Here is a 72,089-nt window from a genome sequence, read left to right on the forward strand (position 1 = left end):
ACAACTGGCACCGCTGGCACTTCGCTGCGAATGCACGGTGCTTAATTTGACGAAAATGTTAAAAAGCTGTACCTATCGTAGTGTCGTAGTGTTGAGACGAAAGGAGCTTGCGAGGCCGCAGCGGCCACGTTTTGATGGGGTCGACACGCAACAACACCGGTGCGCTGAGAATTAGATACATCTGAAAGGACCCTAGGTGGCAAAAATCATTCACAAGTCCCCCGCTATGGCGTTCGTAATTATTGTTTTGGTTAATTATCGTTCGTAAGTATTGTTTTGTTAATCCCCGAATGTTCGTATTTGTTCGGCTGATACCACCGCGAGCTGCATGACTTGAGCTGAAGGAAAGAAGATTACTTTTAAGGGCTCGTTTTTCTTTGTTAGATACAATATTAATGACAACTAACAGACAGTAATGCCAACGAAAGTATGGGGGCCGTTATTTCTAATAATTAGGATATAAATGTGAAGAAAGTAAAGTGGACGAAAAGATAACTTGCCGCCGGTTGGGACCGAACCTGCGACCTTCGAATAACGCGTCCGATGCTGGTTTTTTCCCCTCCCGGGTGCTTATTGTAAAACAGAAACGCGTTCAGGAATGTATTTATGCCTGCCGAGTGCTAGAAGTAAAAATGTGAAAGCAAAGCGACCGTTGCGGAAGTTTAGAAAACTAAAACACCGGGGCTGTCCCACACAACCCCAGCGATAGCAGCGTTCGCATCGCCTCTCAAGCACAGCTGCGCCTCTGGCGGCGGCCGCTGGCTCTATATGAAACTGACACGGCAGTTCCGTGACCATAAGAAGCATTGAATGACTCTGCCACCACCCATGCAAAGGAATTAGGAAGGCGGATGACCGGCTCTTACTACGCCTTCTCACCAATACGCGGCAGTGCCCGGCAGCTCTCAAACATTTTGACCCCTCCTATAGTGGCAGCTGTCCGCATTGCGGTGTTGTGTCTTCAGACATATGCTGTGGGCCTGCTGTATCACATGCTTTGGGCCTGCCCCTCCAGCACGGCCATTCCTCCCATCCTCAACCCAACTCGGGTGGACTGTGAGGCGACCCAGCCCGGCTGCCACGACACACAGGCCCAACAAGCCTTAGTTGGGCGCGCCTGGGCGGCGGCCACCGCCACTGGAGTCCCGAGCTTGGGACCTCAACCTGGTATTTGCAAAGACCAGTCCACTACCTGCTGGTCCCTGAAAGTTTTCTCCCCCTTATAGCCCAATAAATGTTTTAACCACAGCCACCCGCTCTTAAAAAATTAGCTCAGGTTCGGTGACGTGATGGACAGATCCGTGCAGTATCTCGCCAAGTGCAGGCGAACGGCGCTTCAACAAAACATCATTTAAACTAAGATAATGAAGGTGTGGAGAAATCACTCAAACGCGCCCTACGTCCACCATTATAAATGCACCTTTGTGGGGGTGCACTGCCTTACAGATTATTGTTGGGTAAAATCGAGCACGCTAGATTTATTTACTTGAGACTGCTTGTAGCTGGGCGTAAAAGGTTGCATTTCGTATAAACAATGTTAGTGCGAAGCATCAGTGCGGCCTTTTACACGACAGGAAAGCTGCCCAGCTTTATACAGCAGCACTCAATGCAAAGGGTCCTGAGCGCGATGTCATATGCTAACATAGCAGCGCACAAAAAATGAAAAAAAAAAAATGTTCGCGAGCATTTTTGAGAGGTACACGCCAAACCGCACCGTGCACCTTCTGTATGGTAATTATTGCGATGTGCACTTTAATATCATACTAAGTGATGGGTTCCAAAGCCTGTGCATATAGCTAATTAACGAGAACCAAATACCATTTTTTTGTTTAGCGTACATGCAATAAAGAATTTCTGCGGCGTTTTATTTCCTTTAGGCACAGTACTTTTTGTGATCACGTTTCGCCGGACGTATAGTGATTGGTGTGTTTCGAGAGAAAGACGGTATATCGACAATGGATTGGCCAGCGGTTATCGCAAGCGCACCCACGCCTGAAGCCCAATTTTCATACGGGCCTAGCTACTTTTGACACTTCTGGTCAGACAAGATATCGGCGAAGCCGCCTAAGCGAGCGCGCCAGCCGAATTTCACGCAGGGACAGTTGGACGCCCTCGACGATGCCTACGAACAGTACCGTCGCGCCATCGAAAGCCGAGGTGAGGGTCACCGAGGGTCTCAGGCCAAACAGAGGGCCTGGGAAACTCACAGCGAATTTATTCGCTGTGTCGGGTATTGTAAGAACGGCCGCCGAGGTAAAGAAGAATGGGTGCGATGTGAAGAGCGCCGCCAAGGCATGAGGTGAGAGCCTTTTTATGTAATTTATAGCCCAATAAAGTCCTCTGAAGGGCACGTGCAGTGACATAGGCACTCTTTTAGGGTCGTAAATTTGTAGGCTTATTTCAGCGTAAGCGCAGCAAATACCTACGCAAACATTCATAGCCGAACGACTGATATAAATCCTGGCAATATCGATACATTCTTTGCATATAAATTGTGGCGGTCCGACGGATATGGCATTGTCTAACGCGGTCGCTGGTTTGATTCATAGCCCACAATAACCGCACACATGTACGTGAGCGATATAACCAGTTGCAGCGTTTCACGCCAAAACAACATGATTACATGTCACGCCGTAGTGACGATGAGCGGACCAGTGGTTCATTAACGTGCTCCGGTGTTCTTTCATTGCTTCGCTATCATGATACGGCTGCCGTGGCCAGGAATGCAGCCCGGGCCCTTGAGCTTAAACAATGTGACACCGATCCTTATAAGCTACATCAGTAGGGTATGCGAATAAGAAGGAAAGAATTGAGCTCGTGTGCCATGCTTTAGCTGTACCTTAAGGCATCGGTGGTGGTCAAAGTTAAATTAATGCAGTATAATTGTATTTCTTTTTTACTAAGACGCGCAGCAGTTCTTGTTGCGTATCCGGTATGAGTTGGGTCCGTTAGTTTATAATCTTACAAGTGTGCGACAGAAAACTGCTGCAGAAACACGTACGGCACTCATTATCTGCTCTCCAACAGCTGCTGCGGTTCGCCGCAGCAGGGCGACAACGGGAGGCGGTCCAGAGGACGTGGCCCCTCTGGACGACCTTGAGGCCCGGGTCGCAAATACGCTTGATCCGGAAGCGGTATTCGGAGTTTCTGGCGGTTTGGACATTGGTGCCCCGACTCCAGGTATGAATGCGAACACACGTATGCCTGTATATACTGCAGGTAGATTGTGCGCTTGCACGGCGGTCTAGGGAAGGCGAAGGTGCACGTATGTCGTTATTGCGAAAAGTTGAAATAATAATGGTTCATTTATACTAACAGCACTCTACACAGCAGCTAGTGCTGAAAAGAAGGGTGAAAAATTCAAGGCAGTTTCGATATCCCCAAGCTTTCAGGCAGTAGCAGCAATAAGCTTGGTAGCTATAGTACGAGAAAAATTTAGAAAAAAATCAGACAAGCAAAGGAGCATTAGGTGAACTGCACACAAAAGTAGTGAAAAGAAAGGATGACACAAGGTGCAACAGCGTGCTTACAAAAAACAGAACCAATCATGGGCGTCTCCAGGATTTTGCCTTGCGGGGTGGAAACCCTAGTTGTATCGCAGTGGGGGCGGGGCGTGTCAGAGCATTGCTGTTGCTTGGGTGTTGTGCAAGTGGCCCTTTTGCACCCCCAGCAGACGCCCACGGAACATATATACAACATCAACAAGCTAGCAGTAAATCTGTGCTCCGATGAAAAAAAAATAAATAAAAAAAAGAGAACAGAGCAAACTTAGGGCAATGCAGATGATCACTGCCGATACCGTAACAATTGTAAAAAGAGACCTCTGTCATGGACATTTCGTTTATGCTGACCTCATGAAGAAAACATAACCGAAAACCGCTGCATGATTATGAGCCATGCCGTAGCTGTAGGCTCGGGAAATTTCTACCATCTGCGGCTCTTTACCGTGAGCTGACATTGAACATTACACGGATATCTCTAAGCTTCCACCTATATGTGACCGCCGAGGACAGGATCAAACCCGCGACTTTCGTGTCAGCAGCCGAGCAACCAAATGCTTTATTCACAAAACTAGCTAGAGAAATTCGAGGGCGAAATTTTTGTTCGCTTCTTGTCAGTGTAAAAGGCTAATGGGCATTATTCCCGCAGTTCAATATGACTTGGTTTTCCGAAAAAGCTATTCTAGGTGTGTGACATCCTCAGACATTTTTTCTTACTTTTATTTTGTGTTTTGGAAGAACAGCAGAACAAACATGCCTCTGACAAAGAGTACCAAGACAACTGTGCAGGGTGCCTTCAAGTAGAATAATCTAGGACACTAGGTGAAGACACCCTTGACAAAAGAAGTCGATGACAGAGCTTGCTCCATGTGCTCATGGTAACAGCAGTTGCGTGAGAGGATGATGCCACACGGAGCCTGTAGGCGACACACAACGAGATAAACATCACGCTTAAACTAAGACCATACTATACATTTTATTACACATTTTTGTGCGCAATAAATCACTGGTTGAGCCACTACATTCAGAATTAGCAAGCGTATAGTCAGATTAACTGGGCGGTCACTAAAATTTCATAGGATGACTCAGATGTTTTCATAGTGTGGCAGTGATAGGATCTGTGCGGACAAGTTATAGAGCACACTAGTGCACCTTATGTTACAAACAGGCCTGCACACTTTATATGAGCGATGGATGCAAAGGCACATATTATATGATATGATTTAGGTTAAATTGAAAAGATGACCTGAAATTCATTTACCTTGGCTACAGAAATACACTGCCAATGATGGCTACCTCTCATTTGAATTTCCAAAGCACAGGGGCAACATGACCTAGTTTGCCGAAACTATACAGTCTTCAAGCCTAATTATGTACAAGGATTCTGGTTGCTCTTACACGAATGCTAACTTCGCGTGCTGTGCTTCTACATGAGTTAATCCACATTCAATAATGTGCTTTTGTTCTCTTGTTCGCTGAACAGCAGCCAGATGGTGAGGCCACCACAGAGCTCTTCAGAGCAGGGTGAGAATAACTGTCAGAAGGCTGTTTGAAATGTGAAGTATTACAAAAATAATGTGGCATTTTTTCAGACCCAGCCGACCAGAAACTCATATGCCACACGATGGACTGAAGGAAGGTCAGTAGCACATTCTCCAATATTGGCGAGCTTTGCTAGAACAAATAATGAAATGGGCACTGCAGCTACGTGTGTTTGCACCTAACATTAAGTGAATATGGCAAGTGAAAAGGGTGCTGCATTGCAACCGCGCTTCTCTTTCAATTTTTATTTAGTCATTCATGCGACACAATGCGTAAATAAAAGCAAGGAAATTATAGTACTCACAGGTAAATACCGATATGGCTGAGTTAATAGACAAAAAGCAAGGCACACAGCAATGAACAGGAGCAGTGAATATCCCTAAACATACAGCGATGTTTCTGCATGTACGTATGCATGAACCACAGCGATATTATGCATGCTGTTGTATTGTTAAAATAAACAAATTGTAAAAGGTAAGCAGTGAAGATCCACATTGAATGCAATATCTAGAAATAACCACAAATAATCATACACCATAATCTGTGAGATTTTGAAAATGCCCGTAAGCAATGAATCTTTTTTCCCTAAAATTCGACAGTACAAGACAGACCCCTTTACTACTGGTTATGTGTGCATATACAGACATTGGAAGGCTCTCTATAAGAGTTGTTAGAGTGCTCCAGTGCACTGTTCAGTGTGCCCTACTTTTCCTTTGAATAAGCCGAAGGCCCCAAAGAAAATAGAGAGTTGCGTTGGTGCAATATCGAACAAGAAACGCCACTCAAGGCAACCTTTCACAATCACGTTTCAGGGCAGCAGCTTATTTTCTGTCTGAAAGATACTTTTAGCTGCTGTTGGCTAATGTAAACTAGGTATTGGTGATGGTCCGCTGGCTTTATGTACATCGTTGTCTTTACTTTCCATCTTTCAAGTGGTACTGTTGCATCAAAGGAATTAGCTTTGCATGAGTAATGGTGTGCAGTAAATGTAATACTACTGTGACAGTCGAAATGGCCCATGAAAGTGTTTAACTTATGACATGTTTTAATATAATGAAGGTGCCCAATGCGTAACAAAGAGAGGTGAGAAACATGGGTGAAAATGTTTTGAAATGCTCCAGTTTCAGCTGTTCTCACAAAAAGAAATCCATTTTCCGAAACATCAGTCATGCAACGCTCCCTTTGTATTACATTGTCTGTCATTGCTTGCTGAAACCTACGAGCATACAAATCGTATTTTCCCAAGCAGCAGCATAGCTGAAATTAAATGGTTCAGATTGAACTGGCTTTTTTACTGAACGGAAAGTGACTTGGATTGCATTCCCTTGAGATTCATACATTTCTATAGTGCAGGCACCTATGAAGCCGACAGGGCTGTTTCTTCTGCTGCTGGATAAGGCGCAATAGCTCAAGACGTGACACTCCGTAAATGAAAAAAAAATTCTGCATTTGCACAGGTCAGGCGACCAAGAAAGCGAGGGTGCCCCTGGTAAGCATACAAAAAGCTTGAATCATTAGTTCCTTTTTAAACCACATGAGGTAGACCTAACAAGAGTTCACACAAAGGTTGCTTATTCGGATTGACAACGTCTGTGCCCCTACCAGTAACTGCCAACAAATACAATAATAGTGAGTAGTAAAAAACACATATGTACAGGTGTGTGCAGTCATGAGCAAAAGTTTGGGGAACAAATGCTGTCGACAAGCCTTTTTATGCTTGAAGCATGGGCATGCTTGGTGAAATGAAGCCGTCTGCCTTAAAGGGACACTAAAGAGAAACAATGAATCGATTTAGATTGATAAAGTGTGCTCGGAGAACTCTTGTGTAGTTTATTTCACCACCATAGGTTTATTATTGGAGGAGGAAACCAAGTTAAAAGTTTCATTTTTAAATTTCGCGCCGAACTTTGTATTTCGTGACGTAAAAGACTTCAAAGAGCATTTAACGTAGTTTGGTGCCACTGGCTCGACGAAATTTCCACAAACTCGTTATGTCAAGTCTCTGGCACCCTCAGACGACAATGTACTTCGATTTAACAGATTAGGAACTACGTAGGCCCAAGCAGGCGCCGTCAAAAATATGTGACGTCACGGCAAATGGTGCGGGATAACCAAGGTGGCGTCGCCACCTGTATTTTCTTTTTGCGCGTTTTCTCGCTTATTAAGCGTCTTCGCGCAGAAAGCGTGGTGTTTTTGGTTTCGTGGTACACTACTTTACTAGTGCGAGAAAAATCGTTTTGCTCTCTAGTGTCCCTTTAAGTGCCCATATCTCACTGTTCCGTGAAAGCAATGTATATTGTATTGAGATGTGCTAGAACTAATTTTTCGCTCTTACAATTTGCACACTTTTGCTCGCGACTTCACGAAGTAAAATGAAACATATTGTCCTCGTGCGTACGTTTTATGCATAGGGTTAAAGTAATTTTTGCACAGCAGCAAACATACTTGAGAAAGTGAACATGTACAGGAATGTCAAACTGAGAAAAAAAAATACATCAGAATTCTGTAAATTTTAAGTGACCAAAGGAAAGCGAAAGTAACTGTTGACTTAATAAAACGACACAGAAGGGCATCAGCGTTTTTTTCAAATACTCATGGATACTTGAAATGAATACAGCATAAAGCCGACGCTTGGAGAAGTTGGTCTGGCAAGCTTGAAAATAATTTGCACCACGTTAATTTCGAAACTACCGGACTCTTCTAGTTGAGGCGCAGTTCTTAGATGGCTGTTAATGAACAAAAATGCGCATAAGCCTAAACATAAATATATGTTTGAATGCAGTAAATTAACATTACCTTCAGAGAAGAACACCCTGACTGCTGAAATGCACTAAGTGCTTTTCAAACTACCTTAAAATGCATTAGTGCATGCTCTCTGCAACCACCCACTCACAAGAACTTTTTGAAAATCGTATTGTGTGGGAGGCCGGAAGGCTGTATGTCACGCATGATCATGAGACCACAAGGCAGTTATGCATGATCATTGTGTTAAAAAGCAATGTGGAATGTTCGATTTTGACTTGGTAGATCTGACTGTAGTAGATGCCATTTCAACAACAATGTATTTAGCGACCGTAAAGTGACACAGGACTTGTGTGCGACTGTAGATACAAGTTATCTTATGTCACTTCTAAATATAGGTCATCCACATCAGTGCAGAAGCATTCCGCGGAGGCGGCAGCAACCACAGAACAACAGACGTGAGTAAACAAGTATTGCTTATAAAAGTTCCCGACAGTAAAGTACAGAATGCAACAATGCTATCCTATGCAGTCCAGATAAAGCAAAGTGCGAGCAGCTGATCAATGCTAGGCTACTTAAAGATACATATATGGAGTGCATGACAGCCATTTGTACAGGATGAAATCACTCGAATTTGACGCACTTGCGAGACTGCTACAGTTGAATGAGTAAAATTTGGTTAGCAGTGTAAGCCTTATCGTGTAGCCCAGCAGACCGACGCTTCACTCACACCAAGTAAATAACATTAGCAGTTGTAATCTTGGAGATAACATTAACAAATTACTTCAGGGAAAACATTGCTGATATCATTACGTTAACACCGGCGCGGTGTTTCCAAAAACGCTCGTGAAGGGAGTGTGCAAGTGCGCAAGTATGTACATGTGCCCAGTTCTTGTACTGCTGCCCTTCATTTCGGTGGCCGAAAACTGTTGCGCACTGTCGCATTCTGAATGTCCAAGATTATGCAATTTTTGCGGCACAGTGTCTCGCTGTCCTGCGTCCATATATTGCTGCCGGGTACAATCACATTGGATCACACAATAAATAAGCAACATATGGTAGCATATATGTTCCCTTAGCAATAAGCACAAAAAAGCAAATATGGTAGAGCACATCAGTCTCGCATTGAAATAAAACAAGAACTGAATGTTAAGTACACTTCCATGGAGCTACCATAGCTTATCAGAACGCAGTCATAGCAGCGATCACCAAAATATCTCCTGAGCCTCACAATCTCCTAGAAGTCGCTTACTTTGCAACTAAAGCACGCCATTACTCCATCTGCTGGGTGAACCATGGTACATATGTTCAAGAGCACAAGTAGGCGCATGGTAGAGTTAATTACCTGCACAGCTGCAAATAATTCAGCAAAAGCGTGAGCAAAGTACTGTAGATATGACAAACTATTGACATTGCAAGGAAGCTTGCTGAGGTAAATGGTACACGAAAATACATAACAGTTTGTACAGAGAGCTCCATTTTAAGGGAATACAGGCAGGCAGCGGGATAACATTATACAGGAGATAAAGGAGAGAAAAGTGCACATAAGGAACAGTAAGGATCGTATTTCATAGATATAGGTGCTCCAGAGTTTACACCAGTTCATTTATGCTGTGCGTGTGCTTCTTCAGCAAGAAAGTAAAAAAAATGAAAAAAAAATGGCCCACAGTGCTGGCTTAGCACCTACTGGGTTGCAGCACCAACATGCAAACAGTTTTGATTGCCGAGCACGGCAGCTACTCTGTGGGCGGAAAATGCAAGGGTGCTGGGCACTTTACTTTCAGAGCGCCATAAATGGAACACACTTTCCATATTGAAGTGCAAGGAACTACAGCACGATATACTGCTTAAAGCCTGAAGTGCATGCACACCAGCAGCCACCATACAATTCAAAGTTTTCCAGCCATTGCGAAGTACTTTTCGTTCGGACTTGCGCAGTGAAGAGCCCGGCACAGTCACTGGTAGTCCCTGTTCATTTGTCGCCCTTCCTTGAGCCACAGAGCACATGATGATGACTGTCCGTTGTCATGACATTACTGGAACGTAGAAAAAATACAAATGGTCATTACAGCAGTGGTGTTCACGAAAGTGCACAGGTGATACAATTAGGTGCTAAGAACTTCTGCTCTTGTATTTTCAGAGATATCTGAAATGTTCGAGGAGATCCTCCCGACACAACGGAAGCTCCTGAGGGCTCAAAGGCACACAGCGAGAGATCTCGAAAGAATTGTTGAAGTAAACTGTATAAATATATTGTACGTTTCGAGGGCAACGTGCTTGTGCCCAATTCCGATGAGCGAAATTAAAACTTTCTTGAACTGAACGTGTGACTCTTGTATTTTCAGAGATATCTGAAATGTTCGAGGAGATCCTCACGCCACAACGGAAGCTCCTGAGGGCTCAAAGGCGCACAGCAAGAGATCTCGAAAGAATTGTTGAAGTAAAACTGTATAAATATATTGTACGTTTCGAGGGCAACGTGCTTGTGCCCAATTCCGATGAGCGAAATTAAAACTTTGTTGAACTGAATGTGTGACTCTTGTATTTTCAGAGATATCTGAAATGTTCGAGGATATCCTCACGCCACAACGGAAGCTCCTGAGGGCTCAAAGGCGCACAGCGAGAGATCTCGAAAGAATTGTTGAAGTAAAACTGTACAAATATATTGTAAGTTTCGAGGGCAACGTGCTTGTGTCCAATTCCGATGAGCGAAATTAAAACTTTGTTGAACTCAATGTGTGACTCTTGTATTTTCAGAGATATCTGAAATGTTCGAGGAGATCCTCACGACACAACGGAAGCTCCTGAGGGCTCAAAGGCGCACAGCGAGAGATCTCGAAAGAGTTGTTGAAGTAAAACTGTATAAATATATTGTACGTTTCGAGGGCAACGTGCTTGTGTCCAATTCCGATGAGCGAAATTAAACTTTCTTGAACTGAATGTGTGACTCTTGTATTTTCAGAGATATCTGAAATGTCCGAGGAGATCCTCACGACACAACGGAAGCTCCTGAGGGCTCAAAGGCGCACAGCGAGAGATCTCGAAAGAATGTTGAAGTAAAACTGTATAAATATATTGTACGTTTCGAGGGCAACGTGCTTGTGCCCAATTCCGATGAGCGAAATTAAAACTTTCTTGAACTGAACGTGTGACTCTTGTATTTTCAGAGATATCTGAAATGTTCGAGGAGATCCTCACGCCACAACGGAAGCTCCTGAGGGCTCAAAGGCGCACAGCAAGAGATCTCAGAATCAGAATTAGAATCAGAATTTATTATTAAAAAGTTGAGCGAAGTTACAAGCGTTTAGTATACAGGAGGAGGTCCCATAGTCAAGAGACTGTATCGGGACCTCCTGTACAAAATGAAATAAGGTAATATGCACATCATAGTAGCAACAGTAGCGAGATCAATCATTTAAGCAAAAAAAAAAACATAGCATTCACAGAAAAATTATACATGTCATTACATAGACTAATACGCTTTTAAAATTTCACAGCAAAGCAAAAATGATGAGACAAAAGGAAAAGAAAAAAGAAACAATACAATAGTCAGATAATCTATGTCCAAAATACACTGAACAACTAAGCACACGTACCTTAAATGAAAACACAGTTGCTCTATCGTTATTCAGAATGAAGTAAGTGCATTTTTAGTTCTTTCTTAAAATGATGTAATGGTCTTGTGGTTTTCAAGATAAGCGGAAGAGTGTTCCAAAGGGAAATAGAGGTGAAGGCTACAGATTTGCTTCCCATAATTAGTCCGAATTTTGGGTAAAAGAAAATTGTTGTTCATCGCGAATCGAGTAGTGCTGTAGATCATGAGATTAGACGATGGAAAAATGGCTGGCGGAAGTTCGTTATTTATAAGCCTGTAGAAAAAAATACCTAAGTTGTATTTAGTGAGTCCAGTGATAGTGAGAATGTTATTCTCGCGTAGTAGTGCTTTGGCATTACAGAGGCGTGGGCTGCATGTAATTATTCTTATAGCATGATTCTGGACAACCTGGAGGGACGCAATATGAGTATTGTAAGTATTTCCCCAGCAGGTTATACCATAGGTGAAATGAGAATGGACGAAGGAATGATAGATAGACAGTAATGTGGTGCGTGAGAAGTAAGGGCGCGTTTTAATTAGGACGCGTATACCATACGCAATTTTCTTTTTTATGCCAGCAATATGACTATGATATTTTAAATTATTATCCAGAAGAATTCCTAGAAAAGAGGAACTTGAGCTATGCGAGAGGGAGTGGGGACCAAAACTGATATGTGGTATTGATGATACGTTTCGCTGATGTGAACTGAATACAACAAATTTGGTTTTAGTAGCATTAATAGATAACATGTTGGTATTACACCAATTTAGAATGTTATTTAAATCTGCATTCAAAATATTTACGAGAGATGAGATATCTTTATGAGAGGTGAATATAGTGGTATCGTCGGCATACAAAATGCACTGGGATGAAGAAAGACAATTAGGTAAATCATTAATATAAATCAAAAACAAAAGTGGCCCCAGAATAGAGCCTTGGGGCACACCGATGTTGGTAGTTCGCTGTCGAGAATAAACGTCTGATATAGAAACAACTTGAACTCTGTTATATAAGTAGCTTTTTATTAGTGAAAGAGCGGGGCCAGAGATGCCAATTGACTCAAGTTTAGTGAACAGAATATTATGATTTATACTGTCAAAGGCTTTAGTTAGATCGATGAATACTGAGGCAACTAGGAATCCTTCGTCGATTAACTTTTTTAGCTGGTCAGTAAGATGAATAAGCGCCATCTCAGTTGAATGTCCATGGCGGAACCCAAACTGACAAGAAGAGAGGATGTTAAATTTAGAGAGATATTTTGTTAACCGTGTTTCAATTAGTTTCTCAATAACTTTTCCAAAGAACGGCAAAATACAAATGGGTCGGTAGTTATGTAATAATGATCTGTCACCTTTTTTTAGAACAGGTATCACTTTGCCACGCTTAAGTTCACAAGGAAATATACCATTTTTAAATAATAAATTAACAATAAATGAAAATATATCAGCTATTAGGTGCACAATTGATTTAATGTTCGCAGGATGGATCTCATCTATTCCAGCACTTGTCAATTTTAAATTACGTATTACGGCAATGATTTCGTTCGGTGTAGTAGGAAATAAGAAGAATGATTGGGGTAAACGACTCAAGTTGATGATTTCTGAAGGAGAATTTGAATTATCACGGAAGAAGAAACTACTGAAAGCCTCAGCTATATCGGAAGGACAATCGTGCTCTATTCCGTCAATTAAAAGTCGACGTACCTCGTCCTGCCGCGTGTTTGTATTTAAGAAGGAGTTGATAATCTCCCATTTCTTTTTTAGCGTTGTTAGCCGCCTGTAAGATTCTTTGTTCAAAATAAGACCTTTTTGCAGTTCTAAGTTTGCAGTTAAGAGAATTACATAGGCTCTTGTAACGGGAACGTAATTTCTTGTTAAATGGCTGTTTTTTAGTTTTCCTATATAAATTATCTCTTTTGCGCATTTCCGCGAATAGCTGTTGCGAGATCCACGGATTGTGAGAAAAAGCAACAATTTTTTTACATTTCTTTTTGGACGTGAACTTTCTTAAATGCGATGAAATTAGTGAACTAAATGTGGAAAACGCTTTCTGTGGATCGTTTATTGACTTAATTTCAGACCAGTTAGTGTTAGCAACAGCGGTTATGAAGCCGTCTTTATCCAATACATATCTGGTGTGTGAAGAGGAACAAGGGAGTACATTGGTTTTGAAGCGTAAGACGATGGGGTAATGATCACTAATGTCTACATGCAGAACTTTCGCCTCTGGTTGGTCAAGCAGGTTAGAGAGAGCGTGATCAATAAGCGTTCCTGAGCCGTTAAAATCTTCACGTGTGGGAACGTCAATTAAACAGTCATATCCATAACCGTGAAACAAACTACTATAGGTAATACAGGCAGGTGATGCTTCATCAAGTAAGTTAATGTTCATGTCACCCATTATGACGACATTTTTATTTTCTAGTGAAACTGTATGCAAAAGATGGTCAAGACAGGTACAGAAATCATTAACCGATGATGAAGGAGAGCGGTAGATGCAGCCAAATATGAGGTTCTTCTTAGCTCTAGTTAGAAAGAAGTTATCAATTTCAATCCAAACAGATTCACAATTGGCAACGGTCAGTACTAGGTCATGTCTTCGTCGATAAGCAATTCCAGAAGAAACATAAATAGCTGCACCACCATGATTGTTCGCAACCCTATTGCAGTATTCAGATTTATAATTATGAAAGCAATACAAATTTTTGTCATCGTCAGATAACCAAGTTTCAGTTATAGCAATTAACGAAAATGAGCAAGATAGCGAAGTGAAAAAATCGTCAATAATGTCAAAGCGTTTACGAAGACTTCTTGCGTTAAAGTGAATGATAGAATGAAATTCATTTAAGAAAGAATGCACTTGATCCGGTTTTAATACGGAAGCCATACTAGTTGCGCCAAAAAATTTGACAATAAGCTCTATTCTATTCTGTTTAGGTCGGATTCGTCTCGAATGCGCAGTACTTTGCTGTTAATTGTTTTTCTAGCCTTGATTTGGCAGTTGTCCGTCCACAGGAACATCCAGTTTCTTTCTTTTTTCAGTGTTAGAGCTTTGGAGAAGAGAGCCTTGTTACATGCCGTAAGGTGCTCATTTACAAACACGGGATAATTGGAAGGGCCAGAGAATCCAATGTCACTAAGACAGAGCTTGGCTTTACGCGCTTTACTAACAAAGTCAGCCTTCTTGGCTCTAGAACAAAATCGTGCGATGATGTTCTTCTTGTCATTTGAACGAGTAGGCACACGATGAACAATATCGAGGTCATTCGACGATACGGGACAACCAATTTTGTCCCCTACTGATTTCATGATTTCAACACAATCTTCTCCTTGGGAGCAAGGAACTCCCTTGATTTCGACGTTGCTAAGGCGAGAGTACTGTTCGAGCTCCTCGACTCTGCGGGTCAATGATTGGTTCTGGGATCTCAGTTGTTTGTTTTCATCGGTCAACGTAGCGTTCCCGCTACGCAGATCCTCAACAAGACCGTTCAAATGCTCAACACTGGTCCTCAGCGAATCAACTTCTCTCTTAAGTTCAACAACATCGATTCCAGATTCTTTCATCCTCAGTAGGATCTTACCAAACGTGAGCTCATGCGTGCTTTTAGCTAAGTTGCTCAACTTATCTTCCAATTCATCCACCTTTTTAGACAGTTCTACATTCGTCGGCATGGTGCAGGTATGCAAAAAAAAAACAGAGAAAAAGAGAAGAACAAGACAACACTTGGTGGCAGCAGCAGCAGCAGTGGAAAATAAATAACAAGGCAAAAATTCTACGTAGGAATACCTGCGTAAAACAGAGGATTCAGGCTTAGATGGCGATCATGGGATGCCGCTGCTGCCAGTGAAGAGTGGGCGTCGATGCCGGCTTGTTTATAGGGCTAGCCGCGATAGCAGCGATCTCCAGTGGTGAATTTTCCGATTCTAGTAACACAGCACGAAGTGGCTGCGCAGTCGCAGATTCACCCCGTGTGGGTGATTCAGCGCCGTCCAAGAGAGCGAATCGGCAGTGCAGCACCAACGAAGACGATCACCGAAGAAACAGCTACCGACAAGGACGGCTGCGTAAAACAGAGGATTCAGGCTTAGATGGCGATCATGGGATGCCGCTGCTGCCAGTGAAGAGTGGGCGTCGATGCCGGCTTGTTTATAGGGCTAGCCGCGATAGCAGCGATCTCCAGTGGTGAATTTTCCGATTCTAGTAACACAGCACGAAGTGGCTGCGCAGTCGCAGATTCACCCCGTGTGGGTGATTCAGCGCCGTCCAAGAGAGCGAATCGGCAGTGCAGCACCACGAAGACGATCACCGAAGAAACAGCTACCGACAAGGACGGCTGCGTAAAACAGAGGATTCAGGCTTAGATGGCGATCATGGGATGCCGCTGCTGCCAGTCAAGAATTGACTGGCAGCAGCGGAAGAATTGTTGAAGTAAAACTGTATAAATATATTGTACGTTTCGAGGGCAACGTGCTTGTGCCCAATTCCGATGAGCGAAATTAAAACTTTGTTGAACTGAATGTGTGACTCTTGTATTTTCAGAGATATCTGAAATGTTCGAGGAGATCCTCACGCCACAACGGAAGCTCCTGAGGGCTCAAAGGCGCACAGCGAGAGATCTCGAAAGAATTGTTGAAGTAAAACTGTATAAATATATTGTAAGTTTCGAGGGCAACGTGCTTGTGTCCAATTCCGATGAGCGAAATTAAAACTTTGTTGAACTCAATGTGTGACTCTTGTATTTTCAGAGATATCTGAAATGTTCGAGGAGATCCTCACGACACAACGGAAGCTCCTGAGGGCTCAAAGGCGCACAGCGAGAGATCTCGAAAGAGTTGTTGAAGTAAAACTGTATAAATATATTGTACGTTTCGAGGGCAACGTGCTTGTGTCCAATTCCGATGAGCGAAATTAAAACTTTCTTGAGCTGAATGTGTGACTCTTGTATTTTCAGAGATATCTGAAATGTCTGAGGAGATCCTCACGACACAACGGAAGCTCCTGAGGGCTCAAAGGCGCACAGCGAGAGATCTCGAAAGAATTGTTGAAGTAAAACTGTATAAATATATTGTACGTTTCGAGGGCAACGTGCTTGTGCCCAATTCCGATGAGCGAAATTAAAACTTTGTTGAACTGAATGTGTGACTCTTGTATTTTCAGAGATATCTGAAATGTTCGAGGAGATCCTCACGCCACAACGGAAGCTCCTGAGGGCTCAAAGGCGCACAGCGAGAGATCTCGAAAGAATTGTTGAAATAAAACTGTATAAATATATTGTACGTTTCGAGTGCAACGTGCTTGTGCCCAATTCCGATGAGCGAAATTAAAACTTTGTTGAACTGAATGTGTGACTCTTGTATTTTCAGAAATATCTGAAATGTTCGAGGAGATCCTCACGACACAACGGAAGCTCCTGAGGGCTCAAAGGCGCACAGCGAGAGATCTCGAAAGAATTGTTGAAATAAAACTGTATAAATATATTGTACGTTTCGAGTGCAACGTGCTTGTGCCCAATTCCGATGAGCAAAATTAAAACTTTGTTGAACTGAATGTGTGACTCTTGTATTTTCTGAAATATCTGAAATGTTCGAGGAGATCCTCACGACACAACGGAAGCTCCTGAGGGCTCAAAGGCGCACAGCGAGAGATCTCGAAAGAATTGTTGAAATAAAACTGTATAAATATATTGTACGTTTCGAGGGCAACGTGCTTGTGCCCAATTCCGATGAGCGAAATTAAAACTTTGTTGAACTGAATGTGTGACTCTTGTATTTTCAGAGATATCTGAAATGTTCGAGGAGATCCTCACGACACAACGGAAGCTCCTGAGGGCTCAAAGGCGCACAGCGAGAGATCTCGAAAGAGTTGTTGAAGTAAAACTGTATAAATATATTGTACGTTTCGAGGGCAACGTGCTTGTGCCCAATTCCGATGAGCGAAATTAAAACTTTGTTGAACTGAATGTGTGACTCTTGTATTTTGAGAGATATCTGAAATGTTCGAGGAGATCCTCACGACACAACGGAAGCTCCTGAGGGCTCAAAGGCGCACAGCGAGAGATCTCGAAAGAGTTGTTGAAGTAAAACTGTATAAATATATTGTACGTTTCGAGGGCAACGTGCTTGTGCCCAATTCCGATGAGCGAAATTAAAACTTTGTTGAACTGAATGTGTGACTCCTGTATTTTCAGAGATATCTGAAATGTTCGAGGAGATCCTCACGACACAACGGAAGCTCCTGAGGGCTCAAAGGCGCACAGCGAGAGATCTCGAAAGAATTGTTGAAGTAAAACTGTATAAATATATTGTACGTTTCGAGGGCAACGTGCTTGTGTCCAATTCCGATGAGCGAAATTAAAACTTTCTTGAACTGAATGTGTGACTCTTGTATTTTCAGAGATATCTGAAATGTTCGAGGAGATCCTCACGCCACAAGGGAAGCTCCTGAGGGCTCAAAGGCGCACAGCGAGAGATCTCGAAAGAACTGTTGAAGTAAAACTGTATAAATATATTGTACGTTTCGAGGGCAACGTGCTTGTGCCCAATTTCGATGAGCGAAGTTAAAACTTTCTTGAACTGAATGTGTGACTCTTGTATTTTCAGAGATATCTTAAATGTTCGAGGAGATCCTCACGACACAACGGAAGCTCCTGAGTGCTCAAAGGCGCACAGCGAGAGATCTCGAAAGAATTGTTGAAGTAAAACTGTATAAATATATTGTACGTTTCGAGGGCAACGTGCTTGTGCCCAATTCCGATGAGCGAAATTAAAACTTTCTTGAACTGAATGTGTGACTCTGTAAGAAGCTGACCAAAAATGAGTTCACAATGCTAAAACAAATTGTGTATTTAACACATTTAATGTGTTGGCGTGTGGGAATGTAATGTGGGTGAACCAACTATCTCTGTGTATTTCTCTAATACACTTACTCTGTAATACACTGTACAACACTTTTTGTCAATAGACGTCTGGAGGGACACACTTATCAGAACTGAATCTTTGGTACACAGTCATCATTTAAGCGGTTGCAAGCACCCATCTTTAATTTCTCAGCAACATCATAAACTTGAATACGGCAAGTAAAGTGCACACATACGACACAAAAAAGAAGCACACTGTTCTCTTGCAATAATACCCTCCAATGGCCTGCAATATGTGTACCAAACTATGTGTATTTCTCAGGTCTCTTCAGTGTACTTCTGGTCTCACGACTACTCTGCCTTACCAGCGAAACAGCTATAAGAATCAATTTCCTAACGTATTCTTCCATTTTGAAAGCCTTGCCTAAGTGCAAAGCGATTCATGTGACATATATGTAGCATAGCAAGCAGCGTTCCCAGGTTGAAAAGACAAACAGAGCCAGAAAATTGGAAAAAGTAGCCAAAAGTTGCCACGCATGAGTGAAAACCACCTACACATTTTTTTGTATTTAAATGACTAAATGCAAAAGCCTTTCGGCAAAAATGTAAATGTGTACTGCACGGACACTTCAACTGCATTGAAGCATAAATTGAAGCCACTTTCGAATCCAGTGTCTCAGTCCATACCTAAGACTAAGAAATGATACAAGCAGTTCGTCGGATATCCTAGAAGGATTGATTGGTGGGCGAGTTGGTACGACATTTTAAAAAGAGCACTAAGAACCCAGGAAACAAGAGGAAACGACAGCAACACAATTGCATACTAATAGCTGTTAATGAGCGCTTGTGTTATCCTGCCTTTGCCTCATGTGTCCTGATTTTTCAGTGCTCACTTGAAATGTGGGATATCCGATGTTTAATGTCGATGAATGTCAAGCGGCCTAGATGCAAAGTGCTTTCGATTCCGCGTTCAGTAATGCCTGATCTGCAAAATGAGATCCCATGCAACTGTCTTCAGCGAGTCCCAACCAGGTATTCAAAGCATTTCGCATGTGTGTGTGTGTGTGTGTGTGTGTGTGTGTGTGTGTGTGTGTGTGTGTGTGTGTGTGTGTGTGTGTGTGTGTGTGTGTGTGTGTGCATGCGAGGTTGCTTCACTGGCAGGTTATAAACATGTAGTTTTTTATATTTCTGCTACGATCGACAATTGACCCTTACGCTTGCTTAGGCCACTGCGACATCCCTTTCAATAATGTTTATTGTCTGCGTAATCAAAGCGCGGAATTGGATTTACAGGGCTGGAAGCACGCTTTGACTGCCATGTTTCGGCACCGTATACTCGAATACCAGCGGCTGCGACGTCACCAAATATTGATAATCTCGCTGCATTATAGGGGCGAAAAAGTTGCCAACAAGGAGCCAAGTAGCTAAGAGTATTTTTCTGCCACCACTGGCCTAAGAAAGTAACCCAATTTGCGCAATGTAGCCAGAGCTGAAAACCCTGATAGCAAGGCACATGCAAGAAGAACCTCTGATCTTATCCCTTTGCTACAAACAAATATTGAAGCTGTATACATGAGCTCTGAAATAAGGCACATACGGTATGGATCACTGCTGCAGGAAATACAATGTGAACCAGTTGAAACGGCATAGCCGCTATTGGCACACAAGCAACATGCACTGGCAGAGGGTATACCAAAGTAGTGTACATTGTTATAGGATGCCTCCATGACCAACTGAAAGCTTCCTGATGAAATTCTAGGAGTTTGAACACTTGCTAAAGGGAACAAATTGTGCGGGTGCCACACTCTTACATAACGTATTTCAGTGGAGCCCACTGTGCTTCCGTAGTGCCAACGGACACTTCATGATGGAACATATTGCTGAACTTAGTGCAACGATATACATTGTACAAAATATCTGCCGTTTGGTGAAAATGTCTCGAGCATGTTTTGGTGAAAATGTCTCGAGCATGTGCTCAGATATTATTATTCACTCTTACTACTTATTTGAAGGCAACAAAACAGGAAATTATCCTTTCGTGACATTACTCTTGATTACGTCTTAGGTATATACACTTTGTAAGAGCCTTCGGCAGCCCGTTTGCATTGCGTGTTAGATTTTTTCAACATGAGGACTTCAAACCCATTGCTTTTTACACCTTAGAAAGACTCATAAGCTCATCTTGGAGTGGATGGGCCAATATTGTCTGGCTATATTACTCTAAGGCCCTCTAGGCTCCGACGCCCCCATATTGTGGAGATACTAATTACACGTCTCCATTCTACATAACCAGCCCCGCCACGGTGGTCTAGTGGTTATGGCGCTCGACTGCTGACCCGAAGGTCGCGGGATCGAATCCCGGCCGCGGCGGCTGCATTTTCGATGGAGGCGAAAATGTTTGAGGCCCGTGTACTTAGATTTAGGTGCACGTTAAAGAACCCCAGGTGGTCGAAATTTCCGGAGCCCTTCACTACGGCGTCTCTCATAATCAAATCGTGGTTTTGGGACGTTAAACCCCAGATATTATTATTATTCTACATAACCAATAAATGATATGATGACGTGGTTTAACACAGCAAATGCCCTTTAAGTCACCAATGCAGTGCACGCCGTGCGAGTGTTCTCAAAATTGCAGTTGCTGGAGTATAAGCATGAATTATAGCCACTATCAATAGCTTATCACACACTGACAAGTCCGAGCAAGTTAATACTATACCCAAAACACAGTCCATGCCTACTCCTCAGAAAGAGTACAAAAAGTTCGTCAGCTATCCGATCTGCAATGCTGATGCGTGCAGAGGGTGGATGTGGAGTACTTCAATTTTCCTGTTAACTTCGAATTAGCTTGAAGTAGAGGTGTGCGCCGCCGAGCCGCGCCGCCGCCGAAGTCCCGAGACAGATTACGCCGCCGCCGCCGCCGCCGCACAATAATTGCGGCGCGCCGCCGTTAGTCTTTTCTTTTAACCCGGACGGACAATCGGGACATAAAGTACATAACTGCGCCGGGGCAGCTTTTCTTGATGTGTCTATGTAATGGACTGCCCGTTTCAGCCGCCGCTGGTTCGTAACGTGATTTTGACCTTACGAAGCTTTCACAACCCTCGACAAAAATGAGAGGAACGGAATGTGGTTCAACCACGGAAATGAAAACAGCAGATAGCTGAGGTAGTTGTTAAGTATTGATGTTAAAAAGACAGGACGGTGCAAACACGAACACAAGCGAGAAGTCAAGAAAATGAACGTTTATTTCTCACGTAGGCCGTCACGTGCACTCGATTGATAGGTATCGCCTCTTGCCTGCAGGCGCAGATAAGTATTTGCGTCTACCTACTTTTTCGCCGCTGTATAATTTTTCAGTTGTTAGCGGCACTTGCGATGCCGTGACTACTCTCTTGGGTCCGTGTTTCTTGCATTGTCATTTTAAAGGGCCCCAAAAGAGCCTCTGAAAACACAAAAAATACGGGCAGTTTGCACTAAGTCGCGCAAAGCTCGGCACAGCGAAAGACGGGCACGTCGCTGCTCATACTCTCCGTCTGCCGACACGTCTAGCATTGAGATCCGCGGCTTCCTCTTCGGGAGTACGCACTTTCTTAGGACGCCCCATGACTCTGGACACAATCGGGCGCAGCCAGGCTATGCACTATATAGCGGAGGTTGCGGGCGATGTTTCCGTCAGTGAGCGTGGCTTAGATACCGCGCATGTGCGGCTTCGCCAGGTGGTACGGTATCTGGTAGCTAGAAGACGCGATGCTTACTGCCACTATCTTTCCATCTTTTTCTCTCTCTCTTTCGTTGATGCTCTCTCTGTCTCTCTACCTTTTCATTCTGCCTTTCGTTCGCTCTCGTTCTCTCTTTCTCATTCTTTCTGAGCTACGCTTTACTCTCTCCCCTCCTCGTTTCCCTCCTCCTCCTCACCATCACATATCTCCTCCACATGCTCACTTCCCATTCCCACCCCTTGCTACTCTATGCTATACAAGGCTATGCTATGCTCTGCTAGCGTGCCTGAATTCGCAATGCCCATAGACTGTCGCGCCGCCAAGCGGAATTCAGGAGCGTCCTCTCGAGGAGGGTTAGTAGACGACAAAATGGCAGCACTACGCAGTCGCTCCCTTGTTCGGCTGTGCTAGCCTCAGTGTTAACGCGTTGGCAAGAAAGGAACACTACGACTTTGCATGCTCCCTGCATCATTGAACAAACCGGGCCCTCCGTGACACGAGAAATTTGATTCGTTCTTGCCAGACGCGAAGTTTTCGTGAAAATACGTGGCAACTCGCGCTTTCAATGCTAGCCCAGAGCGTACACATACTATCAGCTTCCCGAGGCTTTCTGTAGCCACATAGGTTAGTTAAATGTTATCGTCTGACATATTCAGTTGAAGCTCACCCTGTTTTACTTGCATATAGCATTGGTCAGTGTTTCTTGTAGTGCATGAGTCCCGTAACACTGTACGCGGGAGGTCGCGCGGGCTCGCGACTTGTATAACTGAGCGATCTCAAGCTGGCGATGCATTAAAATAGGGCCTCTATCCTTTGTCATCAAAGCGCTGTTACGAATCGTGCGAGCGACGTTTTAATCACTCGAGGACGCGTCTGCTCGACGCCTTTCATGGAGCGAACGCTTTCCATCCACGCCGTCCTTCGCCAGTGTGTTGGGTTTCATAGCCACCGATGCGCCGCTTGTTTTTGTACGTTTGTTGATAGGTGGCAGCACACTGCAAGCGATTTGCTTGTTGACCGGTCTGAGAGCAAAACGTTCTCCGCGCCCAGACGTCTCTCTGGTGACGCGGAGTGGTCGAAGTCGTTCGGCGGAGGAAATTTTTCAGATTGCTTTCAGCAGTGATGTTGAAAGAAACCATCTTGACGACGAGGATTTTTCAATGGACGTAGAAGACTGTGAAAGCACCGATAGTGACAGCGACGATGAACCACCAGCTGCTAACTCACGAGGAGCGAGTTGCAATTCACGTCCCCTCGTGCGTTAATGTTCTTTCACGCTCGTAAGTCACTTTGATTTTATTTAATGTATAATATCCTTGAGCGAGATCAAAATAAAAGCATAGCTCCTCTTGTGCATTGCATGTATCACAATTATTGTGGATATTATGGAGCGCCGCATGCCGCCAACACGCTAGAGGTCTACCAGCGAAGCGAAATGGTTAGAGCGATTTAACGTACGGCCACAATCCACGCCTCTCGGCTAACTTCTTCGACGTTGCGAAAGGCATACGTGTGCATTCTTTTCGATATTCATGTTTCGATCGTGCTGATCGAACCTGCAACATGCCAGTGAAGTGAATTGCACACGGCTAGAGTCTCAGCATGGCTGTGACACAAGCGCTACTGAATGGGATGTTAAATGCTTGTGTTCCGTTGAAGACGTAACTCCGCGTTGCAGACTGCGCAAGTAATGACGATGGCGTAATATGTTTGCAAACCATCACCACGATAAACGCGTCGTCCTGTGCAGAAGCGATGGCGCTACTCGCTGACGGCCTACTACTGCCGCAATTAAATTCGTCAGGCAGGCTCGGAACGTACTACCTCGGAGCTCCATTCAGCTCATACGTCAATTCTAGTTCATGCGGTTTTATGTATCACGCACAGGATTTCGCAAAGCATCGTTATGCACGGTAACGGAGCGGACATGTAACGTTTCACACCGCAGCAAATAATTAGGTGGCGAGTACTTAGCACTTTCCATGGTTTGAGTGTTTGGGAAAGTATTTTAGTCTCATATCCATTTCAGCGCAGCTCAGGACTTCATCCGGTGAAAGTGGCACGGGCCGTACGTCCGCACGTCCTATCTGTTCTTATGCTAACCAACGGGTCGACCCTCCTCCTGGCGCCATCTTGAAAAGCACGGCGCGCCACCTATAGTTCGTGGGCATTGCGAATAGCCGAGTGGTATAGGACGCTCGAACGACGTCGGATCGAGGGTACGCGGGTTCGAATCCGGCCTCGAGAAGAATTTTTCCCTTTCTCGTTCTTTAAATCTTTCTTTCCGTCTCTCTGTTAGTTTCTTCTTTTTCTCCCTCTCTCTCTCTCTCTCTAACTCGTTCTTTCCCCCATTGGGGTTATTACAGGCCCCGCCGTAGTTGGGTCTGTCCAAATGCTGTGGAACATACCCGTTCATGATGATGACGGTTTTCGGGCACGGTGAGACACTTTACGCCGAGCTAGAACAGCTTCGCTGTTAGAAAACGAGCGTCTACTTCTCTATTGGCATTCCTTGTCTTTTTGACGCACTTAGTGACGCCAGAACGGTGATTCACCTGACATCTTTCGGGTACATACTCTCCACTGGTCCATATACGAGAAATATCACTTGTAATTTGTCTCCCACCATACGTTGCCATGCAGTCGCCCACCCGTTCTTCCTTGTCTCGCATGGCCATCGTGCGCGATCAACTGCTTTCGCTCCATTTTGTGCGTTTCCTATTGCGCAAGCGGATATAACAGGGTGTAGTCGACAAGCGCGAAATATTCATAGGCTCAACGCTTAGTGATGACATTGTACGCGTGTTTTTTTATCGAAATAAGTGGCGAGGAGATATCGCTTGTAAGAAGGGTAATGAAGGCGAGAAAGAAACCAATGAAAAAGGCGCCCGATTATTCGATTCTTCCAACGGACGAACTGTTTACAGCGAAGGCAATGCAGCTCTCCAGAAAAAAGGCGAGCCAGCATCCACGATTTTTCTATATTTTTTTATTGCGATAGCAATTATTTAGACACTCTGGACAGGTTTCAACCATCACCGTCATGTTACGTATAAAGCCCAAATCCGTAACATCGCTCCGCGCATCGTATGTTCTACCCGCGAGTAAACGCTGGCGAGCACTGGCGAGGAACACGGATGAAGCAGAGATGAAGCAAGCTGGCCATCTCCGACGCACAGAGGGCGCATGCGATAACATCACCCAGCGTGCGAGGCCTGTCATCGATTGTTCCTCAACGAGAAAGGAAAAGCCCCGCCCGTCTTTCCTGGACGAAGGAGTATGAACTGATGCCGGGGGAGGCGGGGCTGCGTGGCTCGAGTAGCAAATGTGAACATTCACTATAGGGCCGCGGTCGGGAGCACTGGCGTGTGCGCTATCTCGGCAGTTATCAGTAAATGGCTCGATTGCCCTCCTACGCGCTGTGATCCCACCGCTACGAAAACCGCTTCTCTCCCGTGAGCGGCCGTATTTGAACACACCAGCGTTTTGTAGCGTTACGAGAGATGGGATCAAAACGTTAGCTACTAGCTATAGTTCGTAGAAGGTTACGACATATTTATATCGCATTTCCAGCTTCGCTTTTTCGTTGAAACACTTTTTTTTCCAAAATTCGAGGGACAAATATATCTCCCCACCAACTCTCAAATCTACCCCTCTCCCTCCCGCGCCGTTCACGCGCCGCCGCCGGAGGTGGAAACACTGGCGCGCCGCCACCGGCGATTTTGGGACCGGCGCACATGTCTAGTTGAAGTCACGTTCCTCAATAGGTAGCTCTGCAATGTGAGGCTCCATGCAGCAGTTTTCCCCTAGTCCAGCCATCCAAAAGCATGTTATTTTGCATATTGCAACTGTCGAACTAAATTTCGGGAGCAGGAAACACTCCTTGGCTGCCATGCATTGACACCTCATGGTCAGCAGCAGCTCTGAGGGCAAATGGCACTGATAATTTCATCCACATCAAGTGAACATGAAAGTAGATAAGGCGCTTCTCTACCACCACCTGCCCGAAAAAAGAAGGCAAACTGGTGCACAGTAGTCAAACCTGGCAGCCCTGATCCTGGGAACACTAGACACCACAAGATAGTTTGCGGTCCATACAGCACCATGTTTCTTGGCCTTCATAAATGAAAGTGTGTGAACATTTGTATGCGGCCTAAATTAATGTCATAGGGGAAACTAATGCAGTACACAAACTGCAAGGGCAAAAGCATTTCATTCTTTCTCTATTCTTAAAAATTCGGCAGATCCCACGCCTTGTGGGAATTGGTTTCATGCAAAGCAGGCAGTCAGTAGTTCTATGCTGAATGTTTTGGACTATCGACGTGTTTTTGTAAATGGACGAGTTGTTTGCACAACGTGGGCTTACCAAGCACGCCGACTACACTGACGTTTAAATAGTAACTTATGGTATGACGTAGTATCAGCACTCACATTAGAGCACAGACGTCTGTGTTATCGAAACAGAGTGCATGCGATGGTGCGATGACGTGAATTTGATACGTCACTTTCGTTAGCGTATTCTTCCGGGGTCTAGTAACGCTCCAATATAGCTTGCCGAATCAGGAATACAAATGTAATGTTTATTGGAATGCTATAAAAGCGGAGCCAACACTGGAACCACAATTGATGTCGACCCGACATGACGCATGGATCATAGCAGTACATATGCAGTGTTTATTGCTTTGTTATAAAATTAGACACACATCACTACAATCAAAATCTACGTTACACCGACCTGCATAGGGTCTTTTTTCAAAGCAGTTTCTTGACCTGGCGTGGCTCTGATCGATCGATCGATACAGACAGACAGACAGACAGACAGACAGACAGACAGATAGAAGCGCTCAAAGTGCCTAGGGTTCGCTAAGAAATGCTTCGCATTTAAAAACTACAAATACAGTAATTCAGAATATGGCCAAAGGGTGTACGAAATACTGATCAGTGACGTCTGCTGTACAAATACAACTTATACTCTTATACAACTTATACCTGAATGCCCAGTGACAATTAACTGCTGCCCCCCACCTCAAGTATGCATGTTGTGAAATACAATAGGAGTTCAGAAAATAAATGTTCATTCTCTTGCTTGCCCCATATATAAAGAGGCAAATGAGTTTAGACACCGCAGCATGCATTGTTTTCTTTTAATTGCAAAGCAAGGCAGCAATGATCTGTAAACATCATAATGGCAAATAATAATAACAACACATGACATCTGCTAATGAACTCGATTGCTGCATGGATGCTGACTTTGCCAAATCCAAACCATGACCGTTAAATAAAATACACACAGCCTAGCGGAAGTTTTCTCTCGCCACCCGGACCTAGGCACGCTCATGTGGACATTCTGGTTTCCGCACAAAAGTTTACTTGTGCAATGTTGAACAAAGCGAAGCTGAAAAGGAGTGTGCTTTGCGATAGACCAAACAACTGTTTTGAAAGGACTGCTAGTTACACAATTTGCATAGGTGAAGATGACTGAAGACTGACAAGCTTCTATTTCATAACTGGTACATGTTTTTTAAAGGGATACCTTCCATATCATTTATTAACCAATTTCTGAATATCGTACTTCAAACTAATCCTGAAGTCTCATGCCTGAAAAGACAAGCACATCTTTTGCGCCCACTTTAATGCCTTTACTTATTTGAAGCAACATTCACAGACGATGTCATTGCAGTATTTGTCAGCATGGACTCAGCGTGCTTACACCGTTTTGTTACCAAAGTCTAATGAACCATATAATGAACGCCGCATTAAAAAAGCTCTCATGCAGCAAAATGCTATCACAGCAAAGAAATTGTGTAGTGCAAAGCGGAGCGTTTGAGTTTGCCAAACAAATCGCAATGCTCTAACTCGAAACTGTATATGAAAGGTAAATTGCTTATAGAAAGCTGTTGATATGAAAATAGGTGACCGTCACATCTACTAATCTCCCTTTTTTATATATCTGTGAAATTCATTAATAATAATAATATTTGGGGTTTTACACCCCAAAACAGCAATATGGTTATGGGAGACAGTAGTGCAGCGCTCCAGAAATTTCAACCATGTGGTGTTTATTTATTTATTTATTTATTTTGTTACCCTCAATCGCCGAAGCTTTACAGAGGGGAGTGGGTTACAACATGAAAAATACAAAACAACGGAAAAAGAACGTGCTATTTTATACATGAATAAGACTAAAGCAAGTAACATCTCTACTCAATGAAACGCAACAAAAATGAAACGTAAAAATAAGGAAATCACAAAAAGCAAATAGTGAATGTGGTAAAATTATACAGTACTAGCAAGAAAGTGTAAAAGTAAGAGAAATGACACGCACACACAAAAAATCAAGAATCCACTAAAAAACGCTGGCATCTTGACACGTGGAGACAGAAATTCGTAGGGAGGGGGAATAGATCGGATGACTAAGGAGAGCTATCGCGAAATAGGTGAGCTGATAAAGAATGACGAAAGAGGGAATGATCAGAGATGGAAACGATGTCACCTGGTAGCCGATTCCAATCGTTTGATGTGACCGGTATGAAGGAGCAAGAAAATGTGTTTGTGTAGCAGAAAGTACCTTTAACCTTGTGTTCGTGGTCGATCCGAGAGGAGTGATATGTGGGAGGCGTAATGAGCTCACTACGCAGTGATGGATGATGGTAGGTCTTATGGAAAAGGCAAAGGCGGAAGTACTTGCGACGCAGTGATAGAGGTGGCAGTGACAAATGGTGCTTCATTGCTGTTACGCTTGATGTACGGTGATAATCCGATAGAATAAAACGTGCAGCGTTATTTTGAATTAGCTCAAGGTGCCTAATCAAGTTTTCGTGGTGAGGGTTCCAGATTGCAGCAGCGTACTCCAATTTCGAGCGCACGAGGGTTTTATAAAGAAGCATCTTCAAGGAAAGTGGGGCGTTGCTAAAATTTCGACGTATGTATCCCAATGTACGGTTAGCATTGTTCGTGATGACGTTAATATGGGCATTCCATGTTAGATTGAAAGAAATGGTAACGCCTAAGTATCGGTATGACGACACGTGGTCAAGATAAACATCACCCAGTTTGTATGTTGAGGAGTTATTAAACTGGCGGGAGACTGTCATTAGCTTGCATTTTTTGGGATTTAATTTCATAAGCCATTTATCGCACCAATTCCTAATGTTATTTAAGTCTGTCTGCAAGATGTTCCTATCATCATCGGTACGTATTTCTCTGTAAAGCACACAGTCGTCGGCATATAAATGAACGGATGAAGAAACGCAGTCAGGGAGGTCATTAATATATATTAAAAACAGCAGAGGTCCCAGAACTGAGCCCTGCGGTACACCCGATGTTACACTTATTTCCGGCGAGTCATGACCGTTAACAGTGACGTACTGAAGACGGTTTGTTAGAAAGTAGTCGAGCCATGCCAGTACATTCGAGTCAAGGTTGAGAGAGGAGAGCTTATGCATTAGTAAAGCGTGATTGACTTTTTCAAATGCTTTTGCAAAATCCAGGAAAATGCAGTCAATTAGAGATTGTTTATCAAGAATGGTATGCAGGTGATGAGTGAAAAGAAGCAACTGGGTTTCACAGGAAAACGTACGCCTAAAACCGTGTTGGGCCGATGTAAAAAATGAATTCGATTCTAAAAATTTCGCAATATGTGAGTGCAGTACATGTTCCATTAGTTTACACGGAATGCTCGTTAGTGAAATGGGCCGATAGTTAAGAGCGGAGTGTTTATTACCAGACTTGTGTATCGGCACAACCTTACCGACCTTCCAGTCCAGCGGCAAGGTTGCTTGGTCAAGTGACTGCTGGAAAATCTTACACAAGAAGAGAGACGAATATGCGCTTGTTTGTTTGAGAAACTTTGAGTTGATACCGTCAGTCCCACATGATGAGGATGTTTTTAAGGTGTCAATTAACTTCGAAATTCCTGCAGAATCAAAAGTGATAGGAAACATTGAGCGGTAGTCACGGCACACAACTGCGTCAACAGGTGCAGCAGTGTTTCCCGAGAAATTGGCTGAAAAAATATTGTTAAATAACGCGGCACATTCAGATGGTGGTAGCGGCTCACCAGAGTCATCGTTGATTGATAAATCCACATTTTGGTTAGAATTGATAACGTTCCAAAATTGCCGGGGGTTCCTTGATAACAATTCAGGCAACGTATGCGTTTGGAAACGATTCTTAGCAGCACGCACAGCTTCCACGTATTCTGCCTCAGCATTTTGATACGCTACCCAGCAATCTCTAGTATTTTGCAACTTGGCTGTGCGGAAAAGGCGCTTTTTTCTATTAGACAAACGTTTGAGATGCGTGTTATACCACGGTCTTTTTGTGTTGTTCCGTATGCGTCGAAGGGGAATGTGCGCATTGGTGAGATTAGTAACTAAGGTTTTGAAAAGATCCCAGTTCTCTTGTACACTTCTCTCTTCAAAATTGCAACAAAATGTGTCTATGTACGCGCACATATCTTGGTTAATGGCGTCAAAATCTGCATTGCGGTAGTCCCGGATGTACTTGTCTTCTTCAGTTCCACGTGAAAAAGACATGGTGATGTCGAAATGTAACACCAAATGGTCGCTCAGACCAGGAAGATAGATAATTGGGGATATGAAGTCTGGATGTGTTGACAAAACTAGGTCTAATGTATTAGACGATTCATTAGTTACCCTTGTTGGTTTGGTTACAACCTGGGTGAAGTTAAAACAATTACAAAAATCTAGGAACTGTTGGGATTGTGTTGAAAAGGGGTCGAGCAGAGGAACACCAGTGTGCCAGGTGATGTTAGGAAAATTCATGTCACCAAAAAGAAAAATTGGTGACGAAGGATACCGAGTGACGACATAGCCGAGAACGTCATGCAATTCATCGACGAATGACGATGTATAGTTTGGAGGACGATAGCATACGCCTAATATAATCTTTGTGTGCTTACTTGAAATACCAACCCAGACTGTTTCCAGAGAGGACACAACTTCTACTTGAAAAGAGGAAATTGTTTGCGATACGGCTATCAATACACCACCACCCTGTCTATCTTCTCTATCGCACCGATACACATCATATGTGACGTCAGTCTGGAAAATTTCTGTATTTTCCACCGTTGAGTTGAGCCATGTCTCGGTTAATATTACTAATTTTGCCTCCATTGTGGAAATAATAGAATTAAGCTGAATCCTGTGTTTCATAATGCTCCTTATGTTGGAAAAAAAGAACAGGGACATTGAAAAGAGCAGTCACGTCATCATTCCTACCTCCGGCTAATTGTTATTTGTGCGAACGACTGGAATGAGTAGAATTCGCATTAATTTTGCGGTTACGAGTACTAAAGGCGGGTCCATTGCGACTACCCGATGGCTTATCTTGGGTGACACTGTCGTTTGGAACGGGAGTTGTAGTCTTACGAGTTTCCTTCTCTAGTATACCATCAGTTGCACGGTCATAAATGTAGCAAGTGTTACCTACATACAACTTATCATGCCGAACTGAGAAAGCTGGTGACTGTGGGCGTGTTCTTTAAGGTGTGCTGACATCGCATTTTACACGGGCCTCTACCATAATGCTCCCATCGAAATGTGACTGCCGCGGACAGGAAAATTTGTGAAGTTCACTCACACCCAAAGAAACAATGATGAAGCCACAAGGCTAAAGAAAGGGTCACGAGAAAGCGACAATACATGAAAATCCTGTTCCTGTGTTAAGCGTTTTACCTAATACACTCTCCCCGTTGCAACATTCTGTTCCTGCACAGCGCGATCTTTTCTCTTCATACCTTCACTACTGTGGTACGCTACTAAAACTCATGTATGTTTGTATCAGTACAGCTATGTACCAATTTCTAAGCCGTAATTTACAGAAACTGGAAAATCATGTGCAGTGGTTTGAGCAAGTTCGATATTTTCCTAAAGAATCAAGTTGTGAGGTAGGAGCTGACCGAGCTAATGATGAACTTTTCATTATGAGGAATAAAATATCTCACGTGTATAGCTTTAAAGCTTGAGCAACATCACTTTTCTGAGCTGCATGGCAGTTGCGAATTGCTAGTGCATTTGTTGGTCATCAATATTTCTACTAACGAAGTACTCTTTTGCAAAACACATTAATAAGCTACTACAGCAACAACAAACACTCACCATCAGTAGCGTCAAGGCTAATGGCATGCCGGACACACATGTTGTGCAGCACCGCACTTGCCACCATAATTTTGGCGCACATTGCTGGGCTATACTGCAGAACACCCCCGGATTGATGCAGGCAGGTGAAGCGTCCCTTGAGAATTCCAAAGGTCCGCTCAATGACCTGCCTCGTCCGGGTATGGGCTGCTTTAGAGCGTTCCTCCGCTGGGCCAGCCGCAGACCTTAGAGGGGTGAGCAGCCATGGCTCTAAGGCATACCCAGAGTCACATTAACAGAGGAACAAGGTTGTATGCATGTCACATGGGACGGGTTGAAATAAACGCACTACTAAGGACACTGCATATAGCATGAAAATATGTATGGTGCCGAAATAACAAGGCATAATGTTTGAAAAATTATGGTGTGGCAGGCAAATTGCACTATTACTCCATTTGAGTGGCGTCATGTTTAAACTGATACTCTGTGTCCCTGCTAGTTGCAAACAGCAGTATATATATATATATATATATATATATATATATATATATATATATATATATATATATATATATACAGACAATTGGGTATAAGAGACATCAGTGTGCCTACATTAAACTAGGGATTGAGAAGAAAATGTAAACGTGGTACCCTGGCTAAAGAGGCACCTCTTATAAAACACAAGAATTGCTTCCCCGTGCAAGTCTATTATAAAGGGGTTCAACTGTGTGTGTGTGTGTGTCGCTCTCTCTCTCATATATATATATATATATATATATATATATATATATATATATAGAAAGAGAAGAGACACAACTAAGCGGTTGTCTTAATTTTATTTGCCAACGGTTTCGACCGGAGGACCGGTCTTCGTCAGGGCTAGACCGGTCCTCCGGTCGAAACCGTTGGCAAATAAAATTAAGACAACCGCTTAGTTGTGTCTCTTCTCTTCCCAAGTACGTTTGGCCCATTGGAAAAGCTTCTTCAGTGTGTATATATATATATATATATATATATATATATATATATATATATGAATACAGAGTTCGCAGTAGTTTACTTCATAATGACAGTACAATTGACACCAATGTGGGTGAATAATACAATCAGCCACTATTAAAAAAACAGTCTGAAGGCGTGCACATGAACTGCTGTTTGCTTTGTCATCTATATCTTTAAAAAGAACTTACCTAGCAACCAGCCGTCAGGCAATTCCCCTCTTTCAGAGCACCTCCGCAGGTCACAGCTTGCCCAAACAAAGCTGTCGTGAGTGCTTCCGGGCAACCATGATGCCAGCTGCGTGATGGCACCCTCAGCATTGCAGATAGCCTGTACATTGTTTGAGTAGAGGCCTTTCCTGTTTCGGTACACGTGTTCCTGGTCCTTAGGAGGCTTGATTTGCACATGTGTGCTATCTATGCATCCCAGGACCTCCGGGAACTGTGCGATCTGCGAAAAGGCTAAAAAGAAGATTAATAAACAGCTATTGAAAGTGCTGTTAAGACATATTAGGCAGCAACGTAATCATACCATTCCGTTAAGCCCATCTAGTATGCTTACGCACCATGAAACACTGAAGCAGGCACGCAGGCAGGATTTTTTTTCAGGGGGGGGGGGGGGCAAGGCCTAATTGTTCGAAAAAAGTCTTTCCATGGCAAAAAGCAAAAAGAAGTTGCCGGGGAATATGGAAGGCTAGACGAATTTTTTTTTTTGGGGGGGGGGGGCTGACACCCCCCTCTTGCCTACGTGCCTGCACTGAAGTGCCACATAAGCTCTGCATATTTTGGTATGTTTTCGTAATCAAGTGTGTTAAGGCATCTCATGAATGATTAACTTCTCAAGACGGTGAGCAAGACGGTGTGTGATAGTGGAAATGAACATTTTGCAGCATAACCGTGTATTCTCGTGAAATACTGGTGCTGCCACAAGAACAACATTGCATGCAACTAATGAGAAGAAACCAAGGCAATTTGTAAAAAGCCTATTCATGACTCCTGGAATGTTAATTTACCTAAATCACTTTCCGCAAAACTGTGACACATCCTAGATAACAGAAAGGCACCAATTAATCTGAAAAAAACTATGCGTAGGCCAAACAACAAAAAAATTGCTCAACAATGTCAGCTGTAGAAACTTATCCCTCGTACATGATATCGTGTGCATTATTACTGGTACCAAGATGCATAGTGGGCTAGTAGTAACACATGTGTCATTCCAGAGATTTACATCGGTTAACAATAAATCTGCAGCGCTTACAAAAAACTACAGCCGTTATGACACTGCACGTGAAGCAACAAGGTTAGTTGCGAAAGTTCAACTCACCGATGACGGAAGCATTAGCAGCCCTCAGTGTCGCCGGGAAGCGTATGTGCTCCGCAGCCAGCGAGCACGGGGCGTCAGTAACATCTCCCACAACGCGCAACGCACTCGCCTGGCTAACGCCAACCGTGTCCCCTACCGTATTCTGGAAGCTGCCCCTTGCGTAAAAAGGCAAAGCGAGCAGGACTTGCACGTCCACTGGGCGCTGCAGTCGAGGCTCGAGTGCCGTGCAGAGGGTCAGGATATGCTGCCTCGGAAACCTGTAATTGCGCAGTTGCTGGTCCGGAATGTCATGCAAGGCTAGGCGGAACCGCCGGCGGGAAGTGCACTCTCTCCGGAGGGAAGGTTGACGCTCACGAGCGATGGCAGCCATGAAGTCATCATCATTATCAGCCTATCTACGGCCACTGCAGGGCAAACGCCTCTCCCATGTTCCGCCAATCAGCCCGGTCCTGTGCTTTCTGCTGCCACGTTATACCTACAAACTTCTTAATCTCATCTACCCACCTAATTTTCTGTCTCCCCCTCACACGTTTGCCACCTCTTGGAATCCAGTCAGTTACCCTTAATGTCCAATGGTTATCCTGCCGACGTGCTGCGTGCCCGGCCCATATCCATTTCTTCTTGATTTGAACTATGATATCCTTAACTCCCGTTTGTTCCCTGACCCACTCTGCTCTCTTCCTGTCTCTTAAGGTTACACCTATCATTTTCGTTTCCATCGCTCACTGCGTCGTCCTCAATTTAAGTTGAACCCACTTTGCAAGTCTCCAGGTTTCTGCTCCGTAGGTAAGTACCGGTAAGATGCAGCTGTTATATTCGCAATGCCCACGAACTATAGGTGGCGCGCCGTGCTTTTCAAGATGGCGCCAGGAGGAGGGTTAACCCGTTTGTTAGCATAGGAACAGATAGGACGTACGGCCCGTGCACTTTCACCGGATGAAGTCATGAGCTGCGCTGAAATGGATATGAGACTAAAATGCTTTCCCAACCATGGAAAATGCTAAGTACTCGCCACCTAATTATTTGCTGCGGTGTGAAACGTTACATGTCCGCTCCGTTACCGTGCATAACGATGCTTTGCGAAATCCTGTGCGTGATACATAAAACTGCATGAACTAGAATTGACGTATGAGCTGAACGGCACTCCAAGGTAGTACGTACCGAGCCTGCCTGACGGATTTGCCGCACTAGTAGGCCGCCAGCGAGTAGCGTGATCGCTGCTGCACGGGACCGCACGGGTAACGTGTTGATGGTTTGCAAACATAATACGCCGTCATTACTTGCGCAGTCGGGAACAAGGAGTTCCGTCTTCAACGGAACACAAGCATTTAACATCCCATTCAGTAGCGCTTGTGTCACAGCCATGCCGAGACTCTAGCCGTGTGCAATTCACATGTTGCAGGTTCGATCAGCACGATCGAAACATGAATATCGAAAAGAATGCGCACGTATGTTTTCGCAACGTCAAAGAACTTAGCCGAGAGGCGTGCATTGTGGCCGTGACTGCCCGTTTCATCGCTCTAACCATTTCGCTGGTCGAGCTCGAGCGTGTTGGCGGCATGCGGCACTCCATAATATCCACAATAATTGTGATACATGCAATGCACAAGAGGAGCTATGCTTTTATTTTGATCTCGCTCAGGGATATTATACACCAAATACAATCAAAGTGACTCACGAGCGTGAAAGAACATTAATGCACGAGGGGACGTGAAGTGCAACTCGCTCCTCGTGATTTAGCAGCTGATCGTTCATCGTCGCTGTCACTATCGGTGCTTTCACAGTCTACTACGTCTAGTGAAAAATCCTCGACGTCAAGATGGTTTTTTTCAACATCACTGCTGAAAGCAATCTGAAGAATTTCCTTCCCCGAACGACTTCGACCACTCCGCGTCACCACGTAATATCCATAATAATTGTGATGTATGCAATGCACGTTTACAATTAGAGAGACGCCTGGGAGCGGAGAACATTTTGCTCTCAGACCGGTCAACAAAGAAATCGCTTGCAGTGTGCTGCCACCTATCAACAAACGTACAAAAACAAGCGGCGCAGCGCTGGCTATGAAACCAACACACTGGCGAAGGACGGCGTGGAAAGCTTTCGCTCCACGAAAGGCGTCGAGCAGACGCGTCCTCGAATGATTGAAACGTCGCTCACACGATTCGTAACAGCGCTTTGCTGACAAAGAATATAGTCCCTATTTTAATGTATCGCCAACTTGAGATCGCTCAGTTATACAAGAGCACATCGCGAGCCCGCGCGACCTCCCGCGTACAGTGTTATGAGATTCATGCACTACAAGAAACACTGACCAATGCTATATGCAAGTAAAACAGGGTGAGCTTCAACTGAATATGTTAGACGATAACATTTAACTAACCTACGTGGCTACAGAAAGCCTCGTGAAGCTGTGGGCTAGCATTGAAAGCGCGAGTTGCCACGTATTTTCACGAAAACTTCGCGTCTTGCAAGAGCGAATCAGATTTCTCGTGTCATGGAGGGCCCGGTTTGTTCACTGATGCAGGGAACATGCCAAGTCGTAGTGTTCCTTTCTTTCCAACGCGTTAACACTGAGGCTAGCACAGCCGAACAAGGGAAGCGACTGCGTAGCGCTGCCATTTTGTCGTCTACTAACCCTCCTCGAGAGGACGCTCCGGAATTCCGCTTGGCGGCGCCACAGTCTAGGGACATTGCGAATACCTTCCTCTTGAGGGATAGTGGTAGACGACCATTCATGATTTTATAATGCATGCCGAATGAGCCCCATCCCAACCTTATTCTGCTAGTTATTTCACTCTCATGGTTCAGCTCCGCGGCTACTACCTCTCTTAAGTAGACGTACTCCTTTACAACTTCCAGTGCCTCGCCACCTATCACAAAGCGCTGTTCTCTGCCAAGATTTCTCCAGATTACTTTAGTTTTATGCATATTAATTTTCAGACCTACCCTTCTACTTTCCGTATCCAGTTCATTAATCATGAGCTGTAATTCGTCTCCCGCGCTACTCATCAATGCAATATCATCAGCGAATCGCAGGTTACTGAGATACTGGGTTACCTCCCACATGCTAAGCCATGAAGTACTCCATGGTTTCTCTGGCGAAAGTCAAGGATGGCTGCTGCTGAGGCAGCCATATTTATAGCAGAACGCATTTGCGTGCGACTTCCGGTTCCGCGCGTTACGACGTTGGGTTTACCACATGAACCAGGAGAAGCAATAGGTTGGCAGACAAAAGCTACGCCAAATCCTTCAAGTTCGCCTAAAGCATCACGACAACTTTTTAGCACAAGAAACCTGCAATTACTTGTCCTCAGACACGCAGTCGTCAACGCCGTTGAGCTATTGACCTTCTGTCACACAACCTCAGACATTGTTCTTTTAAAGGTGTCACAGCCCTTCTGTCCTTTTACGCCTGTATAGTGTGTGGTTTGTACTGGATGGACGATTTATGAAGGTATATAAATGTCTGTAATAATTGTATTTTTGATTGAACGTATGCCACTAATAAAAATGTAAAATCATGTGTATTTTGCCCGTTCATTGCCTGGCACATTGCAACAGCCGCACATGGAGTGCGACGTACAGGAAAACAAATTGTCATTACGAGAATAAAGTTTGTAAAGCGATAGCTGCAAAAAATATCACAATGTCACACGTGGTGTCCTCTTGCGTATGCTAAGGAAATCGCGCTCTCCTCGGTTGCGCGCACAGTCGACGATAAGCACTGCCGCTTTTTTTTTTATCGAGCTTCAGCAAAGCCGATGCCAAGGATGCGTGCTTGGTTTGTTCTCGGATTGCAATCCGAGGTGCAGAATGAAATCACTGACCATTGTAAGTATTTCCGCTTGCGGGTGGAGGGAGAGGATATATACGGATGCATTATTAAGCCGAAAGCCTTATATGCCTCATGGAACTGCAAAAGTGACCGCCGGGAGCCATTCGGGGCTGCCTGGGCGCGAGCTTAGCGTTAACTTTTTACACTTCCCAGTGATTCCACTCCTGCGCAAACTGCTCGGAAGTTCACCAAATTAGATTTACTGCGATATCCTCAAAAAATCGACGTAAATTGCGCCAAACTGCACCAGAGTCTCAGGTTTGACAGCATCTATCACCGGCAATGGCATCGCCGGCGCGTCAATACATGTGAAGCTTAATCTTGAGGCCACCAACTTCACAGCCACGAACGAAGGATTACTTTGCAGACGACACAGCGCTCGAGCGCAGCGTTTCTAGATACTTAACTACATGCAGTCGTACAACAGATGTAACGTTTAGATTGCTGAGCAGGGCGCGAGCGCGGCTGGGAATCTGCAGACAGAAGTAAGTACCGCGTCCCTGAAGAACAAGCAACAACTGACATTATTTCCGTGACCGTACAACTCTGCAGCTCGGTTGCGCTCCCTCGCCCCACTTCCCTTTCGCGCATACAACGCGATTAGACTACCGACAGTCAAAGGTAGGAAAGGGTGTCTGCCTGGCGTGCGGATGTGAGGCTGCCACATCACTTCCCCTCCTAGTGAGTTAGCGAACGTTCACAGGACGATTTAAATTGTTCACAAGTCCATACGACGGGGCGCCCTGGAGACTCGTCCACTGCGTGTCCTTGTGACTTGGCGTGTTTGAACGCGTAGAGCCTTGGAGGGCGGTGTAACAAATGATGATGCATGTGAAACGATGTCTGCAACTTCAATATGCGCTGGCTTCAGCCGATCGACTGATACCGCTTCTTGACGACCACGCACGTCGATAGTGAAACTTCTCACCTCGACGTAGCACTCGGAATGGCCCGTCATACGGTGGTTGGAGTGGCCGATGAACTGCGTCATGGCGCACAAACACGTGTGTGCACGAAGCGAGTTCGTTGTTACGTACACCGGGCGTGGCGCTGCCCGTTGCGGTGGCTTAGGGCGACGGTTTTCCATTATGTCACGTAGCCTCAGTGGGTAGGCTGTGGTGCCTATACAACCGTCTTGCGGACTGCCCGTGAAGAATTCTCCAGGAAGGTGTAGTGTCGTTCCGTAGACCAGTTCGGTCGCGCTGCAGCCGATGTCTGATTTGACAGCTGTCCAGATTCCCAAGAAAATGAGTGGCAGTGCCTCCCCCTAGCTGCGCTCTTCTGTTGCGACGAGCGCAGACTTGAGCTGGCGGTGGAAAGGTTCCACCATGCCGTTGCTAATCAGGTGGTAGGCGGTTGTTCTGATGCGAGACGCACCAAGGGAACGAGTAATGCTGGCAAAAGTGATGCGTTTAACTGCCTTCCACGGTCCGCTGTTATTATGGATGATGCACGGAAACGAGCAACTCTATGGTGCAAAAAGGCGGGGGCATCCGTGTCAGCAGTGATGTCCGCTATAGGTATGGCTTCCGCCAAGCGCGTGAATCTGTCAATGCACGTCAGAAAATAGGCATGTTCTTGGCAAGGCGGCAGTGGTCGGACAAGGTAGAGGTGTACGTGGTCGAAGCGCGCGTCTGGAGGCATGAACTTTGCCAACGGGGTCACAGCATGTCGATGAATTTTGGCACGCTAACATGGTACGCGTCCTCTTGCCCAGAAACGCACGTCTCGGTTGATACATGGCCAGATGAACCTTGCTGTGAGAAACGTTTGCGTAGCTTTGATTGCACGATACGCGAAGGGGCGTGGGTTGCGTGTGGAGGTGTCACAGAAAATCTGGTCGCCTGATCCCGGAATCTGCGTCCAGTGTAGTTTAAGGGCCGTTTTTGTTGTTAGGAGGCTTTTTCGCTCTTCGTCTTCTCTTTGGGCTGCTGCCATCGCGTCGAAGTTAACTCCTTCTGGATCGTTGACGGCGTTTATAGCGCTCCGCGACAGGGTGTCGGCAACGATGTTGTCGCTCACTTTTAGGTGGCCGATGTCTGTTGTGAACTCGGAGATGTAGCCAGTTGCCCAAGTTCACGGGCCGTGTGCGTGCCACCGTCCTAACGCACAGAGCGAAGGGTATAGGTCAGCGACTTATGGTCGGTTAAAATGAACTCCACCCCTTCCAAGAAATGTGATAAGTTGCGTATACTTGAGTAGACGGCTAGCAGTTCGCGCCCGAAATCGCTATACCGGCGCGCAGGAGGTGTCAGCTTTCTCGAGAAGAATGCAGTTGGGTGTTTTGTACCTTCGCTCAGCTGTTGCAACACGGCACCAATAGATCTCTCTGAGGCATCGACCATTTAACACTGGGGTACGCCAGGAGAGCCGCATTTTCCAAGGCCTGCATGCTTTAGTTGAAATCACTTTGCGCTTCTTTGCACCAAGGAAGGTCATTTGAAGACCCTTGCGGTGCCTTGAACAGTCCGTGAAGCGGTTGTATGATATGGGCGCATTTAGGCACAAAGCGGTGGTAGAAATTTAGCAATCCGAGGAATTCACGCAGTTGACGCTTCGTGGTTGGCAGTGGGAAGTCTTGCACGGCCTGCACTTTACATGGGTGGGATCGTGCTCGCGAGTTCGAAATGATGTGGCCCAGAACTGATAACTCGGGCGCGCCGAGTTCAATTTTGGCCGCGTTCACGATTACGCAGTGCTCAGATAGGTGCCGAAAAACAATCCGCAGGTGCTTTTCATGTTCTTCTGGGGTGGTGCTCGCGATAAGAAAGTCGTCGAGGTAGGCGTGACAAACATTTAGGCGCCGTAGAACACCGTCGATGAGCCTTTGGAACGTTGAGCTGCACTGAAAACGCCAAATGACATGCGCAGGAATTCCAATGAACCAAAGGGTGTAGTGATAGCAGTCTTGGGGACGTCTTCCGGGGACACAGGTATCTGGTGGTATGCACGGACGAGATCAATTTTCGCAAAAATTGTGGCCCCATGCAGACCTGCCCGTATGTCTTGAATATGTGGCACAGGTACCTGTCGGGCGGTGTCACACTGTTCAGAGCTCGATAGTCCTCGCAAGGGCGCCAGTCACCCGATGACCGCTTAGGGACCATGTGCAGGGAGATACCCAAGAACTGGAAGATGGTTGGATGATGCCCTACTCCAACATATCGAGCCACCGGCAGTTTTTCAAGCAACAATCGACGTGGTCGATCGTGAACCGGTGGCCCAGAAGTGGTGATGTGGTGAAACGCGCCGTGTTTTACTGGGGATCCCACTTGGTGCTGGTGTGTCAGGTCTTAAAATTCGCCCAGTATGGAAGGGAAATGAAGAGGGCCTGCTGGCTTGATTAGTGTAGGTCCGAGTGGCGTATGTCTTGAAGGCTTGCCCTTTACATCGCTTTGTGACACAGGATCATGTAGCCACGCCTTACGCACGTCAACTAAAGTCCGAAATGGCACAAAAAATCCGCCCCGAGAAGAGAAAAATTCACGTCGGCTACTATAAAGATCCATTGTAGCATTCTCTGCAGGACCAAACTGACGGTTAGAGAGCGGTTTCCGTACGTGGCGATGACCATGTTGTTGACTGCTTGCAGAGGCGGTGTGTTCGGGCGCATGCGGTCCGCGGGCGATGCTGCCAGTATGCTCACTTTGGCGCCTGTGTCGACAAGGAAGCGCAAGACACTGTTAAGGTCGGTTAGGAAGGGGACTGCTGAGCGACGTTCTCGTATGGCGGCAGCGTTGTTAGCCCTCTGCCTCTGCCCGGGGCATTTTCCGAGAGCTCGCATGGTAGTAAGCATTTGCGTGCAGCATTGCCGAACCTGCGATGGTACCAACATAACTTTTGGCGTTTCATTGGTTACTGCGCAGCACTCTGACTGGTTGACCGTGACACGGTATGGAGGGCAGCTACGGAGTCCACGAGACGCGAGATTTGGTTCATGTCTTGAAGCTGCTCATGTGGAGACGGTGCGCTTGTGACGGCCGCGACTGATGTGGGAGCTACCACCACGAGCTTGTCAGCTAACTCGGCCAGTTTGGATAGATCGTTTTCATTTGAGGCAGTCATCACCATTCTGACGTTCGGTGGAATTTTCTGTAGAAGTATTTATGGGAGCAGCCGGCTCTCAAGACCATCCACTTGCTGCCCAATAATTGCTGCTTGCGACGCAGCAGCTCGCTTGGCGTTCTGTCACCGAGATTGGCTTCCAGGAGAAGCTGTCGCAGCCGTTGGCGTTCGGGGGCGTGATCCTGCGAATGAATGTTGCCTTCAACGCCTCGTAAACGTTGTCTGCGGGTGGGGAAAGCAACATGCCTCGAATTTCGCTAGCGGTTGATGGGGGCAGACTGCTCTCCACATAATGGTATTTCGTGCAATCGGCTGTGGTGCGCCATACAGCGAACTGTGATTAAACCTGAATGAACCACAATGCACGATCCACAGTCCAAAAGGGAGACGGTCTGACGTCGACGCTGGAGAGTGTCGTTGCCTTGAAATGTGTCCATAGCACTTACTGCTCTTCCGGCTCACCCAGTTGTTGTGCGGGACGCGCGCGCAGCAGGGAATCAGCAGAAAGAAGCGAGTAGTGCGTCCCTGAAGAACAAGCAACAACTGACTTTATTTCCGCCTACGGCTCCCTCTCCCCACTTCCCTTTCCCGCACACAACGCGATAAGATTTCACCGACAGTCACAGATGGGAAAGGGTGTCTGGCTGCTCCTGTGAGACCGTGAGGCCGCCACAATATATACTATAAACGCTGCTAGCGCGTGCGTACCTATTAAGCTACGACGCCATGCACGGTGCCTATGTAGCCTCTCCTGTGTAGTGCTTAAAGTCAGGGGGTCTCGTAGGTTCACAGCCCCCCCCCCCCAATATTGACGAGGAATCTGACACCCCCGTTGCTAGAATGCAGAATTGTGTGTTTGCAAAATGTACAGGCTGTCATTTGCACCACGGAACGTTGTTATGGCGTCTCTCCACGCAATAAAGTGCACACTGTTTGTTCGCCTTCACTCTATGTGTATGGCTTCCTGCTCGATTTGTCTTGCGCTCCTGAGATTGGCGCTGAGATTGCCTGCGACGGGACCATTTCAAAAACGTTTGGGGCCCCTGCACCTACGTCCTCGCACTTGAATCATGCTGCTTTATCACCCCATACCGTCGAAGCTGTTAAGGAAAGCTACACGAGTCTTTTAATAATTAATAATTTAATATCTGGGGTTTAACGTCCCAAAACCACGATATGATTATGAGAGACGCCGTAGTGGAGGGCTCCGGAAATTTCGACCACCTGGGGTTCTTTAACGTGCACCTAAATCTAAGTACACGGGCCTCAAACATTTTCGCCTCAAACAGTCTTTGATGTCATGGTTACTATAAAATAGTCGTTTCGCGAATTTGTGCCATGCATACGTTAGAAGCGCTAACGCTCGGTTTCACATAGAGTTGTTTTGCGTCGGATATCCACGAGCACGATGGCAGAGGTTGGGGATTGCTTGTTTCAAGTCTCCGTCATTATGTGAGCAAAAAAAAACATTAAAAATTTATTTCGCCTGTTTGTATAACATTACATGTAATACAATCTAATATCCATCCGTTTCTTTATCCCTCTTTATTTCCCTCTCCAACATTTTTCGAATAACTACAATTAAGCACTGCTGTTCGGCTCGACAACAAAACGCCTTATGTTTGGAGGGTTATTTCATTATGTACAATTCTTAAGGTGAAAGACTTACATGCCTTATCAAACACGAAAACTGACCGTCAGCGTCCCGCGCCATCGGGCACAGCACGAGTGATAAAAAATCAACATGTAATAACGTCATCATGACGTCACAAATTCTACCTTGATGCCACGTGACGTAACTCCAGATGATGCCGTCATCACATGAAATCGTAGCTTGGTCAAAGGTTGCCGATCACGGAGGAAGTGCAAAACCAGGTGACATGTCTTCGATCCTGCACAATACTATTGGAGGGTGGCGGGACAGCATCAATACATGGACAGAGAAGAAAAAGATGTCTGTCGCCTTCGAGTCGTCTTGGGTGAATGCACAAGTGACCCTGTGAGTTTATTTGGTCCAGGTTTCTGCTTATTTGATTGTCGAAAAAATATCTGAAGATATTATTCCACAACATCCAACTGCATGACGCCTTTATGTTTGCATAATTGAGTGAAATAACGAGTGCTCCGGGCTACATTTTCTCTGTGAGATTTGCAAGAAATCAAGATGTTTATCTAACTCTTTATAAGAGCCCCATAATAATTATTCAGGTATCTGAAAGTAAATGCTACTTGCTTTTCCAGTGTACTCCAGAATGTGAAATTCGCTGTTTCAGGGTGCACCATTCCGCGAAATTACCAGCTCCAAAGTGCTCCTATATGGAAACTTTTGCTGCTCCAAAATGCGCCAAAATGACAATTTCGCTGCTCCAGAAATTGCTACAAATAAGAAGTCCTCGGTAGCATCCCTAAGTTCCTCTTCGCGCTGTGCTCGTTATTGAGAAAACAAATGGCGCTCGCCTGAATCTCGCTTATTTACGAAAGCGTGAAACCGACGCAATGAGAAGAATATCCCACACCCATGGCTTTCGACTTCGAGTCGTCTTATGCAAAATGTGTAGGAACCATATGGTTTTTAGGCCCGTATTCTGAAACGCTCCTTACCTCATACCATTTCCTTACCTTACGTGAGGATCCCTTTGTGCCTCCTTATCTTAAGAAGCTCTTTAAGGGAGCCATTGTATTCTAAAAGCTTCCTTCAACCTTCCTTTCCTAAGGGCCGCCTCAGTAAGCAAAGGCGTGCGTTTCACAAGTCTGGGATCGAGAGTACGTGTAAAATACGGACTAAATGTCCGTTTTCAAGCAAGGATAAGGACTATTTTGTGTGCGTAACGGTGAACAATAACGTGTACACTGCTTTTTTCGTGATACTGGCACACAACATTTCCCGTTTATTTAACTTTCGCATTTTGTAGCAGCAAAAAGTTTGATCGAGCAACCTTGGAGCTCATTGCTTTCATTGATGCATTTCAACGCCCCAATACGTGGGAGCGAGTAATAAAGATCGTTTAAAGAATTTACGACATGGGTGAGATTGATATTCAGAACCAAGCAGTGTTAAGCTTGTGAAATTCCCTCGCTTTGGCGCAATATTTTTTACTATGTGCGTATGTCTAAAGCAAGATGTTTACATTCAGAACAAGGGCGCGTCTATCGGGTCGTGCATCGCGCCTTCGTGGAGCGACAGTTTGGTGTCTCGGGTTTGCATTCTCTGTAGTCACAAACGGTCGGAGCATTTTAAGAATGTCTATGTACCTGACCATAACAGATGAGAGCTCGCTTTCCCCGATGAGTATGTTTGCTGAACATGAGAACCACGCGTGAACAAACCACTCTCTTCTGCGCACAGTAAACTTGTCCAAAGGTCTATTGTTCAAGCTCGCTTCTCGAACGCGTTTAACAAGTCCTGCTGCCTCACAGTACGAGCTAGCTTTCATGGACAGGACACTCACCTGAAAGCCTCATCCCGACGGATTACCAATCTCAGTAGCTGAGTCAATCCGCAGAAAACTGAAAGCGGACAGCACGTGTAGTTATTTCTCACCCCCCCCCTCCCCAGAAGCTTTGCGGTTCATTAAGAAGCAGCATTCCTATACAGAATCCCTTTGCGACGTGAACCCCCGCAACCATTTTTTGGTATGTACGATGAACGTCATGCTGTTTGCCTGTACGTTGATGTTGGAACGATAGACTGAGAATATGCCAGCAATGTTTGGAACGAAAAATTGGCCGCGCATCTGCGTGCTTCGCTGCAAATGTCGTCTAAAGACGATAGAAGAGGCGCTGCGTGAGATATGGACGCCATCTGGCAATACGTCGGGAAACATTAGTGCTCTGTTGCGGGCTGGTAGTCCCGGCGCAGCAGCAGGCGAAGACCGGCGGTGACCAACGCGAGCGGCGGGGACGCCAGCCAGCCCGAACACACGGTTTGACGCGATGCGCTGAAGCAGAAGAAACGTCCGCACTCAACGAGTACTCTCTACACACTTTTATTTACACGTCGCCTGCGTAAAACAGGAATGCCAGAGCGGTGCCCCATGGCATTCGTACAGTGCAGTACAGAACCGAAACCGAAACACAACAATGAGCTCGTGCAGAGGTCACGGAGGAAGGCAAGTTTCAGCGCAGTCGCTTAAAAAACTAGGGTCTTTAGAATTGTTTGTGTATGCATTTCTATTAAAGGAAGACACCACCTAATACTTACCTAGTGATGTTGCGCCTCAAGTATGCGTGATATTTCCTTTTTGATCGACAACGTTCGCAAGTATGAACAGCCGTACCAGTTCAAGATGGCTGGCCCTTGGGCAAGTGGTTCAACTTTGGCCGAGTGGCTGAATCGAGTGACGTGCCGACAAACAGAAAGACAGACAGACAGAAAGACAGACCAAAATTTCTCCGTTTAAGTATGCCAAGAAAGACTATCGTCTTTAAAAGAGGGTTTCCTGCACCGCTGGGTTTGCTCAGACCACGGCGATTTTCTCCAACGCAGACAACAGCACCTGCATCATCGTGGAAGCAGGATGCCCCTACATAAAAAGCTATCGTTAGCTTTATGCATACGAGAGCTGTCATTACTGCGGGACGCCAGCATGAATCTCTCTTCCTTCTTTTTTTTCTCTCTTTCTCTAAATATGTATCCAGAAGAGAATAAGAAGAGCTTGAGGTGGCAGTAACCATTCCGTCTTCGTCGTCTCTGCGTACCTTGCACTTTGCGCGCTGCACCATCTGAACGAAGAACATTGACAGCCGTTCGACCGCACGTTGTAAAACATGCCTGGGAAGCAATTCTTCAGCGACGACAAGAAGGATATAGTTACCGAGCTCATGCAGGAATACAAATCATCGATAGAAAATAAGAAATCAGACTCAGTGTCGCTGGCAAGAAGGCAAAAGGCTTGGGAGGCCTTGGCTGCCGATTTCAAGAGCGTGGAAAATGTGCGGCCACGCACTGTTCCCCAGCTGCGGAAGCTGTAGGACAATCTCAAGCAGCGCTGAAAAAAGGCGAAAGCTCGGCAAATAAGGGATGCTATGGCTACAGGTGAGATTGACCCATATTAGAGTTTGTTCTTGTGTTAAAGAGGTATCTAATGCAGGAGGTGGGCCGCCGTCAGAACAAATGGACGAGAAGCTGTCCCAAATCGAGGCTGCGGTTCCACACCTTTCTGAGCGCGTAACAACCCCTACGACAGCGACCGTCAACTGACATCACCACAGGGTGATAGTGTTGAGGATATCATCACCAGAATGACGGAGAACAACGCGGAAGACAGTGACAACGGTCAGTGCACTATACGCACTACCACAGTTTGTGTTTCTGTGGGACACTGGGAGGTTTCATAAATAGTTTTGCATTGCCAACGGTGTATTGGCGTCTCGAGGCCGCTATAACACTTCTACACAGAATACCAAAAAGGCGTGCATTCAATGCGGATGCACGGCCGCGCTGGAAAGGTACTATGCATTGCAAGATGTTCGTGGTCGAGGCGACGCATTCTTGCAAGCAGAGGCGTAGCCAGAAATGTTTTTCGAGGTGGGTTCAGCCACCCTTTATGTAGGTTCGTACGTGTGTATGTGTATGTGTGTGTTTATATGCACATGCAAAATTGAAAAAAATTTCGGGGGGTTTGAGCATCCCCATCGCGTTTGATGCATAATTTCTATTGCAGTAATTAATTTAAGCCTTTTTCACCATTACCGAATTCTCCGTGGCCTACTGTGTCTTAGTGCAACAATTATCTTCAGTTGTAAGCATGTGAGCTTGCCGCATGATGTACAAACAGCAGACATTGATGTGCGGAAGATTTTTATTTCACTGTATCATAGAGCGGCATATAGCATCACTCTAGACAGGCATTCTTGTTGAAGAAAAAGCTTTGAATTTTGTGTAAACACATTTCTATTTTTTGCAGATCAGACCATCGAACTTAGCAGCACGGATTTGCATACGGATACCGTGAAAGCGAAATTCCCGTTGCTTGCAGACCGTAATGAGGGCTCCTCCAGGCCCACACCGGCTACAACAAGCTCGCAGCAACGAAACTCTCAGCAAACACGGGGTACCACGACAGAGACAGGACAAGACACAGCAGCCAGCCAGCGGGCGCGTCTGCAGCAGACCTTATCAACCGAGCTTGATTCTCGGCTGCAAGTGCTGCAGGAAGAGAGGCGCCAGAAACTCGCTGTGCATAATGAGGATGATGGAGGAGGAGCATAACTGGAAAAGGCTCCAGTATTCTGATGAGGACAAAAAGAGGCGGTCACAACACAGGATGAAACTGCGTGTTTTTAAAGTCAAGCTGAAGGTGTTTTCAGTGAGAGCGGATGTGCTTGCCAAGCAGCTGGCTGGTCACGAAGAAAAGTAGCCCCAAATAAATAAGTTGTTGCACGGTCAGTCTGTGTCTCTATTGTTCTGAGCTACAGTGCTCGAAAAGCGTCTGGTAATCAGGCACCTTCGCAGCTGGTTGCCACGAGCAGTGCCAGGCGGTGCAGGCCCTGGATGACATGTATCTTCTTCATCGCCATTCAGCGAGATGTCACGCAATTTAGACGCCACATTATGAAGTGCTGCACATGCTGTTATTATTGCACAGGTCCTCTCCTTTTTTGTTTGAATCGTTGTCTTGAGGCAGGCAAGCTGTCTTTTCCAAATCTCAAACGTTCTCTCGACTGTGTTTCTTGTTTTGATTTGGCTCTTGTTGTACCTGCGCAAAAATACACAATGTTACAGCCTTACTTATTAGTCAGTGAAATCAACCGGCCTCTCAGGCCAGATTACTTTAATTTGTTGGCACTTATTCTAGACACACACGTGACGTACATTCTCGTTAAAATTTGATGTTATGCGCAGCCATAACGCCCTACATTTCATAAAAGGCGTTGTCAAAAAATCGCAAAGGGCTGATTTCCTTGAACAAACCATTTTGTAAAACTTTATATTCTTAAAATTCGAGCCGTGCAAGCTGTCTGTGGTACTCACCATAAGGTGCATATATAACGCAAAACTGCACAGAATCGAGAGATGTGATGAAATAAAAAAAAAGGCGCATAGTGCCTTTTTTCTGCAGCTGTCTTGGGGTTTCTCAAAGGTGGCATGAGGTACGGCAGACAGGCGTATCCTTGGTCGCCCAGAAGCACACCAGATGCAGCTCCGCGCTCGTACAACATCATGACGCGACTGTTTCCAAAAATGCGGCTGTCGTGAACAGACCCAGGCCAACCTACAACAATGTAAGTAAACTGCAGCTCGGGACCCGTCACAGCCTGGAACAGATAATTTGTTCCGTTTCAGAAATATTGCTCACCTCTACACACAGCAAAACTTCCACAGAAAACGAAGAAAATGTATGTGAAACGCAGCAGTTGATCTATAAAAGAGACCAGAACTTACCTGCACATTTATGGAGAATACGCCTTTTCGATTTCTATAAACTTCCGCGTTCTATCCTCCGGGACTGATTATTTGCACGTGCGTGCAGTCAATGCAGCCAGTCACGCCCGGAAAGCCATCAATATTGTAAAATCTTCTCTTCACGGATTTCACTTCTGCAATGCTAGGTAGGCGCACGTATTTCGGGAAGAGTCTCACGCAAATTTCTTGCGTCACTTCCCAGATGCTTCTGCTCACCGACGGCTGCGACACGTTGACAAGGTCCCCAACAACACACTGCCTCGTGCCGGTTGCGTAGAATCGCAGAGTGATTAGTAGCTTTAGCAAATGCAGGATAGGCTCTCCTCTGTTATCACTTCTTCTGTTCAGGCGCAGCTCTTCCAGTATGTGCACCATAGACTGCTTCGGGAAACGATACTTCACGCGGAATTCTTCGTCGTTCTATACGTCTAGAGGGCTCAACCGATCCCTCAGGTTTCTGACTGATGGTGCCGCATAGCGGTACAGGTCATCGTACAAGAAATCACTCGCTCGTAGCGCGAAGTCAGCCAACGACACGTCGTGCGCCATTCTGTTTTTTCAACTGACTGGCAGAGGCGGCGGAGCGCTGCGCGGCGCTGCCTCCCTTCCCTCCCTCTGTCACCAGACCAAAAGTACTGGAGAGAAGCACCCTTTCAGTGCAAGGAGCGAGGTAAGGAGACAGGAAGGTTGCCCCTGAGCTACCTTAACCTGAGGGAGCACCCAAGGAAGGCCTCAGTGAGGAAACCTTGGTAAGGAGCGTTCCAGAATACGCGGTAAGGCCAGTGGAGTGACATACCCATAGGGCCAATGGGGACGTTTTTCCGCTTCCGGCGACGGTGGCGGTTCCTGGGATGGGCGGTAAGTGACTGGATTTTGGATTTCTGCTGGAGGCGAGCCAATCCGAAAGGAAAAAATCCCATATGGCCGCGCCCGTTTACGGTCGCTTCCTCGCTCGTGGTGCCGCCGGCCCCGCGGCCGCGACGTCGGTTAGAGCATTTGCGCACTAATTGCTACTGCACTGTCTTCTCTCTTTATTGCCGATGTACGTACGTAATGTGTGTAGTTGTTTTTCTGCTTCGTTGTAGCCTCTGTGGTAGCATGGCGAATGGTGGCGAGCGGCGCCGTCGCAGCTGCATAGCAGCCGCTTTCGGCGCTCGCTCGAGAAGCAAAAAGCGCATATAACTTTCTTCACATGACATTTTATTGAAGGAAACGTAAATTGCTGCACGTTTAGGCAATATTTGGGCTATAATATCGGTAACAATAACAAAAGAAAACGAAAAAGATTCGAAATACTGCTGTGGTAAAACCTGAATACAGGAATGCGTACATCGAGCACGCGTACAATATAAATAGGATACGAAAACGCATAATACAGCATAATACAATCACATAAGCAGGGTAAGCATATAAAGTGCTACATCAGCGTAAATAAGTGTACACATACGAGTTGTACAGATTATGACTAGCAGCATGAAGCGAAACAATCCCGCGCATTGAAATATATCATAACAAAACAAGTTGTTCGAATGGTTGGTGCATACTGTGCAAAAGATAATGACGCAACGCAAGCCGAAGAAAACAAGGGGTATAGGAAAAACACCCTTTCCTGCACTTTTTTTTTATTGCCCTGCGTTGTGTCACTCCCTTTTGCACATACACACACACACATACTTTTGCATATATGTACACAGAAAGTGCACCTAACAGTCATAGCCTTTGGCTCATGTAGACGAACCCATGGAGCATAAGTAGATCAATGTCATAATATGCTGCAGTGCTACAGCATATTATTTTGTAAAAGCAGTGAGACAAATCTACCATTTGGCTCAGCTATCCCTGATCATGTTTTCCTCCAGGTAAATGTGTTGTAGGCAAGCTCACGTGATGTCAACAGGACACAGCATGCTTAAATTTTCAAGTAATAAAGGGAGAAGAACGCAACAAAGGGTGGTCTAGACTCAGTTGCAGAGGTGACCTTTGAAATTTGTGGAAACATTGTGGTTGTGACTGGTGCATAACAGGAATGATCACAGGTCATTAGTCAAGTTCGAAGTTGTGCGAAATACTCAAGGTAACATGAAATATACACGAAGATAAGCATCTTATCAAAGAAATAAGTAGAGTAAAGTGCAAAGTTGAACGCAGCTTCCCTATTATTTTTCTACCAGGTATCATGTTGGATCCATCACAATGTCAGAAGATTTTCTGAGCAGTACTTAAATTGCAGATGGGGAACGCTGCACAGTTTCATCATAATGTGTCACTAACTAGAACTGCATCACTTGTCATTCATTGGTTCAGGAAGTGGAATGTCGGAGTTTGCAGAGTTTAGTTAAACAAGAAACACAGTTGCTCTACACAAACAGTACGTTGTGAATAGTTTCAGTGAGTATGGATGCATGCTTCTATTTCAAACTAACATGCATGTCAACCGAGTCGCAGCTTCTGCACAAACCCCTCTGGAATCCTCACAGAGCTGAGCACTTCATCAATGTGTCTTTTATGCCTGTGAATAGCTGACACCATCAGTTCTTTGCAGTGGCACAACAGTCATGACCAGAGGTTTGTAATTGAAAAGTGACAGAGCCCCTGGGTGCTGAAAATCTTTTGGACTTGGTGAGCACCTGAATTCATGCATGCTTCAACCTTCGTGGCCCGTCGCAGTGGTCTAGTGGTTACGGTGCTCAACTGCTGGCCCGAACGTAGTGGGATTGAATCCCGGCTGCATATCAATGGATGCAATATGCTTGAGGCCTATCTGCCTAGATTTAGGTGCACGTTAAAAAAACGCCAGGTGCTCAAAATATCTGAAGTGCTCCACTACTGCATGCCTCATATTCGTATCATGGTTTTTGGACATAAAACCTCGACATTTTTTATTAATCAACCTATTTTTGCAACGTTCATTGTGAATTAATCACACTGTTACTGTTTGTAAAGACTGCTTCAGTGTAAAACGAGTCGTCAGTATTATATAAATTTTGGCATTTTTTGGGAGGCTGGATGTTTGATTGCCTTCCAAACCATGTCAAGCAAACAGAAAGAAAGCAAAACGAGCAGGGTTTTCCAGTGCATTTTGGGAAGTGTTGGCATTTCCCAATACTAAAGCAATCCAGAACCTCTGGTTGTAATACTCATGCTGATAGGGGCACACAAGGCTTCAAAAAAAAAGTTAGTCGGTTAAACTTGTATAATACAAAAGTAACGCAGCAGGAGCAAAAGTAGTCAATGCATTACATACAACCACAGCAGAATTATAAATACACATATATAAATATATACCTACTTAAAATATACATATATACATAAAAATACGTACATATACACATAAAAAAAGAAATAGTGCAACACATCTAAAAAATGGATAAGAAATGGGTGCAGGAGGCTGCACTAGAAATCCAATTTACATAATCATGTTCTAGAAAGGCACAGGATAAATTTAGCCTGCTACTTTACGTTATTGCTGGCAGAAGCACTGTGCCTTGACTTTGTTTCTCGTGTGTTTTTGTTTACAAATGTAATGTGCCAATGTAGCCTTGTGCGGCAGAATATTAAGAAATTTCTCAGTGCAGCCAACTGAACAGAAAATAGCTTGCCGGATTGGCATCCTTTCCACCAGATTTTTGCACACATTGGAAAAATGTGCACAATAGTTGATTTCATGTCTGAAGGCCGAATCTAATTCCTTTATGTAATTCAGACATGATTCAGAGGCTACTGCAATGGAACCGAGGAGTTTCTCGGGTACACCACTTTCCTTGAGTAGTGCAAAGAATTGGTGTCGTCCATGGAGAGAGCCTCCATCCACTTCAAGGAGTGTTCTCTCACATATGCACTCACTAGTCCTCAGTTCAAGAAAGCTGTTCACAAGAGTACCAGCGACATGGTACACAACATTTTCATACACCATGTCGGTCGCATCTTGTGAAGATGCCTGCAGATCAGATGAATCAGAGGCCTGCTGCGTGCTGTGGCTTGTGGTTGGTGTGCTGCTATAGTTGACAACAATGCAGATGCACTCTCCAAGTTGTTGAGGAAAGCAATTGTTGTCACCTCACAGTTTCCCTGAGAAAGCTTGAAGAGCTTGCCAATCCAAATATGTTTTAGAGCCGCCACGAATTGGTACACATTTGGTGTCTCATTGCAGCCATGTTTTTGACAAATGATTCCAAAAAAGTTTTCTAGGGGATCTTGCTGCAACCAACGTGTGAAAAGATGAGTGAAATCAAAGTCCTCTTTTAAACCAGTCCACAGCAACAACAAGGCTTTGATTCTAATCTGCCAACCTTTAACAGTGCGCGGCTGCTTGTCCGAGGACTACCAAAGTGCCATTGGGCAATCCAACTGATGCATGACTCAAGGGAAGCACGGTGTTCCGACCCATCAATCATTGCATACCGCAACTTATCATCCTGATTTTTTGGGGTCGAACTGTTCTGGCTGTCAAAAATCTTATCCATTCTTTCTGTGAACAGAGCTGTAAATTTAGCATCAAGAGGAAGCTCTTGAATGGCAATGAGAGTGGGGAGTGCCACAGAGACAGATTCACTGAATACTTGTGTGGCATACTTCACTCTTATGTCAGCCACGGCCGCTGGATGAAAAAGCGCACTTTTTATCCAGCGGCCGTGTGTCAGCAAAGGGCATCTTGTAGATATGTTGCTGTTTGAGCTTCCTTAGCAATCTTTCTTTTTTAGATGTTCAGTTGGTGTGTTAGAGGCGTGATTTGCGAGTATTTTTGTAAAAGGTTTCAATGTACTTCCAGTCAACAACCTCGGAGCCAATCGTGAGCTTGTGTTTTCTCAAATTATTCCGCGTGCATTTTATCAGGTGTGGGATGTGAAACATGAAGTATAGTTTGCAGTTGTTGACAGTAAAACATGGTTCATGAAGAGAATGGATCAGCATTCTTGACAGGCTGACATTGTTTGACCCTTGATCATAGATGACCACTTTTACCAAAAGACCTTTTTTTTTTCAAGCTGCATAATTACATCTAATAGCAGCTTGTGCATTGCAAGAGCTGACGTTGCATTGCGGGACACTGCAAAGGCTACTGGCTGCATCCAAATTCTCGATATGCCAGACACAGCCATTAGAATGGCTGCATTTGCCACACTAGAAGTCCTTGTGTTTCCATCATATGTGTAGCCAATCACTATATCTTTTGATTGATCGTACATGAAATGTCTTTTCAAGGCTATTTAATCGAATAAAAGACAGCATGCTTTGTCTTGCAGAGGCCAAGCTTTAATGATTGATTCTATTGCATCCATGGCACCTGGAATGATACCAGGTGTCATTGGGATGTCTGCCAGCCAGCACCTGAGTGTCCGCACATGTGGCAAGTGAAGCATTTCTCTGAGGAAGCGTGAATTGAGAGTGAATTGTTTCATCCATTTGGACCAATGTTTTTTTTTTGGGGGGGGGGGAATGTACCAAGCCTGATTCGTGCTTTAAGCAGTTCAAAAAAGGTCCTTTGACAAATCCGGTTCAAGCTTGTTTAAAACCTCCTGCTGCGTTACTCGCCTCGCCTCGTCCCTTTTTTTCATCTGACCGACTGCCTTGCGGTACCTTTCACTTCGTGAGTGAAGTGTTAGCAGCTTCTTTTTGGTGCGAAGGGTGTGCACAGAGCTGCGTTTTCTTCGCCCACTTTTTTGGCGTTTCTTGCATCTGCTCCGCGCTGCTGCCCTCCTTGGAGAATTGGAGGCCGCTCGGAGTAGGCTCAGCTGAAAAAAAAAAGACATGGAAGAATGCGAAAGTATAGGCTTTCATCAGTCTTGTAGAGAAAAAAAAATCACGATTAAGCTATCAGGGCGCAATCACAGGGCTACTAATATACAGACCACTATGTGCTGCCATGCCATTTTTCATTGGAAGCAATGTGTATTCTGCGACTGAGACAGGAATCATAATTGATTTATACATTCCAAGCATTTTATCTTCAAAGAATCATCCATGATTAAGGAAACATCACAAGGCATTGCAAAAATGAACATTTCATGAAATGCTGAACAGAGGCAATGACATTTACAAAGTGGAGGATTTTGAATTATTCATCTCATAAATAGCTATCTGGGCTGCATAAGCCACATTTACATGAATGCACACCTTGATTGTGCATCATATTCCGCTGGCCTATCTCGCAGAGCTACACTCATCACAACAAATCGGACAGCACAATTTTCAGTGTGAACTATGTAGGTCCAACTGCACCCACCTTATATTTGAAATATAAATAATTGCGTGAACTAAATCACGGGTTGCAGGCCCTGAACTATATGTATGGTTTTGTCAACATTATAGGTTGTGACAATATTACACAGGCTTAGGTGTCCATATCTACTAGGAAAACATCAAGACTACTGGTCCATACTTCCTTATGCAGATGCAGGATGTGTACTTTGCAATGATTCTCTCTCTCACTTTTTGCACTTACCATCACTTGGTGAAACCTGTGACGGTGGTGTGGGCCTTCTTGTGGTTGTGCTTGGCGAAGCGGCTGTTGAAAAAGAAATAAATATGCTATAAAAGGCTGGCAAGCAGGTATTTTAATACGCTCACTTTGCATTGCACGTGTGAATACTGAGCAACAGACTTATGGAGCAATTTTCACATGTGCCTGAGGAAAACTACTCAGTGTTTTCATCTCTATGGAATGAGCTCAACAAAGAAAGCACTGAGTCTATGCATTGATGTAGAAAAAGAAAAGATATCTATACCACGCAACAAAGTTTTCTTGCAGGGAGGTTGGTTTGTTGTGAACTCATACCGAGCTCCACAAACACTAGAGGAGTAAGGACGGAAACAGGACAGAGTACAAACTATTTATACTGTGAGATGCCAAAAGCCATTTTCGCTGCTCTATCTCCCTGTTTCTTCATTTTGCATTTGTGCAGCATGCTATCAGTTCATCCATACCATGTAAACAGTGCACTCAGACATTTTTACTGGAAAGCATGCAAAATGCTTCTCTATGAGTGCAAGCAAACAACATTTTTCCCCCTAGAGTACATTTCCTGCATTTAAGGTTTACGTACAGCAATTGTTCTCATAGCACTGGTAATTGAAAAACAGCTGTGGCATTTCTACCTACTGTTCTAATTTCAGACAAAAATCTGCTCGAGTGTGCAGGTGTAGAATACAAAATAGTACCGCTCTTTGTTTTTATTTTTTGCAAGCTATTCGTGCAGTATTACAGTGGCACCACCAACCAAATATTCTGTACTCTTTCATTCCAAGCAGAAAGGTGAAACAGATCCTTGTTCGGTACACCTACCTTCCACACTAGGGGGGCAGTCTCAGCAGCAGGGACGGCAACTCGCTTGCAGTAAACTGGTTGTCTGCAATTAAAGTACTCGAACTTAGTCACCCTACGGTGAAAAAACAGCTGGTAGAGTAAATACACTTGCAAGCTTTTAAAGGCATGGCACTAAGCTTAATAAATGTGCTTGCTTTTAATCTCCACTAAATTATAATTACAGATAATTACATATATCCCGACAATATTCTCTGAATTAAAACTTGATATATGAAACACAACTCGATCGAGTTCTTGTTTTTCCACTGCTTTTGCGAGTCGAAACGATATTGAAAGCTTATAAGGAATTATGATGTGTAAACGCTAAGCGCAAACAGCGCATTGAAAAAAAAATACAGAAAAGTGAAAAGGCGGCGGTGGGGATGGGTCCAGATTAGAGAGGGAAAAAAAAAGTGGCCCCGCGCGATAAGCGTGGCCTGTTTCATGAACATCCAAAACCGAGCTTGGCCATGCCTTCGCCCGTTGGAAGCATCACGAGGGAGTAATGAAGAGATAAGCGAAACTGTTTCCGGGAGCTTCCCGAGAGCGAAAAGGGGCAGGTGGGTATCACGCTTGTTTCAAGGTCCCCCGTCGAGCAGCACGGCAAGGTACGCCGAAGGGAAGGAATGCGGACAATTTACGGCGGCAAAAATCCGAGCAGGCGGTCGGTGTGTAAACAGACACACAGATGAGGGACGCGGTGGTTTTCACTTGTGCAACACCGCAGCACACATTCGAATCTGAGGGCAGTGTCCCGAGTTCGCTACTGGGGCCTCCGCAATAACTTTGCGAGCGATACTTTCGTCGGCTGCGAGCACCACCCATAAACTACACGGACATGATGTATACGCACGCATTAAAGCGCTTAAAAAAACAGCTGCAGCGAGCACAACTATCCCACTCCGTTAATGTTACTAGCACGCATAAGTTAAAGCAACACGTAACAAAACACCCTGAAGACACGGTTGCATGACACGGTAATCCGAATTGGTTAGATTTCATGAGATAGTAGAGGTAACGTCAGGCAGTGAGGCACGCACATATATACTAACGTGAGCAACCATAACTAGCGAACAGCTCCGCTTTTGAGAGGTGACGCGCGTCGAGCCACAAACTGCAGCCCGCCCACTAATTTTAACTTATTATCGTAACCATTTCTCAAACAGATAGCTGCAGCAACGAATGGCAGCAAGAAAATTCGCTGTTCATTCAGCAGTTTCAAATCATAACGGTCAACGACAGTCAAATCAAAACTTTGCGAACATCTTGGGAAATAAATAGTGAACGTATAAATACCTGTGGTCAGCAGGGAATCTGAAGAAGTGTTCGCCTTCATTCCCCGAGGAATCGCACCACTTCACGCCGAAATAAAGGTGCGACATCGCTGCTCCTCGCTGCGGTGGTAAAGTTTGCGTTTCTATGCGCTCTCGTGCTTGCGCGTCGTCTGCTTGTGCGCTGCGCAGGTGTGATGGCGGCGGTACCTAGCGGAGCCACGCACAGTCATGTTTACAAAACTTCTTTAAAACTTTGCCTTGTAATACTCGTGACTGGTTATAGTTTAATGCAGAAGCACGTTTTTATTTACTACTGTGTACTACCGTGGCCGCGTTATTTTATTTTAATTAGGCTTACTGAGGCCTTCACTCCCCGCCCGTACCAGGTTCGCTGCAATCGTTTCGACGGTAGCGACGCCCCATGGCTCGGACACCAAACTGCCATCATGCCTCGGGCCTGGTAAGGCGTCCTCAAACAGTTGAGGCCCCCCACTGAGGTAAGGAGCGTTTCAAAATACGGCCCTTACATCTACAGAGAAGAAAAAGGAGATGGCTTTCGCCTTTGAGTCGTCTTAGGTGAATGCACAAGGAACCCTGTGAGTTTATTTGGTCCAGTTTTCTGTTTATTTGATTGTCAAAAAAATATATGAAGATATTATTCCACAAGATCCAACTGCATGACGCCTTCATGTTTGCATAATCCAGTGAAATAACGAGTGCTCCGGGATACATATTTTCTGTGACACCTGCAACAAATTGAGATGTATATCTAACTCTTTATAAGAGCCCCATAATATTTATTTCGGTATATGAAAGTAAATGTCACTTGCTATTCCAGTGTACTCCAGAATGTGAAATTCGCGGCTCCAGGGTGCACCATACCGCAAAATTAACCGCTCCAAAGTGCTCCTATATGGAAACTTTTGCTGCTTAAAAATGCGCAAAATGACATTTGCGCTGCTCCAGAAATTGCTTCAAAACAGATGTCCTCGGTAGCATCACGAAGTTCCTCTTCGCGCCGCGCTCCTGATTGAAAAAAAAAAACAAATGGTGCTCGCTTGAGTCTCGCTTCATTACGAAAGCGTGAAACCGACGCAATGAGAAGACTATCCCACACCTATGGCTTTCGTCTTCGAGTCGTCTTATGCAAAATGTGTGGGGACCATATGGTTTTTAGGGGCGAAGCACCTTAAGGCCGAGGCATGTCCATCCGTGTGGCGTCCGCGTCCACCTACTCACCCACTGGTCATGATTCACTTTGTGGAGATGCGTGAATTTATTAATAGGTTTAACAATAGACTAATATCAATCATAATTGTGACAAAACAATGTAAAACACCTGCAAGCACAAACCATTTGAACTGGTCGGCCACTTCAACGTACACATTATGGACCTTAGGACCTAGCTTTGTCGTCGACTCTCACTGTCTGCTGCCACGGTATATAGAAAACCGTTGCTGTAGTCGAAACATATGTGTTTAAGTGAATAAAAGAAAGGTTTACAATAAACGAACATCAATCATAATTGTGACAGAACAATATAAAACACCTACAAGCGGAAGCCCTTTATTCTACTCGGCGACTTCAAAGTAGACATTATGGACCTTAGGACCTAGCTTTGTCGTCGACTCTTTATGTCACTTTATGGCACTCAATTTATCTTATATGGGGCAACGCTCGGTTAACGTACGGTTACTCACCCATACGATACCCAGAGTTTCGCCCACTCGTCATGATTCACTTCGTGGAGATGCGTGGATTTTTTAATAGCTGTTGTTATGAGTGCTTTTCTGCATACGTGTACATATAAGCAATACTTGTTTTCGCTGTGCGTTTTCAGTAGTTTCATTTGCAGAGGAGTTGCACGCAAATGGTGATTAAGCGACGGGAACTGATAATGGAGGATATATTTCATTCATCTTAAACATGTATAGGAAAGCCGGGGCTCATTTGTATTTTCATCGGTTTCTGCCACTGATACAGACTAAAAGGCCGTTTATAGAAGTGTTGATTATATGTCTTGGCCCAAGAAATAGGGTGGAATGAGGGACATTGAGACTTGCTCTCACTCTTAGCTTTGAGCTTCTACAGCGAATTGGAACAACAATATTCATATTTATCGCAAGAAGCGAAAGTGATCGCTGTCGAAGACGTACTCCCGGACAACCTGACGCCTCACACCGCGGTGGTCTCGTAGTTGTGGTGCTCGACCGCTGACCCGAAGCTCTCGGGATCATTTGCTTCGATTTTGGTGCCTATTAAAAAATACCAGGTGGTCAAAATTCTCGGAGCCCTTCACTGCGGCCTTGCTCAGACATATCGTGGTTTCGACATGTCGATGATATCGAAATTAGAACGCTCACTTTAGTCAACGAATATAACACACATACTGTAATATATCAACATAAATCATTTTCACCTCCGTCGCAAAAAGCCAATGTGACCACTGTCAAATACGTCCGCGCCAGCTGACCCGCCGGGCTGTTGCAGATAGCGCACGCCACTGCTCAATGAAGGCGGCGAAGCAAGTGCAATCGTTTCTCTGCAGCAAGCTGTTCACAAACGAGTTCTCTTTGGAGCGGTAGAGGAGCACTGGTAGAGTCCCACCTGTTTTATGTCCGGTATGCAGGCGAGGAAGTTAGACGAACGACAGGAGTACGCGTCTAATGCAGAGAAACCATTGAATACGTTGCTTATCCGCATGTCAACAGGATGCAAGGTGAAGTCAAGAGTTAAACGGAACCCCGCCTGAGCAATGAATAACGAGGACAATAAATAAATTCCTAGAAAAACATTTCGTCTCCCGCACGAGACGTATTTTTGAGAATATATTTTTTACTCTGAAAGGTACACTGTATTCGTCCAGGACCCAAGATGCCAACACGCTTCCTAATAAGCCGATCAGAGCTCACAAATCTTTTCTTCCTAGCACAGCATGTACCCAGGCACTGGCAAAACGATTTTCTTTCTTCATTTGCACTTAGGTATCATGCATATTTCAGAATGACGCTTGTGAAGCTTATAACGCCCGCACCGAGAGTCCCACTGAGTTCTACATTGGGGTCCTCGTCTGGTTGCTGTCGAATTATTTCTTGTACGGTAAATCTGTATCAATGAACTCAAGGTCGACAGTCATTTATTCACTTGAAAGTACGTTTTGCTTTATGAACCTTCACACTTGTCTAAAGAATAGCCTTTAGGAAGAGCTACCTAAGGGCTTCAAGTATCTGGACTTTATCGCGCTCATTACTCGCTCATTCCGGCTTCGGTCTTCGAAGTTGTAGTTTTTCATGCAGTAAAGGAGAAATTTAGTCGGGAAGATTACTGCCGAGATTGTCTCAGAGGTGGAACTTATGTACGTTAGAGATTTCGCGAATTTTCCCGAGCTCAACACTCCTTTTTTGTTGCGCATGATTTGCATGACGGTGATTGTGTGGTGCCTTTCGAGCACAATGCACCCAGCAGAGGCAGTGACATGGATGTTTCACATTTTTCGAAAACGGTGCTCACCCCACATTCACTGAAATGCTAGCACGGGCGCACGTATCGCGCCAATCATGTTTGTATGAAAATACGTACTATATAGAGCACAGCGTGCGGTACAGTGGGTCCGACAATCTCTAATGTCCGCCGTTACTCAGCAGAGCGCCGAGTACGGTCTGTGGACACGAGGCATATAAATACTGTTAAATCAATCGCGCCAAGCATCGAGCCTACACCAAAAGGAATCTTCTATAGATAGTGCTATTCGTCAGACCAGACAACTGTAGATGGCAATGCAAATAGCTGAAGACGCTGAATGCCGTGTGACAAGGTTAGCGCAACGAAGCACCGACTTCAGTCACAGCATCAAAAGGGAACATCTGTGCAAACGCCCCAAAAGCGTCGCGCTCTTATTGTCCCTATGGAAGCGTCGGACTTTGTAATTAATGTGATCGCGACGTAGAAATGAATATTCCACGTGTACATACCGCCACTTCTTGCTAAACGTCATGTTAGTCAAGGACCGATGCACATTCTCGTACGTGGACGTTGAGAAGAAGTTAGAGAGTGTCTGAGGAAAGACGAGTGCGTTCGCAATAAATAACATGGCTGACACCACAGCCTAACCCAACTATGTATTATTACAAATTGGCGCAGCTGCATATACTTTCAGTGCGGACATTCAAGTCGAGAGGTGGTTGCACTTCACCATTGGAGCCAATCAACGCGATGGCATCTAGATCTTGGCTGCATCGCCTCAACATGAAGAGGAACAAGCTCTTCCGGAAGCAGTGAGCACTGACGCATTTGTCTCCTATGAAAGCACTAAAACGAAGCTCACTTCAGATAATTTCTTGCGAAAGGAACAGTGAGTATCAACAAGAAACTTCAAGGTTATCAGAATTTAGTTATGGCTCCAATTGGAAATGGCACGAAGCCTGCTACCGTTGCTTCGTCTGATATATCCCTCGAGCTGATCACCAAGTTTCGCGAAGTGCAACAGGAACAGAACTGGTAGCAAAATAATTTATTTCATTTGCTTTAAACCTGACTGAAAGAACAAGCAAACCGAGTCTCGCAGACGTGAAGCAAGGAATGTGTGACAGAGGGTCTAGCAGTCCCGGCTCCTGGCTAACATTTTATGAATATATTGCAATAAAAATTACTTGCGCATCGACAAGGATGAAATGCAAAACATGCAGTTATTCCTATCGGGAATAGCGAAGAGTTGGTATGAATTTCGTGGCAACGTTCAAAGCTACAAGCCATGCCTAGAGTGGAAAGGAAGTGCAAGAAAGTGTGTAATCGGCAGCTTCAGTTTGGTTTGGACAAGGTCTCTAATGGGCAGATGAGATTCAGACTGGATCCACAAAAAAGCACTTGTGTCTTATTCTCCAGAGAGAGGTCTCGTCTAAATTCCCAAAACTCAGTTCATGGTGAGCGGTTACCTGTTGGGGCAGATCATAAATTCCTAGGCCTAATTCTGGACTCCAACTAACATCTGTATCTCACTTCAAATGTACAAAAAAACCAGTTCCCGAAAACAATGAGTAGTGTAAAAGTGCTGTCACGCACTGCATGGGATAGCGACAGGAAGTGCCTGATGAATCTTTAAAATCCTCAGCCCCATGCGCCTAGATTATGGCGCCGTTGTTAATCAACCTGCGACAACAACCGCCTTGAAGATGCTTGACGGTGTCCACCATCTAGGCATTTGCATTTCTACGGGTGCATTTCGAAGGAGCCTCGTAGAAATCCCCAACCTTGAATCCAACGAGTGGTTGCTCCGCCTGCAGAGATCCTACATGTCTTTCGCATAATTCTCAAGGTGAACGGAAAGAACAAACACCTCACACACTCTACAGTCAATGATTTCTCTAGTTCTGCCCTCTCACAGTCGTCCTGCGGTGAGAGAGCCCTACTCACTCCGGGGAAGGGGCCTAGCTAAAGAAATGGGCTTGCCACTTCTTGAATATCGTTTTGTGGGTCCCGCTGTATATCTCCCGCCGTGGCAGCGTTAAGTTATAGATTGCGATATATGCTTCGTGGAAGTTACGAAGCACGCGCCTATTGCACATATTCGTACGTACTCACTCGAACTCCAGCACAAATACACTTGTCCAGAATGCTTTACCGATGCCTCAAATACTCACACTTCTCTGTCATATGCAGTGATCGGTCCATCCTTTCAGATGTTGGAGTTCTGCACCCGAATACAAGTATCCCCACAGCTGAGGCTTCTATGATATCTGTGGCCGTTAAATACATAAAAGAATTAAAACTGCAAAGTGCAGTTTTAAACATAGATTCTCTAAGCGTCGTAAAGGCTTTGAAAACTCGAAACAACCATACAAATCTTGTCCTTGTCTCGTTTTACTCACTCTTATGCACAATTTATGCACTCAAACAGCACGCGGTAGTGTGCTGGGTGCGAGGGCACCGTGACATCGAGGGCACTGTGTTGACGGACCAGCTAGCTGCATCTGCTCGCGACAACGCTGCCAATAGATCCTTAGCTGTCCCTGCATTAGACCTAAAAGCCTTCCTAAAACGAAAGCTCAGGGCTTACCGCCAGCGCTTATGGGACAGTGAAACACGAAATAAACGGCACTTTGTGAAGCCATGCTTCGTTAACTGGCCACCCATGTCAAAAACTCGTCATACGGATATCACATTTTGAACACTTAGCATAGGACACACAGACAGCACACAAGAGCCTTTTTATCCGTTGGTGTCCCACCGAGCTGCGTTATGTGTGGTGAGCGACTAACAGTGCTGCATATACGCGTACAATGCGCTGGAATAGTCTCTAAAAAGAAAGCGTTTTGCATTGTTACACCAGCAACGAATACCACTCAATCCTTCAATGCTAACAGAAAATGAATTTCTTTTTAATCATGAATCAATATTATGATTTGTAAAAGATATGCAAGCTGTTAACGTTATATGCCCAAGAACTCCGTAGCACGGCCTCTCAGCAGAGGTTGCTGCTGCGGCAGTTGCATTCCAGCAAGCACCGGTCTTCTAGCCCTTGGATTCTAGGGTGCTGACGAGGCACTCTTGCTAATGCTACACTTCCATATTTTAGTATCAGCATCGCCTGTCACTAATTTTCATCACGCATGTTTCACGTCAATCTCACGATTTTAATAATTATAAGTTTTTACACGCCTTTAGTGCGCCGAATATGAGGCCCTTATACATCCACTAAACACCATCACTGATCACATCCTATGCCCCATGACGTCGCGCTCTTTGGCCACCTCTGGTCTATGCGCCATAAAACACCATATATCATCACCATCAGCATTTCTTTATTTCTTACAACTAGCTTCAGTTGCTACGCATTTCCACAAAAGGTAACGTGAAATGTGAAGTAAAATAGAAGAAAAATTTGATAGTGAGCATAATTATTTGCAGAGCTACCGCAGGGGATTCAATGAAAACGTAAAGTATGGTCTCCAGTATTTTGCGAATACACGTCTGCGTGTGTTCGATATGCTGCTCTTGGTTGCCGGCCGCTGGCTCGCAGCAAAAGAAAAACAGAAAGTAGTAGACATTCGGTCACTGGGATACGGCAAAGTTTTGAATACTGCAGAAGCAGCAATATTCTTTCTGTGTTTTCACTGTTCCTTCTGACTCTAAGGAAAAAGCATTTGGATGGCAACTTTTATTAAGTGATCACGAGATGCACGCAAATAGGTAAACGGGCTCACATTTGTAGATACGCATATACTTTTCCTGTACAGCTGGTTTTTGTCAACGTATACCTGAAATATTAAGGAAAATTTACGCTGTATTAATGGCAGAAATAAGATAGACTAAATGTTGGAAACGAATATTTTTGTCCTTCCTATGCGTCTATGATCGCCTTGTCCCAATAGCTAAGGGTTAATTCCACGCGAAACGTCCAGCCATTTTGGCGACCATCTCAAATGTGACCGAAAGAAATTGTGCTGCTTTTTTGCATTGATAACAGTAACTTGCTAGGATATTTCGGAGCAATTTTGTCTGTCACGTCGGAGCCGTCCAAATTACCCAGACTGGTCGTCTTAGTGACGTTTGTTAAACATTATTTCTGAGAGTATTGTTTCCTATTTGAATGCAAAATTTGGTTTACTTATTGAGCGAAAGCGTCTGCAAAAGATGTACGAGTCTCGATTATATAACTACAACTTTTCTGCCACATACGCCTTCACAAGTTCTGTCAAAATGTTCTGTATTTGCAGAGTAAATGTTCTGTATTTGCAGAGACCGCGTTCTGCAAACCATGCGGGAAAATGTGAGCCGACGTGTTTTTACAATGCGTGAGTGTTTCAATGATTATCCGACACTATGAAGGCGTCCAATGTGCCGCGTTGGGTGGCATCTAGCGGGCATGGCTGCGGTTCGCTTTTCACTTATATTGTTCGTTGCAATAAGAAAAGGAAGGAGGCACCTGCATTGATTCGCAAAGTGCAGACAGCGCTCCTTTGGGTCCTTATTTTGCGTGCTAGTTCTGTTTGTATAGTTTTAAACTTTCAATACCATTGAGGTTAATGGAACAAAATGTGTTACAAACGTTGTGGTAGCGACTCGCCCCACTACGTACCATCCCTGTGTGCTGCAATAGGCGTACATGGAGACATTTGCTGATCGAACGACTGTTTGATCGGTTGATACTCAAAGACGATGTTTCAAAAGGATAGCGCTGATGTACAGAGCACGTTTTTATGCTTTGCACTAAACATTCGTTAACACGAGGTCCACCTGGTAGTTGCACGGCTAAACACATGGGGACGCTAGCGAAAATGACCGAGGTAAGCCACGCCAAGTCAGTACTCAATTGAATTATGGTACGTTATCCGCTACCGTGGTGGTTTAATACTTGCCACCGTTGAGTTTAGCGGATTGACGGCGTGCTTGCTGAGTAAGAGAAGAGAAGAGAAGAAGAGCGAATTTATTAGAAGGCAGAGATGTCGGTGTGAGCTTGAGCGCTCTAGCCTGCTACTCTGCATAGGGGAAAAAGGGAACGGGAAAAAAGAGTAATGGAGATGATGATAGGGACAGGAAGAGGTGATGCGTATGCACAATAACCACGTAACACAGTGGTCTTATGAAAGTCTATTGTCAAGTCCAGTATTCTTGAGAAACTATAAATGCCCTTGTAGCAGTCGTTGATGCTGTCTGGTCGGACATTGCGGACAATAGATGAGTTTCACTTAGAGGGTTCACACCGATGCCGGCCAACGTTGAAGCCAGCGTCTTCCGTTGGGACGCGTACAGAGTGCAGTCGCACAATAGATGGTTTGAAGTTTCAACTTCTTGGCAGCGCTCACAGTTCGGGCTGTTCGCACGGGCGATAAGGTGCGCGTATCTTCGAGTGAAGGCGACGCCTAGTCAAAGCCGGTGCAGCAGACTGGCGTGGCGTCGCTTTACTTTAGTCTGGAGTCTAAAGGCCATGTGGGGGTCTGTTTCCCGCAGACGCCTATGCCGATGGTCTGGGTTAGACCAGTAAGTTGTTGTGAACTCTCGCATAAGCGATCCTAACAAACAGTTCACGTCACTTCGCGAATACGGAATTTTCATGAGAACGGCGTTGTTATCCACAGCGGCTTTTGCTGTAGCATCAGCTAGCACGTTGCCTGCCAACCCACAGTGTCGAGGCAACCATTGGAAGATGACAGAGTGACCATTCCGTTACGTGAGATCGAATGCCTGTATGATTTCGGAAGCCAATACGTAATATTGTCCTTTTCTTCAGCATGAATGCGGATTCTGCATCGGAGAGTATTGTCCATTTGCATGGCGCTTGGTCGGATACAAATCCAACAGCTTCTCGTATAGCATCCAATTCTGCTGCGGTTGATCATGACTTATGGTCTAGCTTTTACTGCCGGGAAATATCCAGTTGAGGGATCACAAAGGCGGCAGTCGAAACGCGAGGAGTCACAGACCCATCAGTGTATACGTGTATAGTATCGTTGTATCGCTCCGTCAAATATGTCAAGGTGAGTGGCCTGAGGCCAACATAGGGAACACGTAATTTCTTCGGAATCCTCGGTACTTTAAGGTACACCAGTGGTTTACGCATTGTCCACAATGGCATTTCAGGGATGACGGTTCGTTAAAAACCTACAGGAATGGTACGCCTGTGAGTATTGATGCATTCTGAGTAGGCGCAGCCTGGTTGGTTCGTCTGCAGTGAAGATAAGTGGTGGTGCGCATGCCTGGTCAGCAGCTGAAGGTGGAATCGAAGAGGTTCACAAGACATGTAAAAATCTATAGGGTGGCTGCGTGACTCTTCAATGGTGCCTGATGTTGTAGTACATCGCTGGAGGCCTAGGCATGTCCAGAGTGATCGCGCGTGAAGGCTCTTTAACGCACGAATGCATGTTGTACGCATACGTGAAAGCACAGGCGAGCTGTAACGTAGATATCCCACAAAGAATGCCTGGTATAACTGCAGAATTTTTTTCTCAGAGGGTCCCCATGTTAGTCCCGCTACAACACGAAGCACGTCTACAAAGCTGACTAGTTTGGTCCGAAGCGCCGTGACATGCTTCGACCAAGATAGAATAACAGAGAGCTGAGCTACTTGGTAAGTATTCATCCTAAAAAGACAGGGCGTGCAAACACGGACACAAGAAAGAAGTCAGGACACCACAAACGCCGACTAAACAACTGAGGAGACGCACAACGGCTGAAAAGAAAGAAGGCACGAAAACTTATCTGCGCATGCCCATGCAACAGGCGAACCTATCAATCCGGCACGCGTGGCGGTCTACGTGGAAGATAACTGCTAAGGCATTTAATTTCATCGTTATGCAAGTTAATCGACGGTTGGCTCACGCATGCGCTACCACTATTCTCGATATGCCATGCTTCAATCATCAGGCGCGTTTCTTCAATTCTATGCCGGTACAACACTGCGCATTCATCTAATTTTGGCGTGCACTTACAATCTCGACAATGTAAAGATAGATTAGAAGGTGAGCCTCCTGTTAGCGATCTATTATGGTCCAACAATCTCTGGTTGATGCATCGGCCCGTCTGTCCTACGTAGAAGCGGCCGCAGCTGAAAGGGGACCTTATACACCACACTCCTACGGCAATCAGTGAATTTGTTGGTTTGTTTTACGAAACAAATATCGGTCCTCTTCTTGTCTTTTACTCGCTCATTCTTCCTCTGCACAGCGGCACAAATCTTACCTAGCTTATTGGCAGCCGTGAAAACAACATTAACGCCGTATCAAGTTCCTACTTTCTTTAGCCTGTGAGATACGCGATGAATGTACGGTATACCTACGACACGTTTGCTCACATCGCTGACAATGCATGCGTGAAGTCGACCCTCTATATCAACGGCTTCAACCGCATCGAGAATGGCCTCATGAAGGAATTTATCGTAGGCGCCTTTTATGTCCAAAAAATTGCGCCCGCTATTCGCCCACGTAGAGGTAGTACAGGAGAACGAGATCACCGTTAGGCCTGTCTACACCTCGCCAAACACAGCGACGCGTACTCCGACACCTTGATAAGCTAATGAGCTAATGATAATAATAATGATAATGAGTAAGATTAAGATGACGTCCGTCAAACCTGAGCTGCTTGCGCTTCGAATACGTTGTCGTCGTATGACGCGCGTGGTGGCCCTCTGTTGAAGTGCAGTTGTGCCATCAAATAGAACGCGGCAGGGAAATTCGAGCACTTCGCTGAGGAAGTTGGAATGTCTAGCCCTATCGAAAAATCTCACATGACACGTATGACACATATCCAATAATCTCGTATGATCATACGAGAACACATATGATTCATATGTGTTCATACGAGATTATTGGATACGAGGCATACGTGTCATATGAGAATTTTCGATACTGATGCTTGCAGTATTGATTTATCTTGTGCTAGCACGTCAGGATACTTAGTATGTTAGCATGATCAACGATGCATTGAAATGGAGTATATTATTCTTATTTAAGAAATCCTAACGCATTTGCGCAAATTCCTTGCGAGAAAAAGCACCATCTGGCACAGCATGAGAAGATGGACGATCACCTTGTTAATCGCGACGAGCTCGCAACATCCAAACAGTCGTTTTAGGGGCGAAGCTCCTTAGGGTGTGGGTCTTTCCCTCCTCTGTAGTAGTAGTATGTATGTATGTAGCCAGCTCTAGTTTAATGAATTGCTCACTAGATGGCGTTTCGTGTATTTCTTAGAGTTGCTGTTTAAAGATGACAGATGGCGCTTGTATAATGCGAATGGCGCATGTTATTGGATGCCTGCGACCGTAAAAGGCGCTCGCTCTTGGCGCGCTTTCCCTTTCGCTCGGAGTCGCCGGATGGAGGCAGACAAGGCGCTCGTTCTTTGCGCGCTTTCTCTTTCGCTCGGAGTCGCCGGATGGAGGCAGACAAGGCGCTCGCTCTTGGCGCGCTTTCTCTTTCGCTCGGAGTCGCCGGATGGAGGCAGACAAGGCGCTCGCTCTTGGCGCGCTTTCCCTCTCGCTCGGAGTCGCCGGATGGAGGCAGACAAGGCGCTCGTTCTTGGCGCGCTTTCTCTTTCGCTCGGAGTCGCCGGATGGAGGCAGACAAGGCGCTCGCTCTTGGCGCGCTTTCTCTTTCGCTCGGAGTCGCCGGATGGAGGCAGACAAGGCGCTCGCTCTTGGCGCGCTTTCCCTCTCGCTCGGAGTCGCCGGATGGAGGCAGACAAGGCGCTCGTTCTTGGCGCGCTTTCTCTTTCGCTCGGAGTCGCCGGATGGAGGCAGACAAGGCGCTCGCTCTTGGCGCGCTTTCTCTTTCGCTCGGAGTCGCCGGATGGAGGCAGACAAGGCGCTCGCTCTTGGCGCGCTTTCCCTCTCGCTCGGAGTCGCCGGATGGAAGCAGACAAGGCGCTCGTTCTTGGCGCGCTTTCTCTTTCGCTCGGAGTCGCCGGATGGAGACAGACAAGGCGCTCGCTCTTGGCGCGCTTTCTCTTTCGCTCGGGAGCGGACTCTTTCCATGCATTTCACCGATCACAAAGCGGTGATAATGAAGGGAGCACGTAAACCAACAGTACAATAAACGTTTGATGTTTAATATATACACGGTGTTTCACATTCTTTATATGATGTACTGGGCGAATTTCACGGAAGAGTTTCACGGTTTACCGATGATTCTCTCCGTAGCTTCGCCCCACTCATCATCATTCACCCCGTGGATATGCTGTGATTTTTTTGACAACAGCCTTCAATGATGACAGGACGAACGCTTTTAACGTCGATTTGTGCGAGGCCCTAGTGGCTGAAAACATTCCTTGGGTCAAGGTTGAAAATCCTGCGCTGAAACAATTCCTACAGAAATATTGAAACAACGGCGTGACGTCTGAGTCAACGTTGCAAAAGAACTACCTCCGGCCTTTGCATGGAAAAACATTAAGGAGAATCAGAGAAGAGCTTGGCAGTTCCTGCATTTGGATTTCCGTAAACGAAACAACAGACGTCAAGGGGCGCTTTGTCACTCACTTTCCAGCGAAGAAGCTAGCAGCTCACAAGAAGACATGGGCTTTCTTTGTGTGTTCGAAGCTTTTGGGAGAGGACAAATGGGGAGTCTATAGCATACTTCATAAACGAATCCCTGGAGGTTCACTACACTGCAAGACTCTACGATACCAAGGTTCTGTTGCTCTACACAGACGCCGCAGCCTAAAAGCACAAGGCGTCTCATCTGCTGAAGACCTTCCAGATGCAGATGGTACATGTCACATGCCTAGCGCATGAGCTACACTGTGTTTGCGAAGATCCGAGGAAGCACTTCAACACGTCAACGAGCTTGTTGCTTCAGTCAAGGGCGTATTCCTGATGGCACTCTCTCGCCTGCGTTCATTTCGGGATAAGTAGCCGCATGTAGCGCTTCCACCAGAGCCCATCGTGACACGTTGGGGAACATGATTAGAAGCTGTTGAGTATTAGAACTCCTACTTTTCGGACATAAAAGTCGCGTTTAACGGCTTTTCAAGTGACAAAAGTGCTGCACTCAGGAAGGCTGCAGCTGTCCTCTCTGTGCATGGACTCCAAGGAGATCTCGCGTACTAGTGCGCCAACTTTACGTTCGTCGCTAACACTGTCAAGAAATTAGAAAGTTCGGGAGAGACTTCAATTACGAACATTGTGGTTATTCACCAAGCACAGCAAAGAATCGCCGTGGTTCCTGGAGGACCAGTAGCCGAAAAGGCGCGTGCGAAATTGCACTCGGTCTTGGGCAAGAACGAATAATTTTCTCTCCTTAAATAAATTGCAGGAGCCCTTGCCAGTGAGAACTCAAGGATCCCAGTGTCGGTTAAGCCATCGAAGGTTCCTAAGTACAACAACGCTACAGTAATGATTACTCG

At 45.3% G+C, this 72,089-nt stretch overlaps 1 protein-coding gene across 1 annotated transcript; it reads right to left on the reverse strand.

The window, feature by feature from the left end:
• Positions 1 to 15,464: 15,464 nt before the first annotated feature.
• LOC125757853 (putative nuclease HARBI1) lies at positions 15,465 to 39,206 on the reverse strand. Its single transcript, XM_049414081.1, has 4 exons — positions 39,144 to 39,206; positions 33,246 to 33,504; positions 32,077 to 32,346; positions 15,465 to 15,697 (listed from the first exon to the last, which is right to left on the reverse strand). The coding sequence occupies exons 1-4, from the start codon at positions 39,204 to 39,206 to the stop codon at positions 15,465 to 15,467; spliced, it is 825 nt and encodes a 274-aa protein (XP_049270038.1).
• Between the last annotated feature and the right edge of the window lie 32,883 nt (positions 39,207 to 72,089).

Source organism: Rhipicephalus sanguineus, chromosome 1, assembly GCF_013339695.2.
Source record: "Rhipicephalus sanguineus isolate Rsan-2018 chromosome 1, BIME_Rsan_1.4, whole genome shotgun sequence".
NCBI lineage: Eukaryota > Metazoa > Arthropoda > Arachnida > Ixodida > Ixodidae > Rhipicephalus > Rhipicephalus sanguineus.

Bases quoted from the DNA above. Each gene is read 5' to 3' on its own strand.
- LOC125757853 (XM_049414081.1), bottom strand. From the start codon at position 39,206: ATGACGCAGTTCATCGGCCACTCCAACCACCGTATGACGGGCCATTCC. The intron at 32,347-33,245 runs GTAAGTTCTTTT...TCCTCTGTTAAT, and splicing joins GCCTGACGGCTGGTTGCTAG to GTGACTCTGGGTATGCCTTA. The intron at 15,698-32,076 runs GTGAGTGTTTGT...CCTTGTCGGTAG, and splicing joins TAGCCTTGACGCTACTGATG to CTGTTTCTTCGGTGATCGTC.